This window comes from Dasypus novemcinctus (genome assembly GCF_030445035.2).
Source record: "Dasypus novemcinctus isolate mDasNov1 chromosome Y unlocalized genomic scaffold, mDasNov1.1.hap2 SUPER_Y_unloc_1, whole genome shotgun sequence".
Taxonomy (NCBI): Eukaryota; Metazoa; Chordata; class Mammalia; order Cingulata; family Dasypodidae; genus Dasypus; species Dasypus novemcinctus.
In genome coordinates, this window is record NW_027261977.1 from 800,348 (window position 1) to 872,436 (window position 72,089).

The 72,089-nt window shown below is 39.5% G+C and overlaps 1 pseudogene; it reads right to left on the reverse strand.

Moving 5' to 3' along the window:
- Positions 1–9,469: 9,469 nt before the first annotated feature.
- LOC139438569 (calcineurin subunit B type 1 pseudogene) lies at positions 9,470–60,204 on the reverse strand (annotated as a pseudogene).
- Between the last annotated feature and the right edge of the window lie 11,885 nt (positions 60,205–72,089).

Below are 72,089 nucleotides of genomic sequence, written 5' to 3' on the forward strand. Positions count from 1 at the left end.
GCAATCTCTGAGCAAGAGAGAAACAATTCCAAGTACACCTGTCATGATACAAGTAGCAGCCTGAAAAGCCTGTCCTCTCCACATGGACCATGTTCATCCTAGCTATGCATTTCAGTGTTTTCTGATGACGAAATCAGTCATAGGCTTATTTACTGATCCGCAAAGGTTTATCAGGAATCAAATAACAATAACAAAATCAGCTAACATAAAACTGAACCAGGGATGGAAAATAGGAGATTGATACTTGTTGCCCTTCAACCACTGGCATACAACATGGCTAATGACCCAAAGACATCCATCTTATAGAGCAAATAGGTACACTGTCACCAATGTATAAATGATTCTTGACCCAGGTTTAATTAAATAAAAATAAGATTCTTATAAAAATCAACACATGATTGGCATGTACGTGGAGCTAAATATATTCTTCTTGTGGAGGGAAATATAGGGGAAGCCAAAGCTTTTGCTAGGTGAGTCCTATACAAGATGGAGTCTAAAATTCATGAAGCTCTGGAATAAACATTTATAAAACCTCCAGAGATACCACGATAAAGGTGCCCATTGGTATGACCCATGATAAAATTCTATCTCCTTTTTGGATTGCTCCTTGGGAAGGCTTGCTTTCCCCCTAGTGACCATCATCTACCTCAGATGACATCACCTCAATCCTCAACTTTGCCACTGAAGAGAACATCTCAGGTTGAATCTGCCACAGGAGTTGGAGTAAAGTACCCTGCAATGTTTGTAGCCCTGAGACTGAGAATTGGAATTATACCATGCTGAGATTACAAATTGCAAACCCAGTAAGTCTGCCAAAGTCTTCAAAACTGTAAGCTACCCCCTCCACAATGATCAACTTGCAAATTCCTACTGGTTATTTAAGCAATATCTATAAAACTCTTCATTTAATGATGCATGTCTACCCACAGAACCCATCCTGGAATTCATATCCATTTATTTGACTTTCTATATCTCCTATGATTCCAGGGTTCATTGGCTAAATATTATCAATTAGTCACTCAACCAGAACTATTCTCCATATAACCCTTCAAGAGTGTTTTTAGGATGCATCTACTTGTTCAATGTTCAATGCATCTTTTTCCCTCTTTTAGATGGGAATGGTACAATGTTTGCAGAACAATGACCCTGAATCTTTACATGACAACACAGCCACCCAGGCCAAATAGTGGAACATGGAGCATTTGTGGGTCTTTGGAATTTTCCTGCATTATATTGCAATGATGATACAGGCTGTTATACATTTTGTCTAATCCTATAAAATTATGTGGTGCAAATTGTAAACCATAATGTAAAATATAGACCATAGTAAGTAGTAATTCTTCAAAATGTGTTAGTCAGTTATAACAAATGTATCACGTTAATGAAAGATGTTATTATTTGGAGAAGTATAGGAGTGGGAGGAGTGGAATATAAGAATCTTTATACTTTTGATATAAAATTTCTATAATACACAGCTTCTTTTAAAATAAATTTTGTACAATTTCTATAAAAAAGTAAACAACATTCCTGGGGGAATTTTATATATTAATGCTACTTACATGGACCTGAAGAATGTAGAGGTGGTAATTCCCACCATATCCACATTCAATTCTCCTATTTTACCCATAGAGAAAACAGATGGATCTTAGAAAATGACATTAGCATCAGCAGAAATTGCAGCCTCCAAAATAACACCATTTTTTGAAGTGACCAGACTTGGTGTCTGGTTGCTTACATTGGTATAATTCCATCATGAAAGACAGCATTTTGATATACTGGAATAGATAAGTATTCTGGAACAGATTTGCTTCCCTTGCCTGCAATGCTTCTGTCAAAACTTACCTTTGCACTTATAGGTTGTCTTAGTCACTGTCATTGTTATTCTAGATACTTTGCTCCTGATCAAAGAACATACAGCCGCTAACCTTAAAATGCTCTACATTATGTTAAACAGTTCGATTGGTAGAAAGATGAATGGATTATCATACTGCCAACTGGGTGTACCTTGCAGGGCTGGGGAAGTATTCTCCAGAGGGTGAATAAGCTCTAAATGAGCATCACTCTTTGGAGCCATTTCTCCAATATACAGGATCATGGGGTCCAGGCATCAAGGGGTGGAAATGTGAGTGGCAACACCTAGTGGCCAACTAGAAAACATTTTGCTTCCTGTTCCCATGACTAACCTCTACTAATCTACATGTCAAAGTTCCAAAAGAAGGTGTGCTTACATCAAAAAAGAAAACAATGATTCCCTTGAACTGGAAGTTAATACCGCTGGCTGGTTTACTCATGCCTCTGAATTACTGTAGAAATTACTTTACATAATGTAGTGCCTGGAATGACTGATCCTGATTATCAAGAGAAACAGGACAGCTACTACACAAGTGAGATAAAGAAGGAATTTCTTATTAATGTCATAAAATGGGATTAAGGTCAATGGGAGACAACTTGTGATGGTTAAGTTAATGTGTTAACTTGACCAGGTAATAGTGCACAGGTGTTTGATCAACATGGACTGTGTTACTTATAATACAAGGACATTTCATAGACTTTAATCATCAGTGAGTTCTTTGCATATATAGCTGGTTACATCTACAATTAGCTGAGGAGAGTGATACATCAGCAATGGGTAATACCACACCCAGCCAGTGGAAGTCCTAAAATGGAGAATTGATTTCTGCATTTGGAAAGAGAACTCCTATCTCTATTTTAGATAATCACCATCTCATGGGGAACCTTCATCAAGAATCTTCATCAGAGTACCTGGCTTGCAGTCTGCCCTATGAAATTTGGACTTGTGTATTCCCATGTCATGTAAGACAATTTAATAAAATCTCATTCTATTGACACGTATTTCTATTAATTCTGTTTCTCTAAAGAGCTCTGGTTAATATAGTTTGGTACTAGGTGTGGCTCTTGAGAAAGAGAATCTTAAAAATGAGATTCCTTAATTCATCCTGGTTCTTTTGAAGTTGAGATACTCTGATTAGATTCATGGGCACTAATGATTGTGTTTTCAATTATAAAGAGGTCACTGACAGTCCATGGCAGGAAATGATAATAGAGCTAAACAAACTAAAACCAATGGGTAAGACTACATTCATGCTTATAAAAGGTAAGCCCCTGGGTAAGTGTTTTTAACATCTTAATGGAGTTTAATGGGGTTAAAAGTTACAATGGTGTTGACTGACTAAATGTGCTGGATAGAGTTATGAAAGAAAGGGATGAGCTGAATATTCAAATTTGCAAGTTAAATGCCACATGAATGGTGTGAAAATTTCTCTGTGGGAACTGAGAGAAAATCTTGTTTTTTGCAGTTTCAGACTTGAGATCTCTGAAGTCCAGACTCAGAGTCACATTGTTTGAGTAGCAGAGTTACAAAAGTACTGGAAATCTCAACCTTATAGGTTGTCTTCTATTACAGTAAGCATATTGTTTGGAAAGAAGTGGAATCCTGGTGACTGGAATAGAGATATATGTGTTTGTGATACTTAAAACCTAAATTCTGCTGAGATTTTGCCATATAATCCTGTTAGGAGAAAACCACAAGACCTCCTTCACATCATGAGAAAAGAACAACCCAACTTTAAGCCTACCCTGGTTAGAAAACTACCGAGCAGCCAATCTGTTCCAAGGAGTCTGCCATCTAATCCCCATTTATAGAGATTAACTTTGTCTCATGAGATAAATCTGCAAAGAAATCCCCTTAGGTAATTGGTTTGCAAGACCCTTCTTTTTTTCTCTCTCCCTCTCAACAAGGATCCTATTTTATTCCCCAAAGTGAACTACACCAAGTATATCTCTTGAGTATAGCCAGGTCTGCAGCTCTGGGCCACATAGCTCTTTTATGTATATATGTTTGTATGTCTGTACGCATGTATATATGTATGTATGTATGTATTTGCATTTGGTGAATACATTTTGGAGCACTGTTGCACCATGTGGATAATGGTTTACATTGTCATTTACACTCTTGCCATGTCCACCCAGTGAGCCATCTGGGTGCAGCATCTGTCCCTGCAGTACCATCCAGGACAACTCCAAGTCTGGCTTCTCTAGACCTATTACTAAAGTCACAAGCTTGCAAAGGGGAAGTACAAAGTGTGATAGACAGAAATCGGGGGAATTAAGTGTGAGAATGTATATTATGGGTGTGGGATAATTGTGGAAGGAATATAAAGGTGTATCAGACTGAATTTTTAAATATAGGTACCCTAATTAGAGATTCTGGATTTAATGTAGCATGAGGCCATTCAGATGGCTGGCTGAAACTGGGACCATAAATTGGCCAACAATGCCTGAGGCTAAGATGACAGAATTGACCTGGTGTACTATAGATGAGGGGATTCAATGGCTTAGAGAGACTGGAATGTTAGAGTGGGTTTACTGTCTAAATCTTACCCAACACACCAGGAGTGTACAGAGGACACACTTTTCACCAGGACTGTGAGGTATATATAGGTTGGACTAACTCAAACTTCCTTGAAGAGCTCCGTGGTTGCTCTTCTCTGTAGGTCATATTTTACTGTGGTAACTGCTGTTACAGAACCAGAGTCCATAAACCCCATGGGCAGGATCAGATCCAAGGCCAAGAGAAGTCAAGCGGCAGCATTTAGTTGCTACAATAATGAAAAGCAGACTCATAGCACTGATCAAAATAGTCTAAGTCAACCTATGGCATTTGCTAATAGATATGGGGTGCCTAGAAATAAAATAGATGTGCAGCCTATTAAATTCCTACTTGTTCTGTATAAGCAGAAGAGTTCTATGTTGAGTGAACAAAAGTTTAACTTGAATTACAGAAACAGAGAGGCAAGACCTCTTAATCAATTCACAGACCTGAGACAGTTTCAGACCCAGAGACATTTGAATGAGGGAAAGACTGTGTCCCTTCCCAAAGGAACATTATCAAAAATTTGTATGTAAATCTTTATTCCAGCCTTAGTCAAAAGGATCTACAGCACTTTACTAGGGTAACTGTGCATTGGGTAAAAGGATATAGACATTTAGGGATGATTAGACACTGGCTCAGTGACATTATTTTTAGTAGACCCAAATTTTCATTGTGGTCCTCAAGTTAGAGTGGGGCTTACATTGATGGAGTTTTGCCTCTACATAGAAATGTGTTAAGTAGAAAGCAACCAGAGTTTTGAGCAGATATTTCAGAGATCAGTGTCAATATCAAGGATGATTGTTCTCAGAAATGCTTTTTCTGAAATTGCCATCCTTAAAGACCACAGGAAACAGTTTGCTTTCATTTAGCAAGGCCAGAAGTAAAGCCTCAATGTCCTATTCCAGTCGTATGTCATAATATTGTCTGCAGTGGCCTTGATCATCTCTTCCTTCCACATGACATCATACTAGTTCGTTATATTGATGATATTACCCTGAATGGATTTAATGAGCAAGAAGTAGCAACTGCTCTAGACTTATTGGTAAGGCATTTGTATGAGAGAAGATGGGAGATAAATCCAACAAAAATGCAGGGACCTTCCACCTCAGTGAAATTTCTTCTAAAACAACAACAACAACAACAACAACAACAAAATACAGCACAATGCTTTGTTGGCCTCTTTCAGATTTTGGAGAAAACATATTCTTCATTTGGATGTGCTACTCTGACCCATTTACTGAGTAGCCAGAAATGCTGCTAGTTTAAAGTGGGGGCCAGAAAAACAGGAGGTTATGACAGGTCCAGATTGCTCTGCAAGCTGCACTTTCACTTGAAACATATGATTCAAGTTATTCAATGATGCTGGAAGCATCATTCTCAAATAGAGATGCTATCTGGAGCCTTTGACAGGCTCCTATAGGAGAATCACAATGCAGACTCTTAGGAATTTGGAGCAAAGCTTTTCCATCCTCTGCAGATAACTACTCTCCTTTTGAGAAACAGGTTTTGGCCTGTTACTGGGTCTTAGTAGAGATAGAATGGTATCTACCATGGGTCACCAAATTAATTGACATGCCTATCATAAGCTGGGTATTGTCTGACTCACCAAACCAGAAATTTGGGTGTCACAGGCTTGTTTCATCATGAAGTGGAAATTGTATATAGGAGGTAGGGCTCTCGTGGTTCCCAAGGGCATAAATGGTTTATATGATGAAGTGGCCCAAATGCCCACTCCTGCCACATTTCCTTCTCTGTCCCAGCCCACAGTTATGGCCTCTTGGTCAGTTCCTTATCTAGTTCCTCAGTTCCTCAGTTGACTGAGGAAGAGAAAGCTCAGGTATTGTTTCAGATGGTTCTGTACAATATGGAATTATGATCCAAAAGTAAAGAGCTACAGAATTGAAGCCTAATGCTGTGAAGTCCCTGAAGGACAGTGGTGATGGCAGAGCCTCTCAATTTACAGAACGTTGAGCAGTTCATCTGGTTGTTCATTTTGCTTGGAAGGAAAAATGGTCAGAGGTGCATTTGTACACTGATTTATGGGCTGTCACTAACAGTTTGGCTGAAGGATCAGGATCTTGGAAAGAACATGACTGAGAAATTGATGACAAAGAGGTCTGGGGAAGAGGTATGTAGATAAACATTTCTGAGTGGGTAGAAGCATGAAAATATTTGTGCCTGCTGAAGGTTAACCAGAGTGTGACATCAGCAGAGGAAGCTTTTAATAATCAAGTGGATAAGATGACCCATCTATGGGTTACAGTCACCCTCTTTCCCCAGATGTTCTTTCCTTATTCAATGGACTCATGAACAAAGTTGCCATGGTGGTAGAAATAGAGGTTATGCATGGGCTCAGCAACATGGACTTCCCCTCACTAGAGCTAACCTGGCTACAGCCACTGCTGAGAGCCCAGTTTGCCAGCAGCAGAGACCTGCACTCAGTCCCTGGAGTGGCACGATTCCCTGAGGTGACCAGGCTGCTATCTGGTGGCCGGTTGATTATGATGGACCACTACCATCATGGAAGTGGCAGTAATTTGTTCCAACTGGAATAGACACATACTTTGAGTAACTTTTGCCTTCCTTGCACACAATGCTTCTGCAAAAACTACCAGCTATGGACTTCAAAATATCTTATCATGGTATTCCATACAGCATTGTTTCTGATTAAGGAACACGCTTCACAACAAATGATGTACAGGAACATACATATAATCATGGAATTCATTTGTCTTACCAAGTGCCCCATTATCTTGAAATAGCTGAATTGATAGAATCATGGGATGGCCTTTTGAAGGCTTTATTATGGTGCCAACTAGGTGGCAATACTTTTAAGGGCTGGGACAATGTTGTCCATGAGGCTCTATATGCTCTAAATCAGCATTGACTCCATGGTGCTATTTCTCCCATGGCCAGCATTCAATGGGTGGAAATGGGAGTGGTACCTCTCACTATTACTTCTAGTGATTTGCCAAAAGATTTATGCTACTTGTGCCTGAAGGTTAAACTCTTCTGGTTTACAATTATTAATTCCAAAAGGATGAGCACTTTCACCAGGGAACACAATTGCTTTCAACTGGAAATTAAGACTGCTACATGTCAAATTTAGGCTCTGAATTAACAGGAAAGGAGTTATTGTACTGGCTGGGATGATTCATCCTAACTATCAAGGGGAAACAGGAGTGCAATTACCCATAGAGGTAAAGCAGAGTTTGCCTGAAATACAGAAGATTCCCTAGGACATCTAGGTAATTTGATGAAAAACAATGGAAAACTATGAAACATAATCCAGGCAGGGCTAATCAGGAATGGAAGAAAAATCAGGAATGGAAATTTGGGTTTTTCCACCAGGCAAAGAACCACAGTATTCTGGGGTGCTTGCTGATGGTAAAGGGAACATAGAATGAGTAGTGGAAGAAGGTAATGAAAAATATGAACTAAGACCATATGACCAGTTATAGAAACAAGGGTTGTAATAGTAATGAATGTTTCTTCCTTGTTTTGTTATGAATATGTTTATATTTGTATATAAAATGAATATCTTGTTCTCTTCCCTATCTTTCCCCTTACCATATAAGTTGTTTTAGTTTTATGTCATAGTATTTAAAGATGCCAATTTTATGAGTGAGTTTCACCAAAGAACTTACACAGTAATCTGGGGAGTGGGGCAGAGGGGGTTAGTGTGTTTCCGTTTGTATGCAGGGCAATTGAGTATTGTTAGGAGGAAAAGAATATGTCACTGTTATTTTTATTTAGGGGTTAAATATGTTTTGAGATGATACGTATGGCAGCCAAGTTGACAAGTGGTGGACTGTGTAGGCTAATGTATCAACTTGGCCTGTTAATGGTGTCCAGTTAGTTGTTCAAGCAAATACTGGGCTAATTACAATATATTTTTTTCCCATGTGAGAGCTTATTCTTTTTTTTTTTATTGACTTTGTAATAATATTACATTAAAAAAATATATATATGTGAGGTCCCATTCAACCCCACCCCCCCACCCCCCCCTCTCCCCCCCCAACAACACTCGTTCCCATCATCATGACACATCCATTGGATTTGGTAAGTACATCTTTGGGCACCTCTGCACCTCATAGACAATGGTCCATATTAATACAAGGATATTCCATGGACTTAAATGATCAGTGAGTTGATTGCTTAGATGGCTGGTTACATCTACAATCAAATGAGGAGGTTGCTGTCAGCAAAGGCTGATGTCTTATCCAATCAGATGAAGGCCTTAATAGGAGAAGTGAGTTCAGTTCTCAGAGAAAGAATTGTTGTCTCTAGTTCAGACTCATCAAGGGAAACTCATCCAGGACCTTCATCAGAGTCCCTGACTTGCAGCCTGCCCACAGTTGCATGAGTCAATTTTATAAAAATTATACTATTTACAGGCATTTCCTTTTGGTTTTGTTTCCCTAGAGATTCCTGGCTAATACCCCACACAACATAGGTAGGAAAACTAATGAACCAGACCCTATAGCAATGATGGTTTGTGTTGTCCCATGAAGCTAATCACCAGGAGGTGCTTGCTGAGCATAAGACAAATATGGAATCAGTAGTGGGAGAAGGTAATTATATATACAAGCCATGTCCACATGAACAGTAGCAGAAAAAAAAGGACTAATATGGCTATGCTACTTTTTAAAAAAATGTTTTGAGAGTTTGCATATGTACATAAATTCAAATCTTATTATTTTCTTCCCAAACTGATTTAGATTTTGAAGACTGCCAAGGCAATATATGAGAAATATATTTGTGTTTTCCAATGGGAATTTATTAACTTATAAGCCTACTCTTCTGAGGTCCTGCAAATGTCCAAATCTGGGCATTAGGCTTCTCTGGCTCTCATTGCTTTAATTATTTGAACTTCTTTTTAGAGTCTCTGCTCTCTATCTCTGCAGCCCCTCTCTCTGTGTTCATCCATTTCATCCATTTTTTATATCACACAAATTTATTAAGTTATTATCATTCTTCCTTTAAATACACACAAGAGCATTGCTGGACATCTCGAGCAGATCTTCAGAGATGGAAAAGAAAGCAAAAGTGTTCAGTAGTACTCTTTTTAAAAAGTCACACATCTACCACCACATTTTGATGGATATCTAGGTCACCCACAATGGCACGGAATTCTTGAAAGGATATTCTTCCATCTCCATTCTTTTTTGCATTTATTATGGTTTTGTCTACAATTTGCTTTAACCTGTGTATCTTTCATATTGTTCCCCACTCTCACCTTCAGCACGTGGAAGAGTTCTCGGTTGGGAGTATAGCCATCTTTATCCATGTCATAGATACAGAATGCAAACCTTGACTTTTGTTCCTTATCTGCTTTGACACTGAATTGAAAGTTTCCCTCAATGAATTCTTTAAAGTCTACTTCTCCATTCCCATCGGTGTTGAATATTTCTATTACTTGCTGCACTAAAGGATTCTGTTGTAACTCTGGCAGAGACATGAACTCTTCCACACTCAAAGAAACAGAATTGTCAAAATCAATGTTCTTAAATCTGTTTTCTAGCCTTTCAAGTTCATCAGCATCAAAGTGTTAGCACATATCCAATGGACTACTGTTACAGGCCAGCAATATTGACCAGACTCAGACTTTGAATAAAGTTCCAATCGAGAGCTTTATTAGCCACATGGCAACTGCCTCATCCTATGCAGAGGAGAGAGCAGCCCCGAGTCTAAGGGAAGGGGTAGTATTATAGTTTTTAGGAAGGGGGGGTCTACTAGTAAATGAGCAAGCAAGCAGGCATGGAAGTGGAACTCTGTGGTTAGCTGAAGATAGCTTATCTATTTTTTCTTTTTTAAAAGCCCTTTCTTGTAAGCAGCCCCATGTTATTTATTGGCACTCTTCTTGGGAGCAGCCCTAAGTTATTTATTTATCTGAAGGCATTTGCAATTCTTACTTTTTAATGTAGTTGTATTCTGATTTTCCCAATGTGGCCTTACCCTTACATCTCTCCCTTTCCTTTATGGTAATTCAAATTTTTGAATTTCTTTGTGGGTAGGCATTAACTGGTAGGGGGCATTTAAAACTATAAGTTTAATGGTTTGGAATTTTCTTATACTAATTTTTCAAATTACTGATTATATTTGGGTAACAGGTAAGCAGTACAAGGACAAACAGGGGTCCTGCTAAAGCAGTGATGAGGGTTGTGAGCCAAGGGGACCAGTTAAAAAGGCTGTGATACTGGTTGGCAGGCATTTTCTGGGCTTTGTTATGCTCTTCCAATCACCTGCAAACTAGGCTTTTTTAAATAACTCCTGAATGATTAGTATAAAAACAGCAGGTTTTGTTTAGGGCTATACACAGGCTTCCCTGCTGGAGGAACAATAAATTTAATCTTTGCTTATTCTGGAGAATTACTTTGCGAGAGAGTTTAAGGCCTGTTTCAGAAGGCTTATTTGATATTTAAGGTTTTTAATGTTTTGGGTAACTAAGGAGGGCAGAGCATTTAAATTATTGTTTGTTTGTTTTTTACTAGGGTTGCTGATCTTATCATGGCAGAACTCACTACTTTTAGACTTACTAGCCGTGGAACAAGAAAGGGGGCTCTCATATATTTGGTGACATGGTTCTGGTATTCCTAGCAGGATGAAGAGTTCCCTGCCTCTAGTCTCCAAATAGTCATAAACTGGGGGATTATATTTATTAGGACACAGAGGTCATTGGAGTCAGGGAGAATACAAGGGGTTAGACCTGAGATGCAGGCAAACCAAGTTCCTGGAGGGGCAACCAACACCCAGAATTTGTCCAAATTTGTCTGGTTTATAGTTACACGGTGTTTACAGGAGTCAGCAGAAGTTCAGAGGTTTTTATTCTGGACAGCAGAATCCTGGGGAGGGGGGCGGGGAGGGGGGCTCCTGCAGTTATCCTGGAACCACTGGTGCTTATGGATTTTCAGTTAGGCTCCAGATTTATTTATTAATTTTGTTCTACTTTTAAAGAGTTTACACCTTTAATCTTAAAGGGGTGCTGAAGGGTGATAATCTCTTTTCTGTAACTGGTGCCTGCTGGCTATGGGCTGTAGTTATTGCTTAATAATGTGTAAAACTCTTATGTCAACTGGAGGAAGTTGGATCTGGCATTCTGTATGAAGCTGGATGACGTTTTTACATGGTTAATGAGATACTCATTCTGAAAGAAATAAACTTAATTAAAATTTTGGAATACCCATTTTTAAAAGAGGACTTTGGATTACAGAGGTAAAAAAGGTTAGGTGCTTATAAAGATGGCACCCCTTTTTTGAAAGCTGGTGGGAACAGTATATATATATATATTTTTTTTTCTCTAAGGTATTTTTAGAGAGAAATTGAAATAGATACTTAGCTTTGTTTTGAAGATGCATTTCAGGCTGTTTAATAATTGGCACTCATGTGTTCTGTTAGATGCTCCTGGCAAACTGGCATTTTTTGGACAGGTGGTTTCATTCAGGATTAGTGCACTAAGAAAATTTTCTTAGATTTTTGGCTGTGGGAGTGGATCAGAACTACAGAATAAAGTTTTTACATTTTGGTTTTAATAGGACAATTTCTGGTAATTTTGACTGTTTAATAGATGACCCATTATTAGCAAGCAAGCCTCAGTTTTGCTACACAGTAGAGTACAGTAGAATAGTAAGTTGGCTAAGCCTGGCTAAGACCACAGCCTTATTTTATAGAAATGTTTATTAATTATTTAGAAAATAAAGTTACCAGGAATTTAACATGTTTAATAAACTTTTGTACCTGATCCTGAATAGAAAAGATAATGTTATAATTATTAGGTATATATTTAGTATAGGGTAAAAGTACAGCACTTTAATATTAATATATTATTTAATGCATAAGGATTTTGAGTTGCAATTAATAGTTTTAAGTTTTAGGTTTGTAATACTTTATATGTTATCTTTCCATGGGAGCAGGCCATAATGCCAATTGTGTTTAACTTTTATTTACCATATCCTGGTATCATGGCTCCACTTAGAATGTTTTTCACACAGCGAGCAAGTTGCAGCATCGTTGATTCTAGAAAGAGTTTCCAGTATTCTACTAGGCTGGTGCATAGTGCTCTCTGGCACTATGGAACAGTACCAGTCTGGAGGCGATATCCATTGTACACTTGGCTGTACTGAGTCATCATTGGCTGCTGCAGGAGCTTGAAGCTGCAACATAGTTTCCATCAACTTCAGGAGGAGAACCAGAGGCTGATTAGCAAATATTTCTAATTGAGGAGTCAGTGACCAGCTTAGCAAATAACTCACATGGAAAGGCAACCTGCAATGTACTCAAGGCATGGTTTGAATGCACAAGAGAGCTTGACAATTTTAAAGTTTGTTCTTTGTTTTTATATATATTTTAAACACTTTAATGCCACACATCATATAACAAATGACTGTTTACTAATACAATTTTACAATGAAGGTAATAGTAGGTATTTTACTTTAGTAATAGAGGGAAAAAGCTATTTTTCATTGTTAAAATGAAAACAGAAGATTCTCAATAGAATCAAGATAATTTTTTTTCCATTTATTTAAATATGCACCTTGTGGTGGCCTTCAGACAGGTTTTATTACCACGAAGTTATTATTTGCAACTAATATAAATTTAAGTTTTAGTTAACAATGACTTTTAGAACTAGAACTATTTAAACAATTTTAGCCCAGAAGATTCTCTACAAATTTTTATAATTGACTATAACCACACTGACCAGTTACTTTATGTTTTAACAAACTTATTAAATTACAATTACTAACCAAAGAAATTCACTTTATTTAAGAGTGTACATCACAATCTTTTTTTAGTTTAATTTATCAATGTAAACTTGTAATTTTTATTACTCAAAAGACCCTGTACATACAATGCCAATTTATTTAATGAGCACTTCATAAACTGAGGGAGATTATACCGAAGCTAAACAAAATTGAAATTACTATAGCTTATGCAAGGAATGTTCTTTTTTTTCTTTACTAAAACTAAAACTTCTTTTCTTTGTTTAAGTTATGAAAATGAATAATTTTCAAAAGCATACAGACTACCAGGTTTTAAAACACATTATACAACTATTTAATTTGTTTAATCATATTCCTGGAAAGATTTTTCCATAGTTTTTATGGACTTTTTTACTAGTTGGAAACTGAGGCATGGTGGTCTCACAAAGGGAGATGTGTTGTTTTCATGGCTATGCTTTTAACATAGGAATGCAGCAATTAAGCCTTTAAGTTAACAGGATAGAGCTGTCTGGGGCAGGGAGAAACATGAGTAAACACACTTTGTAATTTGAAAGGAATACTGAATCTTTGTACTTTGAGATAAGTTCTTTAATTTATGAGTGTCATTAATGTGTAGTTACAGTGTTTGTTATCTCAATAATTTGAGTATATATAATGCCACATGTAGAAAATAAAGTTGTCTGAGGAGTCATTACGCACAGGCCCCCTGATCCTAGCTCATTAGTTCTTTTTTGTTGTTGTTGTTTCCTCCCCCCTTTTCTCTTTTTTTTCATTCCCAATACCCTTTGGGTTCAAATCTCCAATATTTGCTTACTGAAATTTGTTAGCAGAACTATTAATTACTCTTATTTTATGGCTGTTAAAAGGTTTAAACTGGGAAATTACAGGGCAAACTGATTTTTAATTCCCCAGGCTAGTAGATAGGTTTAATCTGCTACACCTGATCATGCCCTTAAAACTCTTGCAGAAAGGAGGCTCTTTTTCAGTAGTTCTTTTAATTAGATTTTTATAAGACTTTTTTTTATCCTGCTTAGTTTAATTTGGGCTCTAAGAATATTTACTCATATATATAACTGCATATTTAATTTTGTACAATTTGAATAGAGCTCTTTTAAGAATTCTCACTTGTTAATTTGATACTATCATCCTGATGTATGATGACATACACTGAGCAAATGAGCAGACACAAATAGAGTTAGACACAGAAACACAACTCATTGATGTTACTTATAATTTGCATTATTTTATATACTGTTCAGCCTAATTTGAGTTCCAGAAATATTTATTACTTATAACACTGCCTATTTAACCTCAACAATTTGAGCAAATAGGCAGACATGAATAGTTTGACACAGAAACATAACTTTAGTTACTTAAAACTTCCAATTTTTAATGAAATAAGTGTGACTGCAAAACATTTTAAACATTCCTGAAAATTTTAAAATTTTCACTATGACTGTGCAGTTTTGCCCAAGAATTTTGTTTTTGTTTTTTTTACTAATGGATTTTTTAAAAAGATTTTTTATTTATTTAATTCCCCTCCCTCCCCCGGTTGTCTGTTCTCTGTGTCTGTTTGCTGCGTCTTGTTTCTTTGTCCGCTTCTGTTGTCATCAGCGGCACAGGAAGTGTGGGTGGCACCATTCCTGGGCAGCTCTCCTTACGGGTGCACTCCTTGCGCATGGGGCTCCCCTCCATGGGGGACACCTCCACGGGGGACACCCCTGTGTGGTGTGGCACTCTTTGTGCACATCAGCACTGCGCATGGCCACATGGGTCAAGGAGGCCAGGGGTTTGAACCGCGGACCTCCCATGTGGTAGACAGATGCCCTAACCACTGGGCCAAGTCCATTTCCCTACTAATGGATTGTAACTAAAATGTTCTCAATGCTTTAGCACCATTTTTTTGTTTCAGAACTTTATATTTTACTTTGAATTAGGCAGAATTTCAGATAAGCAACAAGATTAATTTTATGTATATTTACTTAGGCTATTTAAAGCCTCAGGGAGACAGACTGGTTTCTCTCATGAATTGCCACTCTTTGGCACACTGATAGTAAGGCAGGAGATTTCCTTTTTTTCCCCCAGTCCTTGGAGATAATAAAACTCCAGTGACCATTTAAACCCAAGGGCTAAGAATTCCACTGGGCAACAACTTAGTTTACCCTTGGATTCATGAGAGAAAGCAGGGTTACTAATACCAGGTCAGGAAACAGGGATGTTCCAGCAATTTCTGGACTGTGGGGGCAGAAGCTATCATGAAATAGGCTTGAAGCAACCATAAATGAAAGAAAGGTTAGTTTAGAGTTTATATTTACAATAATAATTTCAGGTTAAATTTACTCAGTTATAATTTCAGTTATTATCTTTCCACTGTTTTATAATATAAATGCATTTATAAATGATTTTAATTCAGTTACAGTTTTTATTAATTTTTTAAACCTGTTAATTTTATAACGCTTTCAAACACCTTTCATTCAACTTATAACATATTAAATGAACTTAACTACTTAATTTTTCTTTTAAGGTAAAAGAACAAATCTCTTGCAGTTAGTTTGAAATATATAGCTACTTTTCAGGATTTGATTTCTAGAACATTATGTTCTTTTAAAAGAGATAAGACCCTTTCTTTTTCAAACACTGAGGAAATGATGAGGTTAAAGCAAAAGAAGCTATTTTGATAAAACAGACTTTCTTTGTATGTTGATTGCGGCTGGGGCGGCTTGCACCCTGATGCTGACGGGGGGGTTTGGAGGGGTCAGACTAGACCGCAGTGGCGTCTGATGCTATGGCAGACAGCATCAGAGGGGCTCTCAGGAGTGGAGGACGCATGGCAAGGGGAGGAAGAAAGCCGCGGAGACCAGGTCTGTGCGCAAGTCCGGTTTATTGCGGAAGGGGACATAGCTTTATCGGGTTAGGGACTGCGTGGAGGGATTTGATAGGTGCGGGCGGGTACTGCTTCCTGATAGGTGATTGTAAGTGGTTGCTAGGCAGAGGGCTGGCTGAGAGGTTTGGAATAGGGGAGGGGAAAGGGGGAGTGAGAGCTAGCCAGATGTTGGGCTAGGCAGGAGATAAAAAGGGGGAGGGCAGTGCCGGCCAGCCGTTAGCAGCAAAGGCCTAGTCAGGCGTGGTCACCTTATCTAGGCCCAGTGGGCAGAGGCGGTATCACTTCTTGCCGCACCGTTTGCTACTGTGGCAAGCCGGGCGCCCTTCCTCCCACATTTCCCCCTTTGTTTTTATTAAGCTCCTCCGAAAAGCTTGATTTGAGGAGGGAGGGGGACTGTGCCTGTCTTAGGTCGGGATTGCGCCCAGCCGGGCAATGCCCGTGCCACACAGGTGGCCAGTCTTACCCGTCATGGGGAAGCGCGGCAGCAAAAGGCCGTGTCCCTGCCTTAGGTTGACTGGTGGGCCGATCCTGTTGCCCGTCATTGGCTAACCAGTCCAGCGCCTCGATGGAATGTTGGCGGCCTTAGATAAACAGGGTGGGGGAGGGGAAAGGGTAAGGGTAAGGGGTTAGAATGGGCGGTGAGAAGGGGTAGGGGCAGGGGAGCTGGGGCTTGGGTGCATTGAGAGGCGGCTGGCCATTTGGGGAGGACGGCAATTAATGGAGACTCCTGGTGCGTCTTCGTTGGTGGTGCAGATTCGCTGGTACCAGACCTGGATGGGCTTACTAAGGACAGAGTTAACTTGATTTTTGACAAGCCGGACAATTCGCCTGATGATCCAGGGTCCTAGGGCTAATAGGAGGACAAGGGTGAGGAGCAGGCCTAGAAAGGGGAGAAAGTAAGAAAGGATTCCATTGGGCAGCCCCCAAGAGAAAGACCATGTGGCTTCACGTTCCTGCTTTCTCTTGTGGAGGCCCTCCCTAACTTGTGCGAGGTTATCTCAAATGAGGCCAGAGTGGTTAGCATAGAAGCAGCATTTTTCTCTTAACACTGCGCAGAGCCCCTCTCTTTTAGGAGGAGGAGGTCTAGGCCCCTGTAGTTTTGGAGAATGACCCCGGACAGGGAGTTGAGAGATGTTTCAAGGTGGGCCATGGAAGTCTCAAGGCGGGCGATGTCTGCATCGACAGCTTGCCTAAGGGTTGAAAAGGAATTATCTTGGAGACTGAGAGCTGCAGCTCCAGTGGCTGCGCCGGCAAGACCTAGAAGGGTGGCAATTGTGATGGCGGTGAAGACTTCCTGTTTCTGCTCGTGCTGCAGGGAGCTGAAGTGCTGCCAGGAGTCAAAGAATTGGTTATCAGTATAAAAGAGAACTCGGGCGGAAATGAGTATGAGCACACAGGTGTCGCTGGTGGAGTTAAGGGTTTGAACATTGAGACATGGAGTGAGGCCGGAGGAAGAACATAGCCATTTGGTATTATTAAGGGGAATTAGGAACTTAGCGGCTGCATTAGGGGTGTGAGTTAGGCTGCAGAGGGACTGCATGGAGGGGAGAACTTTGCCGCCGATTTTTATTATACAGAGTCCAGTCTGGGAAACTGATCGGAGGGTGAGTCCTCTTTTTGTTTGGTTCCAATTGCAAGAGGTACCAGTGGAGTCTGGGGAGGCGTGATAGGCGCCATTGGTAGCTATGGCTTCATAGAAGGGGGCCTCGGCGGAGAAGCACAGCCAGCAACGTTGTGTAAGGTTGGGCTGGGATAAGTTTAAGGAGATAAATGATGCATTGAGGAGGGTTACAAGAGGGTTGGGGGGTGGCAGGGTTTGGCGGTGGGGAGGATACATAGCGATGGAAGGATTTAAGGTGGTAGCGGGAGGAGAAGGAGAAACAGAGGGAGGAGGGGGAGGCCATGTGTGGGGGAGGATTGAGAACTTGATTTGGGCCCACGGCGGTGGATTGTGTGCGGATTGAATTTTTCTTTATAATGAAAAAGGCACCGTAATCATAGTTGCTCATGTAAAGTCAGGCTCCCCAGGTGCAGCCCTGTAGCCAGCCTGCATTTTTAGGGTTTTTGACAGTGAGTGTGATGCTGCCCCAGTGACTTTTATCTTTAAAAGCAAAGGAGAGATAGGGGTCTATATTGGGAGCTCCCAACCATCCGTGGGCCATGGTTTTGCACCCCCAGGAGGGGCAGTAATAGTGCGCTGGGTCATGGCAGCCTCTGGCTGTGGAAGGACAAATATAGAAGCCTGAGACTTCATGATTATAGGGGCCGTTAAGGCCTGTAAGTGAGCTGTACCAACACCGGTGAGTCTTGTGTGTAACGTCTACGAGGGAACTGATGACAGGAAGGTTGGCAAGATTACATATGTGCACTGTGAAGGAGGGAGCACCCGCAGTAATGTTATTAGTGAGGAGCTTTTCCTGCTGCCAAAGAGAGAGTATCCAGTTAAAGGGCCGATGGCTTATACTAGCCTGGTCCATAGTGGAGGGGAGCAGAGCTAACATGAAAAGCAGGAGAGAGTGTAGATTTTTAGGTTTTTTGTTTGAAGCTAAGGCACGGACAGCAAGCTGTACTAGCTGTCCAAGGAGGAGGGTGTCATGAGCTAGATCTGCGGCCATATTTAGCCTCTCCATCTGATGGGCGAGTGCTCTCATCATCCGTCGTTGGAACCTGCTGCTGGCCAGTGGTGGGTTTGACATTTTTTTCAGGGATCCAGAGCGGCTGGGAGGCATTTTCTGGAAAGACACAAGCAAACCCTCTGCCTTGGGTGAGAAGGGGACTGGGTCCCTGCCAATTGTTTGTTTCTGGGTCCTTCCAAAACACCATCGGGGCAACTGTTGGTGCGTAGGAGGGGCCCCAATGCTTATGGAGGGGGGAAAGACCATTTTTATCAAAGGAGAGGAGGTTTATGTGAATGAGGCAGGCAGTGATAATGTCGCCTGGTTGACTATGTGGGCGTAGATCCTTCTCTTATTGAATTTGCACTTTGAGATGGTGGTGGATGCATTCTACTATAGCCTGCCCCTGGGGGTTGTATGGAATGCCGAAGTGGTGAGTAATGTTGTAGAGCTGGAGAAATGCAGCGAATGAGGAGCTGCGATACTCAGGCCTATTATTGGTTTTAACATCCCAAGGAACCCCCATGAATAAGATGGCTTGCCGCAATGCTTTAATGCAATGCTTGGCTGTTTCTCCCGGTAAGGGGACAGCATAGCAAAGGTGAGAAAAGGTGTCGACTGTGACATGGACATACTTGAGGCGCTCAAATGATGGCACATGGGTGACGTCTATTTGCCATCGGGAGTTTGGCTTGAGGCCGCGGGGGTTGACCCCTTGTGGCTGCAACGGTCCAAGCGGCAAGAAGGGGGCGCATGTTTTACAGGCGCGCACCAAATGCTTGCAAGTTTCCTTGGGGAGGCCTGACAAAAGACGTTAAAGTGAGGCTGCTGAAAAGTGGAACTTAGAATGGAGAAGTTTGGCTTGATTGACCAAGTCTCTGACAGTGGCTATTGTATGGGTGGAGATGGTTTGGTTGGCAGCAGAATTACCCGTGGCTAGAGTCCCGGGCAGCCCTGAATGGCTGCAAATATGAGAAATGTACTATGGCTGTGTGCGGAGCTTGAGCTCTCGCTGCAAGGCATGGAGTGCTTGATCAATGGGCGTGTCACGTGGAAAGAAAACAGCATGGGCAATAACTGAACAAACTTGCAGGGCGTACTATCAGTGAAGATGTTGACGGGCTCATTGCCATCGTGTTGGAAGGCAGTAAGGATGGCTAGTAGCTCGCCCACCTGAACCGATCTGGGATGGGTTTGGCAGTAAATGGTTGGCAAGTCACGGCTGGGAGAGTAGGCAATATAAGCAAACTTGGTCTTAGAGGAGTCCGTGAAGACAGTAGTGGAGTTGGAGAGAGGCTTGGAGCCAGGGAAAGGGTGGTATAATGGGGAGAGGGGGAGCTTTGTGAGGCCCTGGAGCAACTTGTGGGGGGGGGGGTAATGGCAGTCAAAGGTCCCGTGGAAGATTTCTAGAAGAATTTGAGCACGGGGGTTTTCGGAGAAAAGGGCAGTGGTGTGCTTATCAGTAAGGCATACATATTCAGAATCAGAGACAATATTCAAGGACTCTTAAAACATTTGTAAAACTTTAATGATGGCTCAAAGCTCTGTGCATTGAGCAGATGAATAAGGAGTTGGCCAAACCTGTTCTTTTTGAAAAGTAATGTATGCTGCTTTTCCATTACTATTACTATCAGTAAATACTGTACAGGATGGTTGGGCTATGCACATAGACTTGAAAAGCACTGCAAAAGTTTATTGTTGGGTTCTTACAGATAAAGGAATGCAGCTGGCTTGATTTGTCTAAGAAGACATTAAAGAAAGTCTTAGGAAGTTTTAAAACAAAGTGATAGCCATGTAACTGGACTTTAACTTTTTGCAACAAACTAGCAGTATTTGGGATTGCTGCATACTAGTGTTGTTACTTTAATCTATGGTAAGGGGTTGTTTTGTGACATATACTCTTTTATAATAATTAAAGCTATAATTAACCATATTGTACTTTTCTTTAATATTATGCTGAAATATTGGTAACTTTATACACTTTTAAGCATTCATAGAAACCTTTTATCCATATGACTTTATTTAATAGAGGGTTTAAGGGAAGAAAAAGTTGTTAATTTTATAACACTGTAAAACACTTTTATTTAGCTTATAACATATTAAATGAACTTAATTATTACTTTAATTTTTCTTTCAAGGTAAAAGAACAAATTTCATAATTAGTTTGGAATAAAAGGCTACTGTTCAGGATTAGGTCTTGAGAAAGCAGTTTTGAACGTTATGTTCTTTTAAGAGATAAAGCTTTCCTTCTTGGAACACCGAGGAAACGATAAGCACAAGAAACATAAGACAGACTCTCTTTGTATACTGACTGAGGATAAGAACTTTTACTAAAACAGATTAATGGTGAGAGGCTTTGAGAAAGAATAAAAATTTTCAACTTTGCATCAGCATACTACCCGACACCAAAGCTTGTAAAATTTTATAGATAGACCCATTAAATTTTATTTAACTTTAACTGTAAAAATTCTTTGTCCATTAATCTTCTGCAGGTTTAGCATTCACTCAGGTTTCATCCTATACTCTACTTTTTCCAATAGTCAATTATTTTATTTCAGGACAAAATCATCTCCTGTTTCCTTAACAATAAAAACACATTCCATATAGCCCACATACTAAGTTACCAGGTAAACTTTTTACAACATATAATTGTCATCAACACAAAACAATCTTGTTAAAATAATGAACTTTTCTTCACTTTAAATACTTAGTAGCATGTAATACCAGCAACAGTCTTTTAGAAGCAAGTTGGCATGGGAGGCTGGCCACCAACAAATTTTCCTGTTATAAAATTACCTTTTATTAGTAGTATTGTCAATTCAGGTTTTGTTTAATAAAGACTTTTTTGGAATTAGCCATTTAAATACCTTAATTTAAACAATGTTTCATTAAACTTTTTATAATTATTTATAATTATAAGACAAATTTTACCTTCACAGAACACATTCCCTTACTTAAAGTTACCACAATACCTTCTACAACTTGCCACATGTATTTGAGTTCCAAGAGTTTATAAAAAATAGCCATCCTATTTTAGCACAAAACACACTTTTTAGAAAAAACTTATTAAATTTCAGTCAGCATTCCCACAAACTTCTAACTTTCTTTAATATTCATTTAAGATTTACATTCTTCATTTTATCCTGTGAAGAAAAATATTCATTTCAATCTAGGCAAAAACTTTTTTAAAAAAGATTTATAGTAATTTTGTTAATCAAGACTTACAATTTTTATCATTGTAGATATCTTATTAACTTTCAAACTTATGTATTAATACAAGCTCTTATTTAATATTTGGCCATTTGAATAGAGCTCTTTTAAAAAATCTTTATTAATTTATATCACCATCTGGAGGTATCAAAATACACACTGACATTGAACAAACAGACAAACATAAATCAATTACAACACATTAGCAGAAACATACAGTTTACAATTGACTCAAAATTTTTCACAAATTACACAGAACAGAAATACAAAAAGACAAACAAGACAGATGAAGAGACAAACCAGACAACCTGAACCAAGGTCAGGAGTGATGTCTCACTCTGACTGGTAGGTGGGATCCATTTGCTGCATCCAGCAGATCCACTTCCTTACAGTCCACAGACTCTGCAGAGGTTTCTGGAAAACAGACTCATCTAGGGATGTCCTGTTTGCTGATCCTGGGTTCTGGAACTCCGGACACTCTCCACATAGAATTTAGGTGGAGACAAGTTCCAGGGCTAGGCGGTGTCCAGGGCAGAGAAACGTCTCTCTGAGGCCTTCCCCTAGACCACCAGTCCATCACCAGAACATACCCATCTCCCTGAATCTGAGATCAACCCTGCTGGAGTGGCGGATCTCATCAATCAATCTCGCTGGGTCTTCCAAATGTTACAGTCCAGTGATATTGACCAGACTCAGACTTTGAATAAAGTTCCAATTGAGAGCTTTATTAGCCACACAGCAACTGCCTCATCCTACACAGAAGACAGAGCAGCCCTGAGTCTAAGGGAAGGGGTGGTTTTATCGCTTTTTAGGAAGGGGCTGTCTACTAGTAAATGAGCAAGCAAGCAGGCACAGAAGTGGAACACTGCAGTTAGCTGAAGATAGCATATCTATTTTTTCTTTTTTAAAAGCCCTTTCTTGTAAGCATCCCCATGTTATTTATTGGCACTTTTCTTGGAAGCAGCCCTAAGTTATTTATTGGCACTCTTCTTGGGAGCAGCACTAACTTATTTATTGGCACTCTTCTTGGGAGGAGCCCTAAGTTATTTATTTATCTGAAGGTACTTGCAATTCTCAGTTTTTAATGTAGTTCTATTCCTATTTTCCCAATGTGTCCTTACCCTTACACTACTTGCCCCATTTCCCATTTTGCTCAGCAGGTCCTGCAGCTCATTCTTTTGGGGAAGAGTGTGGGTGCTCAGACAGGCTGGTGCAGCAAGCAAGGGACCAATTGCACTGGCCTGGGGTGGCTGCCACCCTCAGGATGCCTGTGGATGAGGGTGGGTGTGGGTGGGTGAGGGGAGGCATCACCATGGGGCTGGGGCTGGGGCTGGTGAGGTGACTGGGCAAGAGAGGGAGAGGGTCTCTGCAGCCTTCAGCTTCCACATTTCTATTTTTTAAGTCCTTTTCCCATAATCTCTCCCATTTTGGTCATTTCTCACTAGACTGGCAGTGGATCTGCTCATACAGATTGTACAAAACTTGGTCCATATTGTGACTCTAGCGATGGAAGAAATTGTATCATTGATGTGAAGATGGTGGCCACAGGAGTTGCAAAGTGGCGGATGAGTGAAGAAGAGATGTAATGTGGGAGCATTTTTGGCACTTGGAGTTGTTCTAAATGATAATTCAGGGACAGAGGCTGGACATTGTATATCTGCCATTATTCACTGAATGGACTGGGGGAGAGTGTAAACTATGATGTAATCTATAATTCATGCAGTGCAGTAGTGCTTCAAAATGTATTCACCAAATGCAATGAATGTGCCACAATGATTAAAGAGATTGTTGATGTGGAACAAGAGAGGGTGGGGTGGGGTGTAGGTTATATGGCAACCTCTTATATTTTTTAATATAACATTTGTTGTGATCCATGTATCTTTTAGAAAAAGATGATAAAAATGTAAAAAATGTTGAATCATATCAGGGAAAGTATGCCTGCTATTAATTTTATTTAGAGACTAAGTATGGTTTAAAGAGATATTTATGAGTGTCAAGTTGACAAGGGTGAATGGTGATAGTTAAGTTCATGTGTCAACTTGTCTTGATTATTGTGTCCAGTTCTCTGGTCGAGTAAGTAGTGGCCTGATTGGTACTGTGATGGTATTACATGGATTTAAACCATTAGTCAGTTAACTGAGTTTATGAATATTTAAATATACAATGAACAAAGGATATTTTATTCATTAATGATAGAAGTCTTACCCAATCCATGGAAAGCCATGGCACAATGATAAAAGAAGTTGATGATGTGAGGGGAATTGGGGGACTGGGATGTGGGTTATATGGGAACTTCTTTTATTTTTCAATGTAACACTTTTTGTGATCTATGTATCCTTAAAAAAAGACAATTTTAAAAGCTTTAAAAAAAAAACTCATGACTTTAGAATTCAGAAGAATTTCTATCTCTTTTTCGGCCAGCCAGCTTCTTCTGATGGATAACCAAAACCGTCACCACATTTCTCACACTTTTTTGGAAATTCAGCTTTCCCAATACCCAAACACATTAGCCAATTCCTATAAGTCCCAGAATATTTAGCCACATACACATATGCATATTTACATGGTTATTTCTATTTTCCTGAATTATTCAAACTTCAAAAGCATAATGATGGTAAACTTCAATGTTCCATTATACATAGAAACTGCATATTGCTCTTTTTCCACGTGAGAATACAAATTCAGAAGATCTAAATTCTTGTTTCATATTAGTTTTCTTTGTCTTCCATTACAAAATTTTCTTTGGGTTAGAAGTATAGGTTTCATTTCTCAGTCAATGGCATATCCTTCAAATTCATCTCTTTTAAGAGAACACTTAAAACAAGAATTGTAAATCCTATAAAGATAATAATCAGTAGAAATTTGCCTTAAAAATATTTACTAAGAGGAGGATTGTGGGAAGATGGTGGCATAGAAAACTCCAGGATTCAGGATTTCTACCAGGGTATATACTAAATGGTCAGGAACTGTCTGAAAAAGTTATTTTGATAATCTAGAAGCCAATATAACAGTGCAGCATCCAGTGAAGAAAAAGATGAGGATGGTAAAATATTGGTAAAGATCAGAAAATTACTCTCTCTTCATATGGTGTCCCTGAGTAGCTCATTGGTGAGAGAAAGGGATATAAAAATCTTCTTCCCCAATGCCAGGGCTAGACACAGAAAATTACTGAAAATGGTTTTTGTATAGTGACTTTGCTTTTTTAAAATTTTAGAATTTAAATTTTTTATTTTTAAGGAGATATTTAGATTCCATAAATGTGACACTGAAAATATAAGGGAGTGACAGGGCAAGATAATGTCAGAAAAATGAACCTTCATCTCTCCTACAAAAAAAAAATGGCAGAAGGAGAAGGTGGAGCCAGGCAATTAACTAGTCCTGTGCAACACACCTAAGGGAGGGACACAGTAGAAAGTGCGTTGTAGGGTTGCACATATTTAAGGTCCCTGACAAGGTGTGGATGCTCTTTCTTAAGGAAACTGAGTCATTATTTTCCATGGTTCAATTTGATTCACCAGGGTCCCATTTGAATTTCAGAAGTGTGTTCTCACATGGGCTTCCTGCTGCCCTGAGTGAGAGGGAAGTGAGAAAGGGAGAAATGTGGAAGGACAGATTCCTACTCAGTATATTCAGTTGCAAAGAGTCAATCCTGCCCTGGGAAGGGAACATTTTGATGAACAGGTTGGCCAGAACGATGGTTTGGCTAAGTGGACGGGTTCAGCCTTGAATGTGCAAGGTCTCTGGTTCGGTTCCTAGATGCTCTTAGAGTAGTGACTTACTGGGATATTGAAATCTGACTGTTACTTTGAGACAGGGGAAGACTTTATCCTTGTATTAGCTCCCCTTGGTCTCTTATTTTCCCTAAGTAAGGGCTTAAAAGGAAAGTCTTTTTTTTTTTAATTGTTTGATTGAGTCTTTGCTTCAGGGCTTGCTTTTTTTCCCCGTGTTACCTTGTCTTTCCTTCCTGTTTATCCCCAGTCCTTTTGCTTGCTTGCTTTCTATTGTTTTTTTTCAATTAGGTACGGCTAATTGATTATCGTTTGCTGTGCTTCCTCTTCCTCAATGGCTTCTTTGTTGTGTGTATTGATTTCAGCTACTAGTAGCTTCTCTTTTCCTTTCTACATCTTTCTACCTTCTACCTTCTGTTGTTGCTCTTACATTCCACCTCTCTGTTTAGCCCCCAATTTTCAGGCTTTTGATTTCTATCACTTCTACTCTGTTTTCTATCTTTTATTAACTTTTTTCACATGGAATTAGTTTTAATAGTCTTAACATATGCAAATAAAAACTAATTAGAGGGCCAGGGAATGTCAAGATGGGTTACAGACTCTCACAAATGAACCTTACTGCATTACAAATGTATGAGATAACCTCACCAAAAGGGGTTAGGGAAAGGTTCTGATCTAATTACCTTTTTATTTTTTTATTTTATTTTATTTTTTGTTGTCTTTATTTATTTTTTAATATTACATTAAAAAAATATGAGGACCCCATATGCCCCCCAACCCCCTCACTCCACTCCTCCCCCCATAGCAACAATCTCCTCCATCATCATGAGACATTCATTGCATTTGGTGAATACATCTCTGAGCACCGCTGCACCTCATGGTCAATGGTCCACATCATAGCTCACACTCTCCCACGTCCCATTTAGTGGGCCATGGGAGGACATACAATGTCTGGTAACTGTCCCTGAAGCATCACCCAGGATAAGTCCAAGTCCCCAAAATGCCTCCACATCTCATCTCTTCCCCCCATTCCCCACCCCCAGCAGCCACCATGGCCACTTTCTCCACACCAATGTTACATATTCTTTGATAACTAATCACAATAGTTCATGAATCGAATATCAGTAATTCCACTCTAATCCATATTTTATTCCTCCATCCTGTGGACCTTGCAATGGTTGTGACCACTCCACATCTATATCAAGAGGGGACTTAGATTCCACATGGATGCTGGATGCAATCCTCCTGCTTTCAGTTGTAGGTATTCTTGGCTCCATGCTGTGGTGGTGACCTTCTTCAACTCCATGTTATCTGAGTGGTGTAAGTCCAATAAACCAGAGTGTAGGAGCTGAACTCTTCATGTTATTGTCCTTTCTTTTCTCTTTACTTCTTTCCTGATGCTGCTAACCTTTAATTCATACTATAGTTCTCTCAATATTCAGTTTCTCATTTCATTGTTAAGTACTCTACTTATTTATTCCTATAACTATAGACTGCTTACATGAGTTTAATATTTACTCTACCAGGTCTTATATGGTTCTTCTGCTAAAATGTACTACCAATACTATTATATATTTTCTTTTCTTACCTCTTTTTCTTTTCTTGGCCCTAATAGTTTCCTTCAAGATAACTTAGAAAACAACAAAGAAATAGAATAAGAAAAACAAAGTTTGGAAGAGAAAACTGAAAACACACACAAAAACAGTACCTAAAAAACCCTGAGACAAGAGGGAGAAGCTACTCAACTGAACAAACCCAACGAGATAAAAATGAACAGACAGCAACAAAAATTAGAAACCATGCCAATTATCAGGAAGACATGGACCAGTCCAATGAACAGATTAAAATACAGGAAGAGGAGCAGAACATTGAACAACTAGTGAAAGCTCTACAAACAAATATCATAGACAAATTTAATGAAGCTAAGAAAGAAATTAAGGATATTAAGAAACATTTGGAGAGCATAGCAAAGAAATTGTAAACATAAACAAAAAGATAATGGATATGAAGGTGATGAATGGCACAATCCAAGAAATCAAAAATATAATTTCAGCAAATAAGAGCAGATTGGAGGAAACAGTGGGAAGAATAATTGATGTGGGAGAGAGTATATGTGAAATGAAACAGATTGCAGAATTGATAGATAAAAAGAAAGAAAAAACTCTAGCAGGACTTAGGAGTTTGAATGACATCACAAAATGCACAAGCATATGCATTTTAGGCATCCCAGAAGAAGAGAAGGGAAAGGGGACAGAAGGATGTTGGAGGAAATAATGGCTGAAAACTTCACAAACATATTGAAGGAGACTGATGTACAAGTTCAGGAAGCATAGTGTGTTCTAAACAGTATAAATCCCAAGAGGCCTACCCCAAGACATATACTTGCCAAATTATTCAGTGCTCATGACAAAGAGAAAATAGTGAAGACAACAAGAGAAAAGAGAAACAGCACATATAAGGGAAGCTCAGTAAGATTAAATGCTGATTTATCTTCTGAAGTCAGGGAGCCAAGAAGTCCATGTTATGACATAGTCAAGATACTAAAGGAAGAAAAAAATTACCAGCTAGAAACTCTACCCAGTAAAGTTGGTCTTCAAAAATGATGGAGAGCTCAAAATATTCACAGACAAGCAGAAACTAATTGTATGCCAATTGGAAAACAGCCCTTCAAGAAATAAAAAGGGAGTTCTGCAGGATGGAAAAAAAAAAGACAGAATTGGAGGAGAATCTAAGAACAACTAAAAAGACAAAATGAGAAATTGAGAAATAAAAACAACATATATCATATATGAATCCATATAAAATATGTCTAATATAAATAATTCCTTGAGCATAGCAGTGAATGTTAATGGATTAAACTCCCCTGTCAGGAGACACAGATTGGCAGAATGGATAAGGAAATATGACAATTTTCTGTGTACAAGAAACCCAGCTTAGACTCAGAGATTCAAGGAGGTTGAATGAGTATGACTGAAAAACAATCTTACAAGCAATTAATAACCAAAAAAGGCAAGACTATTTTTACTAATATCAGAAAAAATAGACTTCAAATGCAAAATTATTTTGAGAGACAAAGATGGACACTACATATTAGTAAAAGGAGTCATCTTTCAAGAAGAAAGAACAATCATAAAGCATGTATGCACTGTTAGAAAGAGAGCTGCACCTATAAGAAAACAAAACCTAACTTCATTGTGGAGGAGAAAATAACTTTATTAATGATCTTGCAAGAATGGGTGCTCCACTTAGATATAATGGCTGGTGTGCCATTATATCAAACAGTGATATTTATAACCTAAACCTAACTAGCAAGTCCCTCCCCTGTTCCCCATTGATTGGGTACTTAAGGGTTGCAGCCTACCCAAGAGATCTAACTAGTTTACTCAGTTCTTGCTCTGATATTTGGTTCCCACACTCCCTACAATCTGGAGTGCTGGGTGGGCTCAGCATTGCTTTTACCCCAGTGTGCTTTTCAAATTGGGCATGCATTCCTTCTCCCCACTCTCCCCACTCTAGCCCTACCCCCAGCACTCACCATTAACTCTCCCTCATTTCAGCACCACTTTTCAAATTCTTGGCATGCCAAAGCTCCTGGAACCCCACCCCTCCCTTCCTCCTTGAATAGTAGAGCTGGCTCTCACTGTCCCTTGCAAAAATTAAACTTAAAAATTTCCACATTCACCTAATCAGGTGTCTCAAAATATGTGAGGCAAACACTGGAAAAAGTAAGTGGAGGGATCGATGCCTCTACAATTATAGTGGGAAACTTTAATACACCATTATCACCATTAGATTGAATAACTCAACTGAGAATCAATAAAGGAATAAAGACTTTGAATAACATATTATAGGATGTGGACCTAATACACATATACAGAATATCACACCCAAATACAGCATGATATACATTCTTCTCAAGCACACATAGTTCATTCAGCAAGATAGACCACATGCTTGGCCCAGAGAAAGTCTCAATGAATTCAAAAGATTGAAATCATACAAAATCATTTCTCTGACAACAGTGGAATGAAGCTGGAAATCTGTATGGGTCAGAGATGTAGATTAGGCACCAAGATATGGAAGTTAAGCAACACACTCTTAGACAAACAGTGAATCAAGGAGGAAATCTAAAAAGAAATCTATAACTATTATGAAACTAATGAAAATGACAAAACATATCAAAATTAATGGGATGAAGCAAGAGCTGTCCTGAGAGGAAAATTCAGACTATAAATTTCTACATCAAAAAAGAAGAAAGGGCTAAAATTGAAGACCTAATTGCACATATGAGGAATTAGTAAAAAACATCAAATGAATCCCAAAGGAAGAAGAAAGAAAGAATTAACAAAGACCTGAGGAGAATGAAATGAAGTAGAAAATATTAAAGCACTAGAAAAATAAACAAAGCCAAGAGCTTCTTTTTTGAGAAGATCAATAAAATTGACAAACCCTTAGCTAGACTAACAAAGAAAAAATGAGAAAAGATGCCAATACATCCTCATGGAAATAAGACTTTAATAAGAGGATACTTTGAAAAACTATATGTCAATAAGAATAACAATTTGAGAAAATGGACATTTCTAGAAACATATATGTGCCTACATTGATGATAGAAGTCAGTATTGAGATCTCAACAAACCAATTAAAAATAAAGAGATAGAATCAGTCATAAAAACCTTCTGAACTAAGAGCCCAGGGCCAGACACCTTCACAGGTGAATTCTCAAAAACATGTTGGCCTATCTCCCCAAACAGCTGTCCTGGAGGCTTGGATAGTGGACTCCCACCGGATTGCTTCCCCCCTTCTCCCCCCCCCACCCCTAGCCTCTCCGCTTGCCCTCTGCCCAGCAACCACCTATGGAAGGCAGTACCCGCCTGCACCAATCCCCATCCCTATAGACCTAATACCCACCCCCATCCCTAGTAACTGCTTACGGCAGCCAACCACAAGTCTGCCAATGCTTCTGCCAATCCCCTACCACCATGTCTCCCCCTGCCCTCCTCATTCTCTATATAACCCACTGTACTTCCTTAATAAAATGGACTTGCGCACATACCTGGTCTCCGCGGCTTCTTCCTTCTCCCTCGCCATGAGTCCTCCACACCTGAGAGCCCCCAAGGCCGTCTGCCATGACCTCAAACCCCACTGAAGTGCGGCTCTCCTGACCCCTCCAGCCGCCCCCATCAGGAAGAGATCCCCCCGCAGTTGGGTATATGGGAGACTCCTATTTTTGTGAATATACTGTAATATAAAACTTTTTTGGAAAAAAAAGAATGTAAACACTAAGGAAGAAATGGAGGAGCTTGCCTTCCCACTGCACATATAGGGCAACACCTATTACAGTGATGAAAGGCAAAACATCAAAAATATTTTTATGATGTTTTTCAATTTTTAATAGACCAATTTACTTTTTACTTTAGATTTTCTAAATTAGTATGTATTCTATTTCTAATATTTAAACCTATCATTATTATTTCATTTTCCTATGAATTGAATTCGGCAATATGTTAGATTTCATTTTTGAAGAAGTTTTGAATCTTAGAGTGGTTCAACACCTGGCAGGGGAGGAGAACTGATGGGGGGGGTGTCATTGATGGGTTATGCATGGGTGGAAGGGAGTTCTCCAGGGCATGCATATAGGTTATATAGATATATTCAAGTGTTCATTGGCTATTGACATAATGAGTAGAGTTTCACATGACAAATGAGGGAGTGCTGAGTTCCCATTATGGTGAACACTGTCACAGTCTGCAACGAAGGAACACCAATCACCTAAGAAAAAGGGCAAAGGTCAGTGAAGAAGGGAGTTCCAATGATGAGTCCTTGATATTGATGACTATGCTTAGGAACATGTGTGTCTGAAATTTCAACGAGGCCTAGAGCTGCAGGATACTGAAGAGTTACCTCCTGAGAGCCTCCATGTTGATCAAATATGGCCACTCTGTAAGCCAAACTCAGCATGTAAATGCATTATTTTTCCCCCAGTGTCGGAGATGATGCATGGGGATGAGCCTCTCTGGTGCTGAGGGATTTCTACCAAGGATGAACTGGTGATGCAACTAAAAAAATACATTGAATGAAAGGGGGAAATGGTAAAGACAAATGAGTTTATATGCCTAAGAGATTTCAGTGAGTCAGTAGGTCATCAGAGGTGCCACACTTATGCTCATTTCAGTAGGATCTCAAAGACAGCCAAAGGAGATTCAACCCCAAGTAGTGGTACTCCTGAGGTCTACAGAGACACCCAGGTCCTAGAGTCATGACAGATGATTCTGCATTTCAGTGCCTTGCCAGTGGGCCTTACTTGGGATTTGTGCTCCTGAGTGTGACAGAGTTGGGCTCAGATATGACCTTTCTACACAGCCTCTTCTGTCATTTTACTGAGCCTGTGGTCAGTGCTGGGGTTGGTCTACACTTGGGAGACCTGAATCTCTGTAGTGTGAGCTGGCTGGGCCCCAAGCCTCAGTGGAGTTGCAATATCTACTCTCTGGTTTGTTGGATATGCCCATGTAAGCTAACAGAGAGGTGGGGACAGTTACACCAGGTATCTAAGAGATCTAAGCCCTCCTGAGTTAGAGTTGGCATTGCTGTCCAAGTGTTCTCAGGGTGGAGGAATAAAATATGGATTAGGGTGGACTTACTGGTGTTCTACTATAGAATTATTGTGATTCTAGCAAAGGAAGAAATTGTATCCTTGATGTGAAGGCAGTGGCCACTGGAGCTGCTGGGGGCAGGGAGAGGGTAGAAGAGGTGTGTTAGAGGGGCTTTTGGGAGTTGGAGTTGTCCTGAATGATATTGCAGTGACAGATGTAGGACATAATATGCCCTGCCATAACACACTGAATGGACTGGGGGAGAATGTAAGCTACAATGTGAACTATAATTCATGCAGTGCAGCAGCGCCTCAAAATGTATTCCTCAAATAAAATGAATTTGCCACAATGACGTGGGAGGAGTGTGGGGTGAGATAGTATTTGGGAACTTCTTATATTTTTCAATGTAATAATTTGTATGATCCATGTAACTTTTAAAACATTTTTAAAAATCTATAAAAAAAGAAAATGCAGGGATTCCCACATATCTCACACTTTCCCCCTCCCACACTTTCCCCCATTAACAACATCTCCTGTTAGTGTGGTACATCTGTTACAATTGATGAAAACTTTCATTTAAACCATTTTCTATAGTTTACATTACAATTTATACTTTGCACTGCACGGTTTTATAGGTTTTGTCAAAATGTATGATAGCTTTTACTTGCCATTGCAATGCCAATATCACAAAAATCTTCAAACACCAGAACCTCTGGCTGACATTGCCTTTATATCAATGTTATAACTTCTTCCTGTGCTAGAATAATATTGTCTACTCTATTGTAGTCCATAGTTGCATTCCACCCTTATATTTATTTATTCCTCAATATTGAGGATTTTGGGATGATGACGCCAAGTGTCAATTAGTGATGCAACTGGATAAACACCTTGACAAAAAGTTCTCTTAAACACAAATGGGTTTTTATGGTTAAGAGATTTCAAAGTGAGTCAGGAGGTCACTCCAGGGGTTACTTTTCTGTACCTCTCAGGAAGATCCACTGACTGCTACAGAAACAGTGCTTCAAGTAGAGGTGCTCCTGGGGGCTCTAGAGAGACCTGGACACTATAGGTAGGGTAGACAACCCTAGCAATTTAGCACACTGTCAGTGACTCTTACCTTGGACTGTATAGTGACTTTCGAATGCTGGGAGCCTAATTCCAGGAAAAGGCCACAGAGGATGAAAATTAAACACACTTCCCTTCCTCAGACTGTGAATTCAGTCAGCTAAAGGGCTACATTTGCTGGGCAGGCCAAGAAAACTCAACTTTTGAAGCCATGGAAGAAGCTCTGGTGACTTTCCTTATCCTCTCACTATGGAAAGTTGGAACACTCTTTGTCCTTTTGTGGGCCCCTGACCATTATGTCTTGGTAGTACTGACTCTGGAAACTCTGCTTTCTTGTTGTCATCCTTCTCAGAATTTGTTCTCCAGGAGAATGAAGCTTGAGACAGTGAAAGGAATGTAAGAAACTATAAAGGACAACAGTCTGAAGCAAAACCTTACTGTCTTCAAACAATCAGGAAAAGAGTGTATATCTCCTGGGATAACGAGAGGACACCCAGACTCCAATAAGCACGAGTACTCCAAATAACTAACCAGGAATAGCCCAGGACAAGACACAGGTCAAGAAGGACAGGGAAAATCCTGCACACTGCATTTACCTTGGATAGAACTTTCTTATAGGAGAGCTGAAACTCAAGAAAATATTAAATGCTAACAAAATAGATCTCAGGGAATAAATGACAGAGTTAACATTTGAAAATGTGAAAATATACAGTGCATATTTTAGGCTCCTAGGATGCTTAATTAAATGTTTCAGCTTAATAAATGGGAATTTATTCACTTCAGCTTGGAGGATATCAAAATATACACACCAAGACATCACCAACGTGAGGCTTTAGAACTTCCCAAAGACTGACAGCCGGTGATCCTTGGTTCCTTTCCTACATGACAAGGCCCTTGGTAGCATTTGCTATTCTCTTCTGGGTTTCATTGATTTTAGTTTCCTCCATGACTTTGTCTCTCTCTCCCTGTAATCACTCCATTTATGAAGGACTCCACAAAGAGAATTAAGTCTCAGTCAGAGTGAAGTGGGTTACAACTTGACTAAGTAGCCTCAATAAAAGATCCTACTTTCACAATGGGTCTGCCCCCACAGAAATTTATTAAATTGAAGAACATATTGTTCTCAGGTACACACAACCTCATATCACCACAAAGAGCAAAAAGGAGTAAAATAAAAAGAAACAGGAAATGATGGCCCATCAAAAGGCAGAGAAAAAGAAAAAACACCAAGGGAGAAGACAAGAATGTGGACATAACAAAACCTGTTAAAATTTCATCTTAAAATATTCAAAAAGATAAAGGAATATACGGAGAAACAATTAAAGGATATCAGGAAACAATAAATGAAGAGTATGAGAATCTTAGGAGAGAAATATAAACTTTAAAAAGAAAACAAACTATGTCCAGAGGAGACCATAGTAACAGAAATGAAGAGTGCCCAGGAGAGTTTCAAGAACACATGAGAGCTGGCAGGAGACAGAATTGGTGAACTTGAAGACAAGACATTAGAAATGAGAGAGGCTGAGGTGTGGAAATAAATAAGCATTTTAAAAAGTGGAAAATAGCCTACTTCACCTCTGGGATACTATAAAGTTATCAATGTATGCATTTTGGAGTCAAAGAAGAAGAAAATAGAGGTATAAAAATTATTTCAAGAAATAATGGCAGAAAACTCATAAACTTAACAAAACTTAACACATCCAAGAAGCCCAGAGAATACCAAAGAGAATAAATATGAAGAAACATATACCCCTTCATATACTGACCAAACTACTGAACACAATTACAAGGTGATGCATCCAGCCCAAGGGGTATCAGGCATGAATAACAAGAGAGAGGGATCAGCAAGTCAATGCCCACAGACAAGTTTATTTCTATTTAGCTACCTATTTATATAGAAAGCTTGCATTACAAAAAGCCCATAAAGCAGAGACAGATTCAATGTTGTTATCTCATCATTAGAAACAGGGACAGGCCATTTATGTTTTAACTTTTTAAATCAAGTTTGTTCTTTCTACTAATCTGGCCTGTGGCTCTTAAACAGAGACATTCCTGTCCTGTTGACAAAGAGAGTCTCAACAAAGAACATTCTTTCCTTGCTCTGTTTCCTAGATTACACCACATCCTATTTTCTTCAGCCAACAAGTCATTACTTCCTTCAACAAGGAGAAAGTTATCAAAGTTGCAAGGGAAAAGCAGTATATTATGTTCAGGGAAGTTCAAATTGGCTTGGGTGCCAATTTCTCTTCTTGAAGATGAGAAGGCAGTGGATTAAAATAGCTTAAGTGCTGAATGTCAGAATTTAGAATATTAAAGTTATGAGGAAAAGGTGGGGATAGGAAATAAAAAGTTAAGACCTAAACTCTACAGGGTTTGTATTTGGAATAATGCAATATTTCTTGATAATGGGTGCTGGAAATGGTAGCACACATGGTGAACACAACATCAGAGAGTTATATATATGAATGTTGTTAAGAGGAGAATGTTCAGGTGAATATATGTAAACCAAATTAAAAAAATTTACAAGGTCATGGAGCTGCACTACACAAGCAGTGAAACTTACATTAAACCATGGACTGTAATTTATAGAATAATTATTAAAATGTGCTTTCCTCAGTTATAACAAAAGCTCTACAGTTATGTACATTGTTACTAATAGGATTTTCTATGAGAATTCTCTACTTTACACTTGATTTTTCTTTAAACACATAGTTTATCTAATGTAGAAAAATTATTGAATCTGTACTTTCTATCTCTTACAAGTACAACTGTAGCTTAAATTTTAAAAGACAGTAGGAAAATGATACATCTTTTAAAATGAACAATATAAATCAACTGAACTTAAAAGTCAATAACCTTAAATTTAAAATGATAAAATAGGATAAAAAAGAAAGTGAAATAACATTATTTTATAGTGTAATCACATTATTTTAAAGCTAATTTAAATATTGAATAGCAGGGAACATTGCTATATAACAGAATTATTTTATATTATTTAGTTTAGTATAATTTCTAAGTTTTAAGGAATCTGTTATCTTTCCAGAAAAATATTATTACAAATAATTTTCAGAATTACCAATAATAAACTACTGTTATTCATCTCCATAAGCTTGTTTCAAGAAAATATATTCCATCAAAGTGTTACTGAAACAATTTAATTTAACAGAGTGATACATTTATTTATAACTTCCTTCTGTGGAGATTTAATTTGAAATAAGAAATACTAATGATATATTATAAATTAAAATCTCTAGCTTTGTTATTTTATAAAGTATATATATAGCATCTAGGAAAATGAGGTGCTGTTGACAGAAATACATGATCCTCTTAATATAAAATGGATCAAGTAGTCAGGTGGGAAGTCTAACAACAAAGGAAAAATATAAATTACTGAGAGAATACATTGAAATAAAGAAATATTATAAATTGTGGAGTTGGATTAAGATATTCTTTTCCTATAGGATTAAACGTTTATTGTATTGACATCATTAAGGTCATGGTATAATACATCCCTGTGAATATTCCTTAGATTCAGTTGGAAAAAGTAACTTAGTTTTCTTGAAACTCTAAATGAGACAGAAGAGAGATGTACTTACGAGATGCAATGAATGTGTCACTATGATGGAAGAGAGTGTTGCTGTGGGGGCACTGGGGGGTGGGGGCGGTGGGGTTGAATGGGACCTCATATTTTTTTAATGTAATATTTTTTTAAAAAATGAATTAAAAAATAATAATAAAAAAATAAATAAATGAGACAGAAGAAATATGTGTATATCTGATGTGGACTATGGGTGGGAGGCTCTTTGTCTCTTCAGAGATAACCTTAACCTAAGCTGTCTGTGACTTGTCAGTGTGGACCAGTAAGAGGCTGCAGGCCTGCCCTTGGTAACCATGGAAATGGCTCCCAGGAAACAGTTTATCAATGCAAACTCTATAAACTTTAAATATTCAGGGGAAATGCAAACAAAATGTACTAAAAGGTTATCTAGAATGTATGAAGTCCATGCTAAAAGCTTACCTAGGATGTGGAAGATATATGCTAATTCAAGCCTATTGAGAACTGAAACAAAAGAAGCATTTGGCCTTTCCTCTCTGTATAAAAGGGACTCAAAAATATGGTTCAGGGCTCGGGTTTGAAACAGAAAGCTCCCAAGTCCAGCCAGCCATCAATAAACCATTTTTCCTTCTCAAAACCATTCCTGAGGCCTGGCCTTTCTATACACAAATAATTGAACCTCTCTCAAATTCTACAACATTTTTAGGGGCTCATCCAGGATTGCTAATGGAGGACAGAAATGGTAGCATTTTGCTGCCCCTTCCAAATCCCCAAGGAAGCCGGGAGGACTCAGGTGAACCCCAAATCTGGGCACCCCTGGATTAAGTTTAATCCAGAAAAGATGTGGGCTCCACTAGAATCTTCCTGACAAAAATTAAGGGCAGTGGAAGGTCTAAAGAAAAAGATTCTGGGAATGAAAAAAAACTCTGAACATGGAAGAAGGTAAGGCTCCCTGGGTGAGCACAGTCTGGAAAGACCTAGTTTTAATTGCTAGGAGGGGGAGGCTGATCACCTCCCAAGAGAACCCTAGTAGCCCCAGAAAGTTGGGGAGAAGCCATTCTCTCTAGGTCTGGACAAAGAAGAAAAACTGGGGAAAAGCCTGGTGTTTTGGGCTTGTCTAACTGCATGTTAGAATCTGGTACTGTTCTTATATCCACTGAAGGAGTGGAGCCTTGATTATAATAGGAACGGTTGTTTATAGGCTTGAGTCCTAATGTCCTGGAAATTGGTCTGGATTTTAAAAAAACTTGGCTACAGGAAAATGGATTGGCTTTCTCTTGAAGCTTGGTCTGGGTGTAAAGTTAAACAGTGAAAAAGAACTAGCTGAAATCTTTTGTTATGGTGCTGAATTGTGAATGAATTGTCTTTATACCAGATGTTAACGTTAAGTGTTCTCTCTAAGGTTTGTGATGGCTGTGGGGCAGCCATGCTGAAAAAAACATATATATATAGAACTTGTGGGTCAGATTTAGTGACCTTGTGCTTCTGTCTGTGTCAGTTAATGCTGGTGTTGGAGTTGTATGGTTTTGTAAAGTAGTGGAATTTAACTTAGCTGGAACCCTCCCTTGCTATTGGCAAGGGGGTGAATTTAATATGAGGCAAAACTGAAGAGTCTGGATGTTTGTAGAGTCTGGATGCTTGCACATCCTCTGCTGCCTCATCTCTGGTATGCTCCTTTGCCAGGGCTTAAAGGTTGTCTGTATCAGTGCCATGCACCCAGGTTTGTTCGGGCTGCCCCAGTCAAGGTGGCTGGGTCCCCAGGAAGGGTGCCAAGTTTGAGTAGGTTCTCTCTGCCCATTTTGGCAGAAAGCTGGAAAGGGGGAAGCAGTTTGCCCCTTTCCAGTGAGTCCACACCTTCTATTCATAAGCCCCATTCCTATTTGATTGTTGTGCATCTGAATGCCTGGAAGGGGAAAGGTAAAGGGGATGAAAAGCAGAATCAAAATAAATACAGGAAAGTTCCCTCCCTAGGGTGTCAATTTGCACTCTGCCCAGGTTCTTTACTTTTCTAAATCTCTCTCTCTGTAAGACTGTAGAAATACTTTGGAATGTTTTAGAACTGTAAAATTGTCTGAAGAAAGGAGGCTAACACTTGATACAATAGACCTCTAATCACTTGATAGCCTTTTCGATGGTCTGGCTGGGAATTTCAGGGATGTGAGACTATGGAGGGGAAAAAAAAGAATGAAATGCCACTTTGAAATCTATGTTTGTCTTTTGTCAGTTGCTGCTGCCCAAGAATTCATGGCAAAAAGGTAAATATGTAGTTTAAAATGAGTCTTTAAATCCCAGTACTCTCTTGCTGGTAAATTAAATCATAACTTACAGATGAGGATTTGTTCCATTACTAGGAAAAGGCAGAACATCACAGAATTGTTAGTAATAAAATTCTTGTAGCTTAATTAATAAAAGTATCCAATTCACCTTAAGGTTAAAACTTAATGAAAACTGTAACTAAGAATTAAGATCATTTATAGATGCATTTGTGTTATAAAACAGCAAAAAAAAAAAAAACCTGAAATTATAACTAAGTAAATTTAGTCTGAAACTATTATTGTAAGTGTAAATTCTAAACTAATCTTTCCTTTACTTATAGTTACTTCAAGCCTAACCTCACCCCTTGCCTTTGCCTATGGTTATTTCACAATAGCTTCTGCCCCTACAGTTCAGAGATGAGCTGGGACATCCCTGTCTCCTGTCCTGGTATTAGTAACCCTGCTTTCTCTCATGAATCCAAGTGTAAACTAAATTGCTGCCTGGTGAAATTCTTAGCCCTTAGGGATAAACGACCACTGGAGTTTTATTATCTCCAAGGACTGCAGGAAATAAAGGAAGTATCCTGCTTTAAATCTCAGTGTTCCTAAGAGTGGCAATTCATGAGAGAAACCAGTCTCCCTGAGGCTTCAAATAGCCTCAGTAAGTATACATAGAATTAATCTCATTGCTAATTCAAAATTCTGCTAAATTCAAGATAAAATATAAAATTCTGAAACCAAAGAGAATTGTGTTAAAATATTAAGAACATTTTGGTTACAGGCCATTAGTTAAGAAACAAAATTCTTGTGAAAAACTGCATTGTCATAGTGTAAAACTGCATGGCCATAGTGTAAAACTGCACAGTCATATTGCAAATTAAGAAAAGTTTCAGGAGTCTTTGAAATGTTTTACAGTCACATTTATTTTGTAAAAAAAAAAAATAGAAGTTTTAAGTAACTAAAGTTATGTTTTTCTGTGTCAAACTATTCATGTCTTCCTATTTGCTCCAATTGTTGAGGTTAAATATGCAGTTATGTAAGTAATATATATTTCTGGAACCCAAATTAAGCTAAACAGTATATAAAATAATGCAAATTATAAGTAACATCAAGGAGTTGTGTTTCTGTGTCTAACTCTATTTGTGTCTGCCCATTTGCTCAGTGTATGTCTTCATACATCAGGATGATAATATCAAATTAAGAAGTAAAAATTCCTAAAAGAGCTCTATTCAAATTGTTAAAAATTAAATATGCAATATATGTGTGTATATGAAGTATTATATGTGAATAAATATTCCTGGACTCCAAATTAGACTAAGCAGGATGAAAAAGTCATCTAAAAATCGGATTATAGGAATTATTGGGAAAGGGCCTCCTATTTGCAAAAGCTTTGAGGGCAAGACTAGGTGTGGCAGATTAAACCTATCCACTAGCCTGGGGAATTAAGAATCAGTTTGCCCTGTAATCTCCCAGTTTAAACCTTTTGTCAGACATAAAATAAAGGTAATTAGTGGCTCTGTTGACAAATTTCAGTAAGTAAAAAAAAAAAAAGCCCATGAAAACTATGACGAGATCTTTCCTAGATTATAATGAAACAAATTAGGTAATTGTGTAATGTGTTTTGTAACCTGGTAGTCAGTATGCTTTTAAAAATTATTCATTTTCATAACTTAAACACAAAAAAGTTTTAGCTTCCTGTAAAGGAAAAAAGAAAACATTCCTTGCATAAACTATAATGGTTTCAATTTTATTTAGCTTGAGTGTAATCTCCTTTAGTTTATAAAATTCCCATTAAATAAATTAACATTTTATGTAAAAAATCTTTAGAGTAATAAAAATTGTAAGTTCATGTTAACAAAATTAAGCTAAAGCAAAAGATTGTAGATATGCTCTCTTAAATAAATAAATTTCTTTGGTTAATAATTGTAATTTAATAATTTTATTTAAACATAAAATAACTAGTCAATATGGTTGTAGTCAATATAAAGAGTTTGTAAAACATCTTCAAAACTGAAAATATTTAAATAGTTCTAGTTCTAGAAGTCATGGTTAACTAAAAACTTGGATTAGTATTAGTGGCAAAGAATAACTTCATGATAATAAAACCTGTCTGAAGTCCACTGCAAGGTGCATATTAAAATAAATAGTAATAAAAAATTATCTTGATTCTATTGAGAATCTGTTTTCAAATTAACAATGAAATATAGTTTTTCACTCTATTACTAAAGTAAAATGCCTACAATTATCTTAATGATAAAATTATATAAGTAAACAGTCATTTGATACATGATGTGTTGCATTAAAGTGTTTAAAATATATATAAAAACAAAGAACAAACTTTAACATTGTCAAGTTCTTTTGTGCATTCAAACCAGATCTTGAGTACATTACAGGTTGCCTCTCCATGTAAGTCATTGGCTAGGCTGGTCACTGACCCCTCAATTAGAAATATTTGCTATATCAGCCTCTGGTTCTCCTCCTGAAGTTGATGGAAATTATGTTGCATTTTCAAGCCCCTGCAGCAGCCAATGATGACTCAGTACAGCCAAGTGAACAATGGATATTGTCTCCAGACTGGCACTGTTCCATAGTGCCAGAGAGCACTATGCACCATACTAGTAGAATACTGGAAACTCTCTCTAGGATCAATGATGCTGCAACTTGCTCACAGTGTGAAGAACATGCTAAGTGGAGCCATGATACCAGGATACTGTAAGTAAAACTTAAACACAATTGACATTATGGTCTGCTCCCATGGAGAGATAACATTGTAAAGTACTACAAACCTGAAACTTAAAACTATTAATTGCAACTCTGAAATCTTATGCATTAAATAATACATCAGTTAATATTAAGTGCTGTACTTTTATCCTGTACTAAATATATGCCTAATAATTATAACGGTATCTTTTCTATTTTGAATCAAGTGCAAAAGTATATTCGACATGTTAGATTCATAGTAAATTCATTTTCTAAACAGTTAATAAACATGTCTATAGAATAAGGTGGCAGTCTCAGCCAGGCTCAGTCAACTTGCTGTTCTACTGTACTCTACTGTGTAGCAAAAATGAGGCTTGCTTGCTAATAATGAGTCACCTATTGAACAAGTCAGAATTACTAGAAATTGTACAATTAAAACCAAAATGTAAAGACCTTTATTCTGTAGTTCTTATCACTCCCACAGCTAAATACTAAGAAAATTTCCAACTTAAAGTACTAATCCTGAATGAAACCAATTGTCCAAAGGGTGCCAGTTCACCTGGAACATATAACAGAGCACATATATGCCAATCATTAAACAGCTTAAAATGTGTCTTCAAACAAAGCTAAGTATCTATTGCAAAATTTCTCTCTAAAACTAAATAACTTAGAAAAAAAGATATATATATATACTGTTCCACCAACTTTTAAAAAAGAGTGCCATCTTTATAAGCACCTAACCTTGTCTACCTCTGTAATCCAATGTCCTCTTTTAAAAATGGGTATTACAAACTTTTAATTAAGTTTGTTTCTTTCAGAGTGAACATCTTATTAACCAAATGAAAACTTCATTCAACTTCATGCAGAAGGCCAGATCCATCTTCCTCCAGTTAAAATAAAATAGAGTTTCACACCTTGTTAGGCAATGACTATAGCCCAGGGCCAGCAAAAAGCAGTTACAGAAAACAGATCATCTCCCTTCAGCACCCCTTTAAGTTAAAGGTGTAAACTCTTTAAGGGTAAAACAAAATTAATAGATGGATCTATTATGTAAATCTATGTAGGTGCTGGTGGCTCAAGGATGGCTGCAGGGGGCCCCTGCCCCAGAATTCCATTGTCCAGAATGAAAACATAAACTTCTGGGAACAGCTCCTGGATGCTACATTGAAAATTGATAAGTAAAGTAATCAATCAAAACAAGAAACAGCCACCCACCTCATAGCTCCAACAAAAATTATGCCAAAGCTAAGCAAGTTCAACTTTGGCATAAGGGGGGAAATGATGTAGGTTATGGGTGGGAGGCTCTTTGTCTCTTCAGAGATAACCTTAACCTAAGCTGTCTGTCCTGACTTGTTAGTGTGGATAAGTAAGAGGCTGCAGGCCTGCCCTTGATGACCATGGCAACAACTCCAGTACAAGGAAACAGTTTAACAATGCAAAATCAATAAACTTTAACTATTCAGGGGAAATGCAAACAAAATGTGCTAAAAGCTCATCTAGAATGTATGAAGTCCATGCTAAAAACTTACCTAGGATGTGAAAAATATATGCTAATTCAAGCCTATTGAGAACTGAAACAAAAGAAGCATTTGGCCTTTCCTCTCTGTATAAAAGGGACTCAAAAATCTGGTTCAGGGCTCGGGTTTGAAACAGAAAGCTCCCGAGTCTGGCCAGCCATCAATAAACCATTTTTCCTTCTCAAAACCGTTCCTGAGGCCTGGCCTTTCTATACACAAATAATTGAATCTCTTTCAAATTCTACATCTTATCTTCAAAAAAACTCAATTTACAAAAATGAAAAAAAAAATGTCTCAGGGAACACAGATTTTTAAAAAATACCCAAATGATCTAAAACAGATAGGGAAGTGGCATTTCAAATTTATATGTCTGGTCGATTCCACCTCACCCAAAACTATATGACTTTGTGACTCACAGGTCAGCTTCCCAGCTAAGGCACTAAAAAGCTTTCTTCTACAGATGCACACACAGCAGAAATGAAGCAACCCATGCACACTCAAACACAGAGACTAAGACTACACAGACCTATGATAGTTCATAACAGTCTACATGTGTGCATTCAAACCATCTCTCTGAAACCAGAATAACCTGTGGCAGAATGTTAGATGAGCAATAAGAACTCATTTGTATTTACCATTTTCTCTTATGGTTAAGTTCTTTTTCCAGATGCATTGTAGTTGACACTTTGTAATAATCCCTCAGTGCCAAGAGAAGCTCATCCCTGGGAGTCATGTTCCTCATGGGGAGGAGGGGAGGTAATATATTTAAATGGTGAATTTGGCTTAGAGAGAAGTCACATTTGACCAATAAGGAAGCTCTCAGGAGGTAACTTTTAGGCAATATATCAATTTTAAAAGATAAGTTTCTTAAGTACAATCATCAATATTAAGGATTGGACCATCCTTCTTCACTAGGCACCACCCCTACATTTGGGGGATTCTTATAGTCCAATTAGAGAATGTAGCAGAACTCTCCAGGACTGGAATTCAATATTCTTTTGAATATTGTCACCCACTGTGACAATGCCCCATGAACACTTGAACACATGCCTTAGAGGTATTCCCCAGGTGATCACGTTCCCATGTATATCTCCATCACCAACACCACACATCATTGTTCCTGCCCTGCCACAGTTATGAACTTTCTGTGATCTAAAACCTCTCCAGAGATGAAGCCAAGGAAATAACCAAATAAAAATAATAATAAAATGAAATAGGAATGATAACTTTTTAAAAAGCAAAGAACAAAAATGTTAAAACATTTTAGTAAACCTTTTTTGTCTTTTATCAGTGTAAGATGTTTTCTTGTATGTACAGTGACATTTTCTTCCATATATTCCCACAGCGTCTTGCTTTTTAAATTCATTTTGTATTCACAGATGCTTTGGGTTACATAAAAGTCATGTAGAGAATATAGGGGATTGCCTATATACCCAGTACCCTCCCCCTACTCCCCTAAACCCTATTAATAGCATTTTATAGGTAGATGGTATATTTGTGTAGATATAGATATATATATATGTATAGATACTGAATCATCATTACTATCTGTGGTCAATGGTTTATATTATGACTTATAATTTTGACTGTATCCTTTTATAAATTTTGACAAAACTTAAAATGGCCTGTATCCATTACTGTGAGATAATGAACAATTCTAATGCCCTAAAAATGCCCTATGTTCCATCTATTCTATTCTTCCTTCTATTTCCCTTTGAGACCTATGGAAATCAATAAGTTTCACTTTCTAAAGAACAAGATTAATAGTTACTTGCAATAATATTGGGGGCTTGACCTATTCCTCTGTTTTCTTTTATTAAGAATTACCTATGTTCTTGAGAGACTCTTGCCCTTCTATTTGAGGACATACAATGACTTGGCCCAGGATGGGAGTTGAATATTTTCTTGTTTATTGTGTGGGTATCCATGCACTGTGACAAGATGAATACTACTTACATAGTCCATAGAAATCTGTCCCAGGTGTGCCCTGTTCTGTAACCACCCACACAATAAATACCATATACTTCTAATCCTCCCAACTAGACTTGCTGAAATAACATTTCCAACTTTGTAGTTTTAACCACAGACCTGAAAATCCCCAGAGTTCTCCTGCTCCTACCCCGAACCCTCCCTATAATTCCATGGATAGTCAACCCAACTCCTCCACTGCGGTCACCCCTCGGGCTGAAGTGTGGTTTGCTGGCTTGGCAAAGGGAGCGGCCGCGGTAGGCCTAATTCCGCTGCCCCCATAATAGGGTGGTTGGTCGGGCCCACCGCCACCCCTGAAGGAAGCTTGGCATGGGCGCAGAGTGCCCTCGGGTCTCCCCTTCTTGGAAGGCATGCTTCTGCGGCCACCCCTCCTCCCGGATGGCACCACACGATGCCTTGTGGGGCAGCACCCTTCTTCTTCTTTCTCCCTGCACAGGCGCAGGGCAGAAAATTCCAGTCTGCCCTTTTCCCCTCCCCCAACAGCAGCAACAGCCAGGTGTGGTTGGAAAAATCCAGTCTGCCCTTTTCCCTCCCCCCAACAGCAGCAACAGCCAGTTGTGGGCTGGAAACTCCAGTCTGCCCTCTACCCCAGCAACAGCAGCCACCAATCACTAAACCCTGCCACTTCCCCCACCAACAGCAACAGCCAATCCCTAATCACCACCCCTCCCCCATCCAGTACCACCCACTGACCTTTCTCCAGCAACCAATCAGAACAGGGCATGGCTTCGACCAATCAGCCTTCCCCAGCCCCTATAAAACTGTTGCCTCTCCCTCAATAAAGTTGGACTTGCGTGTTTACCTTGTCTCCGTGGTAGTTCTTCTGCCGTGCACCCTCCAGTCCTGAGAGCCCCCGACAAGGGCCTGGCCTCCCTTGTCCCCAGTTCATCACCTGCTTCTCGGGGTGACCCCTTTCTCGCTGGCTTCGCTGGGCGACCCCGTCAGCCGAACCGCGCAACCCCTTGTGAGACCAATCCATTGTCTGCTGCCAGACCGACCCCTCGTCCCAAGCGGGACCGATCCCTCATTCCAAGTGGGACCAACCCCTCATCCTGAGCTGGACCGACCCCTTGTCTGCAGCCAGACCCCACCTCTACCAACCGAGCAAGGCGCCGCACTCCACCCTACCCCCTCTCAGACCAGCACCACTGAACTCAACAGCATCACAGCACCACTATCATGTAGAAACACTGCACAACCACATCCCTCTACTTTATCATAGATTTGTCCATGCAGGCATTTGCTCACAACCCTCTCCTCCTTTTCTTTCTCCTATAAACCTATCTATAAGGCCATCTCTCTGAGTCTGCTCAATTTGCTTAATTCATATCAGTGAGGTCATGTAATGGTTGTCCTTCAGTGCCTGGCTTACTTCACTCAACATAAGGTTTTCAAAATTAATCCAATGCTATCCCATGTGTTAATACTGCATTCCTTCTTGCAGTTATATAATAATTCCATTGCATGTATATATGAAAATTTGCTTATCCATTCATCCATTGATGGACATTTGATTTTCTTGCAACTTTTGGCAATGGTAAATTATGCCACTATGAACGTTGATGTGCATGTATTTGTTCATGTCCCTGCTTTCAATTCTGGATATACACCAAGCAGTAGGATTTCTGGATCATATGTCAGTTCTATAGTTAGCTTCCTTAGGAGCTATCAAACTGTCCTGCATAATGGATGCACCATTCTACATTCCCATATCATCAGAGGTTAGGTGTTCCCTCTCCTCCACATCCTCTCCAACCCTGGTAGTCCTGTTTTTTTGATAGCCACCAGTCTAATGGGTGTCACATGGTATCTCATTGTAGTTTTAATTTACAAAAGTTTTTAAGATTGAGGAGATCCAATTTATCTACTTTTTTCTTCTGTTGCTTGTGGTTTTGGTGTAAAGTTTATGAAACCGTTTACTACTGCAAGACTTTGCATATGCTTCCCTACATTATCTACCAGGAGATTTATTGTCTTGACTCTTATATTTGCATCTTTGATTCATCCTGAGTTAATTTTTGTATAGGGCATGGGATGGTGACCCTCTCCCATTCTTTTGGATATGGATATCCAGTTCTCCAAGCACCAATTATTGAAGTGGTCATTATATCCCAGTTGTATGAATTTGGTGGCCTTGTTTAGTGTCATATATATTTGAATATCTACAACAAAACTCTCAGTACTATACCATCGTTCCATATGTCTATACTTGTGCCAATACAATGCATTTTTTGGCCACTGTACCTTTGTGCTATGTTTTCAAGTCTGGTACTGTAATTCCACCAATTTAATTCTTCTTTTTCAATACAACTTTGGCCCCTTGTCCCATCAAATACATTTTATATTTAGCTTTTCCAATTCAGTAAAGATGCTGTGTTTTATAGGGATTGCATTACCTCTGTAAATCACTCTGGGTAGGATATTTGTGTAGGGCAGATATCTTAAATATGTTTAATCTTCCTTTGTATGAACAGGGAATATTCTTCCATTAATTTAGGCTTTCTTTGATTTCCTTTAATAACGTTTTTTAGTTTTTGACATACAAGTCTTTTGCATCTTTAGATACATTTATTCCTATATTTGCTTCCTTTATTTGCAATTGTAAACTGACATTTTTTTCCTGATTTCCTCCTCAGATTGTTCATTATTGGTGTACAGAAATGCAATTCATTTTTCCACATTGATCTGTAACCTGTCACTTTTCTAAACTCATTTATCAGCTTTAGAAGCTTTGTTGTAGATTTCTCAGACCTTTCTTTATGTAGGATCATGTCATCTGCAAACAGTGATATTTTGATTTCCCCTTTCAAGTTTCGATACCTGTTATATTTGGTTCTTGTCTCAGTGCTCAAGCAACTACCTCTACCACAATGTTAAGTAGGAATGGTGATAGTGGGCATCCGTGTCTTGTTCTTGATCTTAGAGGGAAACATTTTAGCATTTCACCATTCAAAATAATGTTAGCTGTGAGTTTTTCATTTATAACCTTTATCATGTTGAAGAAATTTCCTTCTATTCTTATCTTTTACAGTGATTTTATTAGGAAATGGTGCTGTATTTTGTTTAATGCTTTTTCTGAATCAATAGGTATGATTGTTTTATTTTTTCTTGATTTTTTCTTTTGATCTCTTAATGTGATATATTACATTGATTGATTTTCTTATGTTGAACCATACTTTCCTACCAGGAATGAAACACACTTGGTCATGGTTTATAATTCACTTGATGTGTTGTTAAATATCATTAGCCAGTATTTTGTTGAGGATTTTAGACCATCTAGACCATCTAAATTGGTCTATAGTTTTCCTTTCTTGTGGTATCTTTATGTGGCTTTGGTTTTAGGGTTACACTGGCATCATCGAATGAGTTAGGCCATTTTCTCTCCATTTCTCTGTTTTGGAAGAGCTCAACCAGGATTGGTGTTAGTTCTTTCTGGAATGTTTGGTAGAATTCACCTGTAAAGCCATCTGGTCCTTGGTTCTTCTTAGTTGGGAAATTTTGATGACTAATTCATCTCATTACTTGTGATTGGTCCTTTGAGATAATAAATTTTTTCTTTCCTCATTGAAGTTTGCATGTGTGTCCATTTCCTCTAAAATATACATATTTTCTGCATAAAATTTTTCATAGTATCCTCTGATGATAATCTTTATTTCTGTGCAGCTGGTGGTAATATCCCTTCCTCATTCCTTATTTGCTGTATGTGCATCTTTCCTCTTTTTTTCTTTGTTAGTCTAGTTAAGGCTTTGTCAATTTTGTTAATCTTCTCAAAGAATCAGCTTTTGATTTTGCTAACTTTTCTAGTTCTTTCTTATTTTCAATTTCATTTAGTTCTTATTTTTATTATTTCCTTTTATCTACTTGCTTAAGGATTAGTTTGTTGTTCTTTTTCTAAGTTCTCCAGGTGTGCACGTTGGTCTTTAATTTTAGCTTTCTACTTTTTAATTAATTAATTAATTTCCTTTCCCTCCCCTCCCACCCCGGTTATCTGTTCTCTGTGTCTATTTGCTGCATCTTCTTCTTTGTCTGCTTCTATTTTTGTCAGCAACACTGAAACCTGTTTCTTTTTGTTGCCTTATCTTATTGTGTCAGTTCTCTGTGTATGTGGCACCATTCTTGGGCAGGCTGCACTTCCTTTCATGCTGTGTGACTCTCCTTACAGGGTGCATTCCTTGCATGTGGGGCTCCCCTATGTGGGGGACACCCCTGGGTGGCATGGTACTCTTTGCATGCATCAGCACTGTGCGTGGGCCAGCTCCACATGGGTCGAGGTCACCCAGGGTTTGAACTGCAGACCTCCCATGTGATAGACGGACACCCTAACCACTGGGCCAATTCCACTTCCCTCTACATTTTTAATATAGGCATTTACAGCTATCAATTTCCTTGTCTAACTGCTTTTTGCTGTATCCCATAAATTTTCATATGCATGTTGTCATTTCCATTCATTTCAAGGTAGTAACTCATTTCTTTAGCAATTTTCTCCTTGACCTACTGGTTGTCTAAGTATATTTTTTTAGCTCCCATATCTTTGCGCCTATTCTGGTTCTTTGGCCCTTACTGATTTCCAGTTTCATTCAATTACGATTAGAGGAATTACTTTGTATAATTTTGATCTTCCTGAATTTGTTGATAGTTGTTCTGTGACCTAGAAAGTTGTCACTGAACTTCCTGGGCATGTATGCTCATGTCTTTCAAAATACTTGGGAAACTTTCAGCCATTATTTCCTCCAATACTCCTTTTGATCACTTTCCTTTCCCTTCTCCCTCTGAGATGCCTATAATGCATATGTTTGTGTGTTTCATGTTGTCATTCAGATTCCAAAGTCCCTGCTGGGTTTTTCTATTGTTCTTTCTATCTGTTCTACTATCTGTATGATATCTGTACTCTCTTACACATCTTGATTCTTTCCTCTGTCTGTTCAAATCTGCTGTTATGTGCATCCTGTGTATTTTTTATATAACTCATTGTGCCATTCATCACCATCAAATCCATTATCTTTTTAAGGTATGTTTATAATTTCTTCAGTATGTTCTCCTATTTTCTTCTTAATGCCATTTTTCTCTTCCTTCATATCATTATGTTGATTCATAATATTCATCTGGACTTCCCTGATTAGTTGTTCCACATTTTGCTTCTCCTATTTTTCTATTTTTAATTTTTATGAAGTAAATCTTCCTTTTTCTCAATATGGCTTGTAATTTTCTGTTGGTGTCTAGGCATTTGTTTATCTTGATGTACTTATTTGTTTGGTTAGCTTCTCTTTCTACTCTATGGATTTATTTTGTTGGGGTTTTTTGGTTGGCATTTCTCTGACCCTTAAGTTCCTCCTATGTTATGCCCTTATGGTTGTCAATGTTTCCTTGAAAAAATATTAGTACCAGAGAAAAGGAATGAGATAAGAAGAGAAAGGAGTAATTATAATATTAATTTTTAAAAATAGAAAAGGATCCATAAAAGAGCTAGGAAAATAAGAAAGCAATATGAGTTTTTAAAAAATGAATAAAATTAAAAATGTGGAAAAGAAAAAAAATGAAACTTAAGAACAAAATAGATTAAAATAAATAGAATGATTTAAAAGATCAGAAGGATGAGAAGAGAGTAAAAGAGAAAAGAAAAACATAGAGAATTTTCTTTTAAAAGACCAAACAAAAAGAGGTGGACTCTAAGAAAATCAATGGAAAAAAAAAGATACAAAAATAAAGAAAAGAAACAAATTAGGCCAAAAAGAAAAGTAAATATAAAAGAAAACAAATAAAGAAAGAGGAAAGACAACAAGGAGGAACCAAAGAATCACCACCACCAATCACTATAACAGTCTTCCCGCTTAAGCCTCGGTAGCAGTTTGACATGATTATGATTTCCAGAAATAGATATTGGATTACGTTTGCAATCTGGTCTGTGGGCAAAATTAAGTTATGATTAGGGCTTTCATTGGGCCATGTCATTAGGGCATTGAGTCCCCACACTTTGGTAGATAAAAGGCATGATAGAGGACAGGGTTGAGGGATTTTGATGGTGGAGTTTGGTGTTGAAGTCTTAAACTGGTGCTCACAAAGGAAAGAGAAGCAAGCCCCAGGATGAAAGGAACCCTGAGCCCAGGAAGAAGCAAACCCTGGGAAGAGAGGAACATTGTACCTAGAGAGAAGCAAGACCCTGGAAAGGAGGAAGCCTGAACACTCACAGATGCTGGCAGCCATCTTACTCCAATGCGTGAAAATAGGCTTTGGTGGGGGAAGTAACTTATGCTTTACTGCCTAGTATCTGTAAGTTCCTACCCTAAATAAATATTCTTTATAAAAACCAGCCAATTTCTGGTATTTAGTGTCAGCACCATTTTGGCTGACTATTACAGCCTCTATGGAGATTCTTAGGCCATCAGTGCTCATCAATCAATTACCTTTCAATGTACCTCCACAGGTGATGTAACAGGTTTAAGGAATAGAATACAGAGAAAAAATGAACAATAAAAATAAAAAATAACAGATCTGAGAACCCTAAAACAAAAACATAATCTGTCTCTATGTTCTTTGTCATAAGGTACCAGATGGGTACCTAATAATCTGGTGGATCACTTTTTTAATCAGTTCTCTAAGGAGACTCAGGAATTGAGCCAGGGACCTCATATAAGTAAAGCAAGAGTTCCTCTATTGAGCTATACTGGTTTCAAGACAGCTTAAGTAGTTTTCAGAAATCTTATCTGTTCTATCTACCCCCTCTTCCTCAGGCAAATTAGCCTTCTAACAGCCAAGTCGGCCTGTTTAGAATACCATCTTTGCCCCATCTATGCCTCTCCAAGATTAGCTGGATGTGATAACCTGTCGGACCAGATTCTCCCATCCCTTCTCTCTGCTTCTACCTTAGTGCTAGCCTGGGACTCTCAGTAATTCAAAGGGGGATCTTCTGGCCAAACTCACCAAAAAGAAACCACTCTCCACCCTGCACTAGTTCCCTTTTCTACCCTGGGCACACTCTTTCCTATTCTATTGGTTGCAGTGGTTCAGGGGCTTTATCGAGACTATTTGCCTTAAAGGGTGGGGTATATGTGTCATTTCCAGCAACTTTGACCAGGAGCTCATGGTTGCCCTTTAAACTCTTCATCTGTCTAGTTCATTCTTGGTTGATGCATAGCACTTTCACATACTATATAGATCCAAGACAGCTCCCTTGGATAGTTTTTTCCCTTTCTCCATTCTTTTTTATGAAGGATTTTGATTCTGCCTACTTTGATACCATTTTCCAAGAAGTCTCTCTATATTTTTAAAAATAAGAAAGTTTAGCATGAAGAAACCTGCCCTACAAAAAATGCTAAAAGTTTAACTTTAGGTATAAAAGAGAGGAAAGTAGAAAATTGTAGACTAATATAAAAAAATTAAGATATCCAGTAAAGCTAACTACACATGCAAATGTAAACCCCAGTAAATGTAACCCCAATAGTTGTGGATTTTGTATGCAAAGTTACACTTTACTTCCTATAATAAATGTGAAGTGTAATATTTGGCTATCAATGAGAAATAACATTTCTATGTTTTGGAGGTACAAAAATCACAGAGGAAATGTGTGAATGTTGTAGTATAAGAGAAGAGGCTATGTATACTATTGAATTAAGATGGCATCATTTCAATTAGATTAGGTTTTTTAATACAAACTCCACAGTAAACACATAGGAAGTATTACAAATTTATAAAGAAATTGAAATGAGAAAGAGTTCAATCAATTACATCAGAAAAGATCAACTATGCACAAAAGAACGTAAAAGAAAATGTATGTAATGAATGTAAATAAGACATCTTGGTTGAATGGATGAAAAAGCATGATCCAACTCTGTTGCTTACAAGAGACTTACCTGAAAAGTAAAGAATGAAAAAATATTTGCCATATACATAATAACCAAAATAGAGTTGAGATGGCTTTATAAAAGTATCAGATAAGATAGTCTTCAAGTAAAAAACTGTTACAAGACAAAAGACACTGTTAGAAAAGAGGTATAAAAATTTAAATATCAGGAAGCAGACTTGGTCCAGTGGTTAGGCATCCGTCTACCACATGAGAGGTCCGCCATTCAAACCCCGGGCCTCCTTGACCCATATGGAGCTGACCCATGTCCAGTGCTACACTGCACTGCCATACAGGGGTGTCCCCCGCATAGGGGAGCCCCATGGGCAAGGCATGTGCCCCGTAAGGAGAGTCACCCAGCATGAAAGAAAGTGCAACCTGCCCAGGAATGACACCGCACACACGGAGAGCTGACACAACAAGATGACACAACCAAAAGAAACACAGATTCCTGTGCCACTGACAACAACAGAAGCAGGCAAAGAAGAAGATGCAGCAAAATAAACACAGAGAACAGACAGCCAGGGTGGGAGGGGGGATGGAAGGGAAGAGAAATAAATAAATAAATCTTTTTAAAAATTTAAATATATATACACCCAATCACGGAGCTCCCCAAAAAACATGACGAAAACTTTGACAATATGGAAGGAAGCAATAAAACCCCTAAGAGTTAGAACTTCAATACATCAATGCATAGAGCATAGAGATATAAGACCAACATGGGAAGTACTGAACATGACCAATAACCTAAATTATTAAATGGACTTAAGTGGAATGGGCAGTTTCTTAGAAACACATGAGCAACCTAGCCATGAAAGGTTAAATAACATTAAGGTGTCAATTCTACAGAAATTGCTTTACAGATTCAATGCAATCCCAGAGAAAATTCAAAACATACTTTGCAGAAATGAAATAGACTTTAAGTCTATTAGAAAGGTAAGGGACCTTAAATAGCCAAAAACATCTTGAAGAAGAAAAAATTTTAGAGGATTCATACTTCCTTATTCTAATTATATTAGCTACTACAAAATCTACAGTATTCAAACTTCATGGTAATGGCATAAAAATAGACATATTGATCAATGGAGTGGAATTTTGATTTAAGAAATAGGCCCTCATGTCTATGATCAATTGATTTTTGAAAAGGCTGCCAACTGAGACAGAGGGGGCTTTTCAACAAATTGTGCTGAATGAACTGGATGTCTAGATCCAAAGGAATGAAAGAGGATCATATTTCACACTATATTCAAAAGTTCACTGAAAATGTAATGCTCTTGCATCAATGCTATAGATGTACTATGTTAATCTAGACAGGTAGGGAAAAATATATCAAATGTACAATATAGACTGTTCTATATATTCTATATGTGAAGTGTTTGCATGTTCATAATTCTCTAATAAAAACATATTTTTGAAACTTAACTAAAAATGGGTTCAAAGACCTAAATATTAGTGTAGAGACCATAAAACTCCTAGAAGAAAATATCAGGAAAAATCTTCAAGATCTTGTGGTAAGAGGTGGTTTCTTAGACCTTACACCCAAAAAAAGCAGAGAAATAAAAAACAGATAAAAAGGACCTTCTCAAAAATTACTACTTTTGTACTTTAAAGGAATTTATCAGGAAGGTAAAAGACAGCTTACCCAATGGAAGAAAATAAAAAGATCACACAATTCAAAAAGACAAGCAAGCCAATTTAAAAATGGGCAAGAGCTTGAACAAACATTTTTTTATAAAGATGAAATACAAATGACTAAAATACATATGAAAAGATGTGCTACATCACTACATATCAGGGAAATGCATATCAAAACTATGAATGTGATGAGATAAAAGAAACAGTAAACTATAAATATTAGAGATGATGTGGAAAAATGGGCACCCTCATCCACTGCTGGTGGGAATGTTGAGTGGTACAGCCAAGGGGAAAGGCACTTCAGCAGTTCCTCATGAAACCAAGTATAGAATTTTTGCATAATCTGGCAATCCCACTACTGGGGATGCATGCATATTAGTACTCTACAGATAACCCAAATTTCTTGGTTTCTATTTGTTTGAAAGACTTTTTACCCATCTTTTCAGCATTAACTTTCATATGGCATGAATTTAAGGTGAGTTGCTTGTAAACAGCCTATAGTTGGGTAGTGGTTTTATATTTATTTTTCCATTTTGTCTTCTTGTTGGAGAATTTTCTCCACTGATATTTAAAGTAAGTACTGGCAATGCAGTACTATACTCTGAAATTTTTATTTGGTTTTGTGTCATGCCTTGTTTATCCATCAATAATTCCATTATTCCTATTTTTGTATTTGTTTGGCCTTGTTTTGAACTATTTTGAGTCCCTTCCCATTCCATCTGCATATTTTAATTAGATATTGTCTCTATGATTTCCATGTGGTTTAGCTATGATACCTTAAATCTTTAATAATCTCATGTAATTTAATAGCAAACTAACATAACAGTATACATTGAGCTCCTATACTCTTCCACTCCCACCTTTTTGTTGTTTTTGACACAAGCTACTTTATATATTGTGTCCAAATCCATAGATATATCATGACTTTTTATATTTTCATTTCATATCTCACAAGAAATAAAAATGAACATAAAAGTAAAAAATACTTTAGTATAGCACTGGTGTTTATAACTGCTCTTGCAATTACTTTTTTTTTTTTTTTTTTTGAGATCTGTATGCTTTTATGCTCCTTTTAACCACTGTTTGGTGTTCTAGTGTTCTTTCATTTCAGATACTGAGGAAGTCCCAATAGCATTGCTTGTGCATCAGATCTCATGTTGTCAAACTCTATCAGAATTTGCTTATCAGGAAATGTCTTAATCTTCCCTTATTTTTTAATATATTTATGCATATATTTATTAGAGAATTTGTGAACTTATGAAACAATCATGCATAATGTGCTGAATTCCCATATATCACCCCTGCACCAACATTTTACATTGTTGTAGAGCATTTGTTATAGCTTATGAAAGAACATCATCAGTCTATTACTAACTATTGGTCCTTAGTGTACATTTGGTATTTTTTTCCATACAGTCTTTATTAAAACACCATGTGTTAGTACTGCACATTTGTTATAGCTCATGAAAGGACACTCTTATATTTGTACTCTTAATAACAGTCCATCTTCTACCACTGCATTTGTTACAGATTATGAAAGAACATCATCAAAACATTACAACTATCTGTGGCCCCAAATACACACTTGGTATATTTTTCTATTCATAGCTTTATTATTAATAGCATGTATTGAGTATTGTACATTTGTTATACTTCATGAGAGAACACTCTCATATTTGTACTGTTAACAACAGCCCATCTTCCACCACATGAATCACTGTGCTATATAGTCCTATGCTCATATAATCTATCCAGAATGTATACCCAGTAGCACTCACTTTCATCACAGAATTGTGCAGTCATGCCTTGACAAAATTTTTAATGTTTTCCTTAGTCAAAAAGAATCAATCCCATACCTCCCTATTATTGACCCTTAACATTTTTATAGTACCTTCTATGACATTGATGCCTGAATATTACAATATTGCTGTTGACTATAGTCCATAAGTTATATTAATTGTATTTTACCATGCAACTCCATATTCTTTTCACCTAGTGATGCAGATTTGTTCTAGTTCAGAGAAGAACATTCTTGTGTACTATTTACCAAACTACTCATCCACCTTCGATTCCCTGTGTTATTCACTTTCTAGACTATTCTCTGATTTTCATTCAGCTGACATTTATATCCCTAAACTAGTACTTTTAGCCACAATCCCTTTTATAAGCCAGCTCTATTAATTATACTCACTATAATACCTTAACATCAACTCTATCCATTTGCACACTTTTAGAGTGAAATTAGTTAAAAATTTTACATATATTAATCATCAGTATCCCTCCTCAGGTCTCATTTTATCTCCTAGTAATTTATACTCTAGGTTTTGAATCTGTTTTTAATTCCTTTTATCAGTTTAAAATCATACTGTAAGATTTTATTAATAATAAGAATTTAGGTATAATATTCCAAAGTACATTTTCAAAAAGTAAGAAGTGAAAAATGGAGTGTGGGAGTAAATTGTATTTCTCATTTTAGAAAAGGAGAAGGCAAAAGACACTGGTTCATTTTTTTTTTTTTTTTTTACTTTGCTATTTGGAGAAATATAGGCACAAAATGTCTTTGAAAAAATTCATGAAACTTCTTATAGTATTTTTTAAAAATTATTTTTGTAAAGTTCATTTTTCCACAATCCTATTTGTAATTCAATGTGAGTTACTGCCCTCTTCTTCCATCCTGAAATGGCTCCCTCATCTGTTTGCTCAATTGTCTGCTCTTGTTTGGCTTCTTTTGGAGGCAAAAAGAACCAAAGCCAGGACCTCCATGGAAGAGGCAAGTGCTCAAGTGCTCAAGTGCTTGAGCCCACATCCATTCCCACATAATTTTTAAAATAAAACAGCATATATACCTTCCAAATGACTGAGAGAAATGAAATTTGTGATCCATGGGAGCATGTTAGTGTATTTCACATGTGAGTTAAGGATAGATTAGTTTAAAACAAATAAGCATAAAGGGAAAGTGACTATCAAACCTGTGGGTGGTGGGAATGGTTAGCTTATCATCTGAGAGGTGTGTGGGTGCTATGAGTGGCAGCCACAGATGTGAGTTTGGGCTGTGGGGAACCATGTGCCCTAGGGTTAGAAAGCTGTTCATTAAGTGGCTTAGCTGAGTAGATGATGAGACAGCATATAGAAAAATTTTGTTACAATTCATCCTTTGATGCCTTAGCATCATTCTTTTGGAGGATAGTGAAAGTTTCAGCAGCTGATGTATTTATTGCCTTGGACATACTACTTTTAAGGCAGAAAAAAGCACTCAAGAATATTAGTCATTATAAAAATGTCAAGAAATAGTAAATTCAAAAGCTAGAAGCCTTTAAAGCCACTCCCTCACCCTTTAGGAGATAGCTAGGAGGAAATATTGGAGGTTTTTAACAGTTGCAATATTTGTTGAAAAACTCTGGTTATAATGTGAAATATCTTTACCTCTTCAGCCATCTTTTTCAATATTTTGAGTTACCCTGGAATTATTGATACCCATGTAACAGCAGGTTCTTCTTATAGCATAGGCACATGCTTTTGGGCCAAGAATTAGTCTAAGACCAGTTGATATGCCATGACCACTCAATGAGTTGTACTGCATATTATAGCATTGCCATCAATGAAATACACTGAAGCCCTTTCCATGTCAGACAGTTAGTCCCTAGGGATTTCCTACTGCAACAGGAGGTAATGGGGGCATCATCATCACCATAATAGTATCTGTGGGTAAGGAGATGAGCATTTGGAAAACCACATCTCCTGTAATTTGGGAAGGCATACTTTGTCAGTTTTAGCTTTCTCCTATAAATGCTGTTTCATTTTTAATTTTGCACCACACAATTTTACAGGTTTTGAAAAAATGTATAGTGTCCTTTACTCATCATTGCAATGTCATGCAGGACAATTCCAATGTCCTAAGAGTGCCCCATGAGACCCTATTTTTCCTTCTTCCTCCTGATAGAAACTCTAGAGACCACTGCCTTTGTATCATTGATACAAGTTCTTCCATTGATAGAATAATAAGTCTGCTTAAGTCTATAATTACATTTCCCCTTATGTTTGCTCATTCTTCAATCTTAAGGATTTGGGGATGGTGATGCTCCTTCTATTTCTGATTGAGAAGAGGCACAGACACTGGGAGGTAGATGGTTGGAACTTTCTTGCATTTGAAGACTCTCTCTGTTCCTTGGGATGGGCATTGTCCATCATCATCACCTTGTTAGATGTCCTGGGTGAGCTCAACGAAATGATGATTAGTCATTGCAACTCTGTTGAGATTCAGGGCTCAACCAAAGTGTGAGCAGACCAAAGATTTAATTCTCTGGGACATATATTTAACAAGTATAGTGCTCATTATAGGTTCCAATAAGAAGGGCAAAAGAGCCATGGGTAGGGAAATTATAAATGAGGCTAAGTCTGGTTCATTGGTAAGCATATACTCCAAAGTAAGGCCCACTGACAGGGTACCGAATTCTTGAGATTATCTGCCCTGCCTATAGTGTCTAGATGTCTCTATAGCCCTTAGGAGCACAGCTGTTTGACATATAGTTTACCATGATAGTTAATGAGATCTTGCTTAGAAATGCATAAGCATGACCTCTGAAAGGTCTTCCCAAGTTACTTTGAAATCTCTAGCCATAAAAACTCATTTTTATTTAATATTTACACCTTTTGGTACAGGTCTTTTTCCAGATGCATTGACAGTTGGTTTTTAGTAATAATCCCTTGGTGCCATGGAGGATCATCCCTGAGAGACATGGTGTCGCAGTGTGGGCTTGCCCGGAGGGCTGCTGCAGAGGTGGTGTGGGCTCAGGCGGAGGGCTGCAACACACGGAGGGGCCTTCCAAGAAGGCGCTCCGAGGCCGGCAAGGTGCGGAGGACGCGCGGTAGGAAGAAGACTACTGAGGAGACCAGGATCTGTGTGCAAGTCTGATTTATTCAGGAAGTATAGCGGTTAATATAGGGTGAAGATGGGGGAGGGGCAGGGGACATGGCTGGGGGCGGCAGACGGCTGATAGGTTCATGCAGGGGTGCATCACTGGTTGCAGGCAGAAGACGGGGTAGCCAGGGTTCTCGATGGCAGCGAGGCGGGGCTGTCATGGCGCGGCGGTGGCCCTAGGGGAGAGGCGGGGCTAGGCCACTGAGGGGGAAGCGGGTGCAGCTGGGCAGAGGGGCGGGCAGTACGCCCGAACCCCAAGCGGAGGGCCTTAACTCCCATTCCCGCCACCTGGGTCCGACTCGCACCGGTGCCTGGAGACGAGCCGACCCTTGCTGTCGCCGTGCTCCCACACGGTGCCACCCTTACATTTCCCCCTTTTCTTTTATTAAGTGCCAAAGAAGGTGGAAGAGGAAGGGCCAGCACTCATTTTGTTGGGGGGGGGGGCCTCACCAGGCACCGTGTTCGAGAAGCCTGTCTTGGGGGGAGTGAAGGTGGGTGGCGGCGGCTCCCGGGCCCTTTCAGCTTGGGCTAGGTGGAGTAGCCACAGAACTTGTTGGCGGAGAGGGTCGGGCTTGGCATTCAGGGTCATCATGGCCATCCGAGGGGTGAGGTGTCACTGGTGACGTTTCTCTCTCCAAGTCAGGCGGTTCGGCGGTGGCGGGCCGGATGAGGCGTCCTGGGATCCAAATGGGCTGGGCAGCGTCATCTGGAAAGACACAAGCAAAACCCCTTCCCTGGGCAAGGAGGGGGGCAGGCCCTGACCAGATGTTAGTCTTGGGGTCTTTCCACTGAACAAGGGGGGCCTGTGTGGGCCGGTAGGATGGGCCCCAAAGAGCATGTACTGGGGAAAGGCCATCCTCATCAAAGCAGAGGAGGTTGTGGTGGATTAAGGCAGAGGTGACAATTTCTCCAGGTGTGTGGCGGGGATGGTTGCTCCTTTCCTTTTGAATAAGATGCTTAAGGAAGAGATAAGTGCATTCAACCATGCCTTGACCTTGGGGGTTGAACGGAATTCCAAAGTGATGAGTGATGCTGTATAGCCTCAGGAACGCAGCAAAGGAAGCACTGTGATATGCTGGTCCATTGTCGCTTTTCAGGTCCCATGGGACTCCCATGAAGAGGATGGCTTGTCTGAGGGCCTGAATGCAGTGCTTGGCTGTTTCTCCTGGGAGGGGAACGGCATAGCACAGGTGGGAGAAGGTGTCAATGGCCACATGGAGATACTTGAGCCTGCCGAACTGGGGCACGTGGGTGACGTCCATTTGCCATTGGGCATTGGGGCGTAACCCGCGCAGATTAACTCCTTGTGGCTGTAGTGGCCCAAGGGGCAGAAGGGGTGCACAGGTTTGGCAGCATCTGACCATGTGCTTGCAGGCCTGGATGGAAAGTTCCGGGAACAACTTGTGAAGGCTCCTGGCAGGGAAGTGAAATTGAGAGTGGAGTAGCTTGGCTTGGTTGAGGAGGTCGCCAGGTGGAGGGGCGGGCGGTTGGCCTCCTCAGTGCTCTACTGAGGCTGGGAGGGCTTGGACAGTTTGATCGGTGAGGTTATTGCCGGCAGCGATAGGTCCAGGAAGGCCAGAATGGCTCCTCACATGGGCGATGTACCAGGGCGCCATGCGGTTTTCCAAGAGACTCTGGAGAGTTAGGAGTGCTTGGTCGATAGGCCTTTTGGCAGGAAAAAACATGGCGAAAGCCAAGACTTGGCAGACTTGCAAGGTGTACAGGCTGTCGGTGAAGATGTTGAGGGGTCTGTCGGGACAGGCGCAGAGAGCTAGGACGATGGCTTGGAGCTCTCCTACCTGGACAGATTTCACGTTGATGTGGATGAGTATTTGAGGCTCTGACGTACCAGGCGAGTAGATGACAGCTGCGAACTTGTGCTTGGAGGCGTCAGTGAAGGCGGTGGTGGCATGTGGGTAGGGGCGGCGAGATGGGAAGGGGTGGTGCGGCGGAGGGATAAAGGATAACTGGGAGATGCCCTGAAGCAGTCGATGGCTGGGGTAGTGGTTGTCAAATTCGCCATGGAAGAGTTCCGCAAGGACTTGCATGTCTGGACTGGACAGAAGCAGCGCGGTGGTTTTCTTGGCATCAAGCGGCCACACAATGGTGTCAGGGGGAGTACCATATGTGTGGGTGCATTGCCGGACGAGGTCAATGGCCAAGGAGATCCAGAGGGTAACTTGCGGGCCGATTTTTCTGAGCTTGCTTTTGGCGGCATGGAGCCAGAGAAGGGGCCTCTTCTGCCAGAGGAGCCCGGTGGGCGTACCCGTGGTAGGCAGGATCAGCGCCAAGATGGCTCGGTTGGGGTCGTGACGCTGCAGTTGGCATTCTCGCAGGGCATCATTGACAGCTTGGATGGCCTCCTGTGCAGCCAAGGTAATAGCGATTTTCTTTGTTACAGCCTGCGGAGGGTCTTGGTCGGTTTGCAGGAGGGTGAAGAGGGGTTGTAGTTGAGCGGTGGTGATCGGGAGAGCCGAACGGAGCCAATTGATGTGCCCACAGATTTGCTGTAGCTCTGTCAGAGATACCTTCTGCGGAATGGCCAGTTGGGGGGCTGCAGGCGTGAAGGTGTTGTGGATGTTGAAGCCTAGAAAGGTGAAAGGGAGCTCCATGTGTACCTTATCTTGTTGGACTTGTAGGCCAAGGACGTTGAGATGGCGCAGTAATGCCATGACGATGGCTTGGAGGCCTCCGGGGGTTTCATGCGCCACGAGAAGGTCATCCATGTAATGAACAATGTATGCAAGTTCTTTAATGGCTGAATTGCCTTATTGACATAAAGCTGGCAGATGGCCGGGCTGTTTCGCATTTCTTGCAGGAGGACTCGCCATTGATAATGATCACCTACTTCTTGGTGATTGGTGCACGGGAGTGTGAAGGCGAATTTTGGACGGTCTTTTGGGTGCAGTGGAATGGAGAAGAAACAGTCCTTGATGTCGATGGTGGTGGCACACCAGTGTCTAGGTATAGCCATGGGGTGGGGGCACCCCGTTTGTGGGGAGCCCATTGGGCGGATGTGCTTGTTGATCTCACGCAGGTCGTGGAGGAGCTGGTACTTGCCTGACTTCTTCTGAATGACGAAGACGGGTGAGTTGTACGGACTGGTGGATGGCTCAATGTGTCCTGCGTCGAGCTGGTCATAGACAAGAGCTCGGAGAACTAACAGTTTCTGGGATGAGATGGGCCACTGCTCCACCCAAATGGGCTCCTCGGTATCCCATTCAAGAGGAGTGGGTGCTGGAGGTGTAATGCGAGCAGTGGCGTATATCATTGGGGGGGAGTCGTGGATAGAATGGCTCTGCAGTTTTAGAGGACATCCCGGCCCCAGAAGATATTGTCTATGCCGGGCAGGACAAGGGGGCGGAAGGTACCTTGGTGGCCTTCCTTGTCCTTCCAAATAAGATCTCAGCTGGTTTGGAATGAGGGAGCTGTTCCGGTGGCTCCAATGACACGGGGGCCGGGGAGCACACCCCAGTTGTGTGCGGCTGTTTCTGGGAAGCAGGATATTTCTGCCCCGGTGTCAAGGATTCCCTCGAACCATTGGCCTTCAACCTCTAACTCCATTATTGGTTTCTTTGGTCCCAGTGGAATGGTCCACATTATGGCAGGGGGTGGTGGCGTGGATGAGCAGCCTCTGGCTGGCGGGGCTGAGGCCTGCCCCCTCTCGCATTTAAAGGCTGCCGTTGGCTGTTGGCAGTGTGGCAGTCACGGGCCCAATGGTATCCTTTGCAGCAGCGGGGACATGGGGTGGGAGGCGTGCATGGTCTGGCTCCTCTGGTGTCTCGAGGCGTGTTCATGGATGGTCATGGTCGGGCGGCATGAGGGCATTCGCGGGCAAAATGGCCGGTTTCTCCACATTTGAAGCAGTCGGAGGAGAGGGACATGGCCGTGGCTATGGCCTGACCCAGTGCGGTGGCCTGCAGGTCTATGTGGGAGCAGGCCAGGATCCAGTCGTGTACTCCCCTTTCCTTCATTGGTAGGATGGCTTTCGGCAGGCATTGGTGGCCCCTTCCAGAATGAGTTCCTGGGCAAGGGCTTGTTGCGCACACTCGCCAGGGACCTTGCCCTTGCAGGCCTCCTGAACCCAGGATAAGAAGTCGGCGAAGTCTTCGTCTTTTCATTGGACTAGCTTGGCAAGTGGCTCAGGTCTGGTGGCGGAGCAGCTGCGGAAAGCGCATAAAGTCGGCTCGTGAAGTTGGAGCCAGAACTTGGGGGGGCGTTGTGATATTGGGCCGGATTGGCGAATTGGCCCATGTCTGTGTAAGCGTCCAGGGGATGGCGAGCCCCGACACGGGCGTTGTGTGCCACTTGCTTTTCTGCCTCTGATGTAAAGTGAGCACGCCAGTTGATGAATTGGACAGGGGTTAGAATGGCCCGAGTGAGGGAAACCCAGTCAAACGAAACCGTGAGCTGAGTGCTAAGCTACTCAAGCAAATGTTGGGCATACGGGCTACCGAGGCCGTCCTCTTTAACAGCCTTGAGGAGGTTTTTTATTTTGTCGGCTGTAAAGGGGTACCAATCCTGCGGATGGTGCCGCGAGGGGGTGGCATTCAGCAGGTATAAGAGTGGCGTCTGATGCGTGGGGGCCTCTGCCCGCGGGGGCCAAGTACCCATGGGCTCTCAGGCAGATGAGGGATCCACGGTGGGGGCTGCCCAGGGGGTGGGGCGAGAAAGTGGCTCATCCCAAGATGGCGGCACCTCACAAGATGGCGGACTGCCCCAGGGGGTAGGCGGCTTGTAAGATGGCAGCTGCTCCTCTTCTGGCGGGGCCAAGATGGCACCGTGGCTGGAGGGGGCGGGTATAGGGGGAGGGACTTCCCTTTATCCTCCCAAGAAGAAGGTGGAAGTTTGCCATCTTGGGGCAAGGTAGGCATGTCCGGTTTGGGCGGGCAAGAGTCCAGGGCGTTGTTGAGGCAGCTGGACAAGGACTCGGTGTTGGAATCACTGTCTGACTGGGACCCCTCTCCCTTGCTCTTATCGCAGGTGCAGTGGAAAGCGTCCCGATTGACGGGGGTGCCCTGGAGGCACGAGCGAATGGCGATGAGCGTGGGGAGAAGCCTGGGGGGAAAACGCTTGTTCTCATACTCCATAGCCGCCGTGACGCGGTCAATGAGGTTAGTGTACGTGTCCGGGTCCCACAGCTGGCAAGTGGAGAGCCAGGGGTTAAAAGGCAGCAAAAGGTTCCAGTACGTTTGGAGCTGCTTTACTGAGACATCCATATGATTGGTGTCTAAAAGGCCGGCAAGGGCCCTAACCTGAGGTGCCTGGCGGGAGGAAAGATGGCCGCCCATGGCGCCAACGGCAGGGCCTAGCGAAGACAGGGGTCCTTACCTTGCGGGCGAGGCGGGTGGGGGTCCGGCCGGGAAGTTGTTGCCCCCACGTTGGACGCCAAATGTCGCAGTGTGGGCTCGCCTGGAGGGCCGCTGCAGGGGTGGTGTGGGCTCAGGCAGAGGGCTGCAACACACAGAGGGGCCTTCCGAGAAGGCGCTCCAGGGCTGGCAAGGGGCGGAGGATGCGTGGTAGGAAGAAGACTACCGAGGAGACCAGGATCTGTGCGCAAGTCTGATTTATTCAGGAAGTACAGCGGTTATTATAGGGTGAAGATGGGGGAGGGGCAGGGAGCGTGGCCGGGGGGCAGCAGATGGCTGATAGTTTCGTGCAGGGGTGCATCACTGGTTGCGGGCAGAAGATGGGGTAGCCAGGGTTCTCGGCGGAAGTGAGGCGGGGCTGTCATGGTGCGGCGGTGGCCCTCGGGGGAGAGGCGGGGTTAGGCCACTGAGGGGGAAGTGGGTGCAGCTGGGCAGAGGGGTGGGCAGTACGCCCGAACCCCAAGGGGAGGGCCTTAATGCCCGTTCCCGCCACCCGGGTCCGACTCGCACCAGCGCCTGGAGATGAGCCGACCCTTGCTGTCGCCGCGCTCCCACACGGTGTCACCCTACAACATGGTCCATGCATGGCAGATGGGAGTGAGTTTATGTGCTGAGTTTGGCTGAGACAGAGGCCACATTTGTGCAACAAGGGGTCTTTAAGAAGGTAAGTCTTAGGCAATATATAATACTAAGCTCAAATATCTCAAGAAAAGTTTCATAAGTAAACATCAATATCATAGACCTAGTATAGTAGTCTGTCCTCCTTCTCTATGGACTGCCCATGTACTTGGGAGATCTTTTCTGCACTATTGGAGAAAGTTGCAGGACTTCCCAGAATGGAATTCAATATGCTTTTCTTCATTGTGTGGGTTTCCATTTTTACAGCTTCAGCGGGCATGCTGAGCTCCTGCTGGGAATTCTTTCACTCATGGCATTATGGGAATCTGTGTGCATGGGTTAATTCATTGTGGCCTGCAAGCACTTCTTTAAAAATGAAAAATAAGCAGCTAGGATTTTCCATACTTATTCCAAGGACTCCAAGAGGCATATTTAGAGGTAGCCAATGCCTCTAATGTATAATCCATCACTCGTGGGCAAGAGGCATTGCTTGAGAAATGACTTATTATGCCAGTTTTTAAAGTGCATTGCTGGGTCTTTCTCCAGTGGGAAATAATAGAAATGTGTGGTTTTGTATGCAGGTTATAATGAAAGTTAGAGATATGAGATGTGTTACCTCTAAATCAAGAATATTCCTAAAGTGTGTTGTGCATGTCTTGGAGTCTGAAGTCACTTTGTGTTTGATGATGATGGGAATCTGTCTGCCCTTGAAAGACCAGATAATACACATGAATTAGAATCTTACGGCTGTCTTATTTTATGGGACATTATTTCCCAGCATGTTTCTATAAATGATGCATGAGAATGGCTAGATCCTCTCTGAAGCCCTCTTTGGTGTTACCCATTAACTGAATGTCAGCTATGTAGCACCAGGATTGGTGGCTTTTAAAAGACCATTTCCTTAGTCCTGACAAGAGCAGTTATATTTTAATCTTTAGATATTGGCCCTGAGTAAAACATGTTGGCCACATCAGTCATAGCAAAGCAATTACTCATAGTCCTGTGTATGATTTATCATTTAGGCAAGGGGACCTTATTTTTTTTTGTCCCATGGACCCCTTTGCCAGTCAGGTGAAAACCACAGACTCCTTACTAAGTCCACGCTATTCTATTATTTAATAAATATATCACACCTGCACCAACACATTTCTACAGGAACATCTTTTAAAATTTCCAACTAAAGCTCACAGACCCCTTGAAATATTTCCTCAGATCAGGGATTCCTGGTTAAGAACAACTGATTTAGATGGTATTATAAGTAGGAGTTTAGATGGGCAAGTGTCATGCATTGAATTTGGTATAATTGATGGTTAATAGCCCTTCTTGGTGAAGGCTTTAAGAAAAGGGCAAATGGAGCTCTTGTATAAGGAAACTATAGTTATAATAAATGACTCACACTTTATGGATATTTAGAATGTGGACTAGAGCCCCATAGTATCATTTTCTGCTGATATCATGGGATTTGTCACTTTGATTAGCAGGGACACTTCAACAGGGAATCCCATTTGCCATGACCCAACAAAAGAACTAAATAATTTAAAAAATTCTTCAATATACTTTTTATTTTTTTAAGGACACTTATGTTCTATAAATGTTACATAAAAAAAAAAATAGAGGATTCCCATATATCCTGCTCCCTATCTCTCCCATATTTTCCTACGTTAACAACTTCCTTCATTACTGTGGTACATTAGTTTCAATTAATGGACACATTTTATAACATTACCACTAAGCATGGATTATAGTTTACATTGTAGTTTGCATTCAGTCCTGCACTATTTTGTAATTTGTGGCAAGATATATAATGGCCTGTATCTGTCATTGCAATGTCATTCAGGACAACACCCAAGTTCCCAAAATGCACCCATATTATTTACCCCTTTTTTCTTCCACTCAGAACACTCAGTGGCCACTGTCTCCACATCAATGATATATGTTATGGCTAATACAAATGTCCCAATAAGAAATGAGTTTTCCCTTCTATCATCAACTTCAGTTAAATGGTCAGAATGAACCATACCAGATAAACATGGTATTTTAAACCACTTGGCCACTTTTCATGAGCATTCAGATGGCAGCTACACTCAAGCATATGACAATATTGTACATTTCATTACAACTATAACTTCTTCTTCTCTATACATCATATCTCCTACACAAAATAGCTATTTTGGACTGATGATGAAGACTTCTATTTTTGCAATGCATATTCTGATTTATCAGTCATTGAACATACATTTTCAAACTTCCTACAAGCAGGAAATACATGATTTCCAAAGCCTGTAACAGCTGAAACATCTACCACCTCTCTTTCAAGATCAACTCATCAGCCATTTTCATTATAACAACACAATCCTAAGTATAATTGATCTGCCATTAAAGAGTGCCAGATTATGCAGGCTAACAAAGATGTGTGTGATGAAAAATGTCAATATAATTTCTGCAATTCTCTCATTTGAACAATAAACCTATCTTTTCACCTTCTCTGTTTTCTCTTCCTTATTTTAAAAATAGTTGAATAAAATGGGATTTTATTTCAATAGAAGGCTAGTATACTATTTTCTTTTCATTTTTTTTACTAGAGAATTATTGAATTTATGAAACAATCTTTTTTTTTGTATGTGGGATTCCCATGTTTCACCCCTTCACCAAAGCCTCACATTGTTGTGGAATATTTGTTGCAGATTATGAAAGAACATCATCAAACTATTATACCTAACTGTTGTCTATTGTGTACCTTGGAATATTTTTCCATAAACTCCCTATTATTTTTAAAAGAATATATCTGGTCATTTTACAGGAATGTTTGATGTTTCTTCTTGTATGGAAGTTTTTTTTTTTATTTGCTTATTTATTTATATTTTTATTTTTAAAGAAACTTTAATTTACATAAATTGTACATCAAAAATATAGAGGAATTCCCATGTACCTCACCACCTCCCCCTCCCAAACTTTTTCCCAGTAATATCATTTATTAGTAAGACATATTTGGGAGGGCAACAAACATCCTCCTCTCTGCCAGCTGTTTCAAGGAAAAAGGAAGGGGAGGTTAAGGTGCTTTTCTTCAGTGAATTTGGCCAACAGAGCCTGCCTTGAATTTCCACTCTGGAGATTCAACACACCAACAAAGGAGAGCACAAACTGAAAAACCTTCATTGAAAGGTGTACTGACTAATGCCATCTGCTAACTGGTCTAGAAATTGCGTGGACAAAAACTATTCTTGGTTCTCTGGGTATCCTTACACCAGGTAGAAAATCTGCTCCCCATGAGTGAGTCCCTAGCCCAATTTTCCTAACTTAATCCAGAAAACTTTAGAGAAAGAAAAGTGAAAAGAACAATCTTTATTATTTAAAATAGGTAAATGGTGAACAAGAGGCAAGAAATCATAGAGATAAAATAAAAACCAAGAAAAAATGGGAAGGTATAAAGAAAATATGGAACAAAATATGAGAAGAATAAGGTCAGAATAAAATGATAGAAAAAGGAGTTAAAAAAGAGCATTCTGTATTCATGGATTAAAGACTATATATAGTGAAGATGTAAATTCTACCCATATTGATTTAAAACTTCAACATTATCCCAATAAAATTCAAGAGTCTACTTTACAGAAATGGAAAAGTCAATTATCAGATTTATTTGGGAAAAAAAGAGAAAGGACTCCTGAATAGCCAAATATATCTTGACTCACATGTCCTAACTTTAAAGCACATTACAATGATACAGTGGTCAAAACAGCATGATATTGGCATGAAGATAGATATATTATTATATCATTAAAGTAAGAGTTCATAACTAGACCCTTACCTCTATGATCAACTGATATTTGACAAGGTTACCAAGTCCAGTTAGCTGAGAGAGAAAGTGTCTTTAAGAAAAGGTGTGGGGATAATTGAATATCTGTATCCATAAGAATAAAATGGACATCTATTTCACATCTTATTCAAAAGTTAACTAAAAATGGATGGAAGATCCAAATGTAAAACCAGAAAAATGAAGCTCCTAACATAAAAGCACAAGCAATGAAAGAAAAGGGAAAAATACATAATGGGACCTCTTTAGAATTAAATGCTTTTGTCGTTCAAATGACTTGGTCAAGAATACAAAGGCAACATACTCAATGGGAGAAAATTTTTGGAAAACATATATCTCAAAAGGGTTTAATATCCAAGGTATGCAAATGAGATTAAAATAAACAAACCAATTAAAAATGAGCAAAGGCTTAATAGACATTTTTCCAAAGAGGAAATACAAATGGCTAAAAAGTATATGAAAAGATTTTAATATCATTAACTATTAGGAAAGAGTAGATCAAAATTCCATTGAGCTATCATTTCATACCTACTATTGTGACCTCTAATGAAGAAGCAGGAAACTACACGTGTTGCATAGAATGTGGAGAGAAGGGAATAATTATTCACTGTTATTGGGAATGTAAAATGGTACAGCTGTTATAGAAAGCTTTTTTTATAGTTTCTCAGGGATCTAAATATAAATCTGCCATATGATCTGGCAATCCCACTACAAGGTATATACTCAAAAAAACCCTGAAAGCAGGGACATGAACAGACATTTGCACACCTTTGTGCATAGTGGCATTATTCACAATTGTCAAAATATGTAAACAACACAAAAGTCTATCAACGAATGGCTAAAAAAAGTATGCTATGTATGTACAATGAGCTATTATTCAACTGTAGGGAAAAATGAAATCTTGATGTATATATAAATGTGGACAAAACTTGGGACCGTTATATTCAATGAAATAAGACAATCATAAAAGGGCAAATACTGTATGATCTCACTAAATGAAAAAAGTTATGGAGTTAATGTCTAGAATATAGGACAGTAGAACATACAATGAATATAGAAAATGGGAACTGAGGCTTAATTTGAGATTTTATATAAGGTTTATTGCAAATATTTGGAAAGGATAGAGGTAATGATAGCAAATTATAGTGAATGTAAGTCTTAGCATTAATATGTGGGTGTGATTGTGGCTGAAAGGGAAAATTTAGAGTCATGTATTATAAGATGGAATAGGGTGGTATTTGGGCAAAAAGACACAGGAAGCAAAATGTGGACTACAGTGAATAGTAATGTATTTATATCTTCCCATCAAAACATTAGGGGAAAAAAGGACTATGTTAAGTTAAAGAACCAGAAATAGCATACTACATTCTTTGTGCTTCCTTTTTTTAAATGTAGATATAAATAAGTTTATAGTTTTGGAATTAGATTACCAGTTATGTACAAGAGGGGAAAGATAGAGGATTGATAGATGACTGCTGGGGTAGGAGTTTTTTCTTTTTGTGGTAATGAAAGTATTCTAAAACTACAGTGATGAAAGCACAGTTCTGTTTTTATACCAACAGTCACTGTATATAAACTTTAGATGGACTGTATGGTATGTGAATATATGTCAATAAAATTGCTTAATAAAAAAATGGAGAGGACTATAGGAGGGTGGCATTGGACTAATAGGTAGAGTTCAGTGCTCTCACAAAAACAGCAAAGAGCCAAAAGCTGTTGGACAGACCTGTAGACTAGGAAAGTGCTACACAGCTCCCAGGAGGATTAAGAGATGAAGAAGGTGAGACAACTAATGTGAGTTATCAAGCCCCACCTGGGGCCAGAAAGGGCTCAACTCCCCTACCGCATGATATTAACCCAAGATCAAACCCCTGGCTCACTCCAGAAATAAATGAAACTGAGAACAACAAAGAATAACAAAAATAATAATAGAAATTTTTAAAAAGTTGGTACTTTGAGAAGGTCAATGAAATTGACAAACTAGCTAGAATGACAATGATAAAAGAGAGAAAACACAAATAAATAAAATCAGAAAGGGAGAGGGACGGTACCACTGACCCTGCAGAAATAAGAGATATCATGAGAGGATACTTGGAACAAATGTATGCCGAAAAACTAGACAATGTAGAGGAGATGGACAAATTCCTCGAAAGACAGAAAGCACATACACTGACCCTAGAAGAAATAGAAGACTTCAACAAACCAATCACAACTGGAGAAATTGAAACAGTCATTTATATCTCCCAAAGATGAAATGCCCAGGACCGATGGCTTCACAGGTGAATTCTGTGAAGCATTCAAAGTTGATCTTTCTCAAATTCTTCCAAAAAATTGAACAAGAAAGAACACTAACTCATTCTATGAAAACAACATCCTAATACCAAAACCAGATAAAGATACTACAAAAAAAAAAAAAAATACAGACCAGGATCTGTAAAGAATTTGCATGCAAAAATTTTCAACAAAATACTTGTGATCCAAAAAGCACATTAATGTAACATTTGTGTGATCTATTAACTATTAAAAAGATAACTGAAAAATAAAGAAAACACACACACACAAAAGAATTATACATCACAATCAAGTGAGTTTTATCCCAGGTATTCAGGGGTGGTTCAATAAAGAAATATAAATTAGTGTAATAAACCATAGTGGTAAATAGAAGAAGAAAAATCA